Here is a 72089-nt window from a genome sequence, read left to right as displayed (position 1 = left end):
CTGGAGAAGGGATAAGCTACCCACTCCAAGATTCTTGGGCTTTCATTATGGCTCAGCTGGTAAAGAATCCACCTATAATGCAGGAGACCTGGGTTCAATTCCTGGGTTTAGAAGATCCACTGGAGGGGGCATGGCAACCCACTCCAGTATTCTTGCCTGGATAATTCCATGGACAGAGGAGCCTGGCAGGCTATAGTCCATGGGGTTGCAAAGAGTCGGACATGACTGAGTGACTAACTCTTTCTTTCTTTCAAGCCCTCCTGGATGGATGAGTGAAGGTTGTTGAAAGAATTTGTTTACATTCTCATTTTAGATAGTGACAAAATGTTCCCTTCTCCCTACTTTCCCAGGGCAAGTTAAGCATGCCTTTTGTTGATAAACCCACCCCCTCCTCTCAGGATTTTTTTAAGCAGAGGAGAAGAGTGTTCTTCAAGTGAGTGACAAGCCTAAGTGTGACTCTGTTCCTCAGCTGGTAAATGTGAACACCAAGTAGAAAACAAGTTGCAAAGCAGGGGGGTTATCTGTATCTTCCTCTGACCTGCCTCAACCTAACCCAGTGTTTGTTCCCATTTCTCCTTAAAAATAAAAGAAGAACGAAAAGGAACAGAGTAGGGGAGGGAAGGAAATCCTGACTCAGATACATGGGCTCTGAAACACACCTGGTGATCCTGGACCACTGATCTCTGCTTTTTTTTTATTTGTTTATATGTGTTCTCTAATTTGGTACAAAACAGGGTGGGGGGAAACCTTCGGGGTTTTATTATTTATGTGTGTGTGTCTGTGTGTGTGTGTGGCAGAAGCCAAACAAGGAAGGGGAATAGCAAGGAAGACTCAAGGGAAATTTAACAAAATACCGACACTGGAATTCCTTCAGGGAGCCCAAAGGCAATCGCTCTTCTCTTGCTTTTTCTCATTTACATTTTCTTCTCTTTCTGCAATGATCATTCTTTGCTTTTGTAATAACAACAAAAAAAATCCCTACACATAAAACAAAAAACAATAAGGATTCTGTCTTGTTTTTAAAAAGTGAAAAAGACAAAACAACAAGGATTTACAGTATAGCATCTGGAACTCTATTCAGTATCTTGAAATAACCTATAATGGAAAAGAATCTGAAGCTGAGCACCTGAAACCAACACAATCTTGTAAAGCAACTATATAGATGAATACATTTTTAAAAAAGTAGCTGAGAGGGAAAAAAATGAAACAGAATAAACTACACGAAAACAGAAACAGTGGTGGGACTTCCCTGGCAGGCCAGCAGCTAAGACTCCATGCTACCAATGCAGGGGACCTGGGTTCAATCCCTGATCAGGGGACTAGATCCCATATGCTGCAACTATAGATACCGCATACCACACAGCTAGTAAATGTGAACCCATTTACATGTGAACATGGATGAGATGGTTGGATCGCATCACCGTTTGAGGAAGCTCCAGGAGTTGGTGATGGACAGGGAAGCCTGGTATGCTGCAGTCCGTGGCTTGCAAAGAGTTGGACACGACTGAGCAACTGAAGTGCAGGACTAAACTAAAACCTGGCTGCAACTAAAACCTGGCTCAGCCACATAAATAAATAAAAACAAATATTTTTTTAAAAAAGAGAAAATAGAAACAGTGGTTATTTCTGAATGATAAGATTTTTTTTCTTTTCACTCATCTCTGATGTCAGCCATGAAAAACTATTCCTTATATAAGAAAGAGAAAAAAGATAGTTCTGTCTCATGGTCTCCCTTCACCCACTTCATCACATGTGGAATATCCCATCGCTGCCTCCAAACCTGAGCAGAAACTAAGAAATTCTTTGATTTCTCTCTCTCTTCTCTCTTTCATTGTCTAGGGAAGGAAGAAACAATAAATTAACATCTAAAGAGGACTTCACCTTTGCTTGGTCTAATTCTGAATCACATTGTGAAAACTTTTTTCCATGGGCTTTTTAAAATACAAACCAACATATCCATTATGCCAATAGATCATAGTGTTTTTGAGGGAACTGACTATTTCCTGTCATTTTTAATATCCCTCAATGTATCTATTCAGTTCAGTTCAGTTCAGTTGCTCAGTCGTGTCCAACTCTTTGCGATCCCATGAATCGCAGCATGCCAGGCCTCCTTGTCCATCACAAACTCCTGGAGTTCACGCAGACTCAAGTCCATCAGGTCAGTGATGCCATCCAGCCATCTCATCCTCTGTCATCCCCTTCTCCTCCTGCCCCCAATCCCTCCCAGCATCAGAGTCTTTTCCAATGAGTCAGCTCTTCGCATGAGGTGGCCAAAGTACTGGAGTTTCAGCTTTAGCATCATTCCTTCCAAAGAAATCCCAGGGCTGATCTCCTTCAGAATGGACTGGTTGGATCTCCTTGCAGTCCAAGGGACTCTCAAGAGTCTTCTCCAACACCACAGTTCAAAAGCATCAATTCTTTGGTGCTCAGCCTTTTTCACAGTCCAACTCTCACATCCATACATGACCACAGGAAAAACCATAGCCTTGACTAGACAGACCTTTGTTGGCAAAGTAATGTCTCTGCTTTTCAATATGCTATCTAGGTTGGTCATAACTTTCCTTCCAAGGAGTAAGCGTCTTTTAATTTCATGGCTGCAATCACTATCTGCAGTGATTTTGGAGCCCCCAAAAATAAAATCTGACACTGTTTCCACTGTTTCCCCATCTATTTCCCATGAAGTGATGGGACCGGATGCCATGATCTTAGTTTTCTGAATGTTGAGCTTTAAGCCAACCTTTTCACTCTCCTCTTTAACTTTCATAAAGAGGCTTTTAGTTCCTCTTCACTTTCTGCCATAAGGGTGGTGCCATCTGCATATCTGAGGTTGTTGATATTTCTCCCAGCAATCTTGATTCCAGCTTGTGCTTCTTCCAGCCCAGCGTTTCTCATGATCTATTAAGTCACTGGTAATAGGCAACTGGTGCTCCATCATTCATTCAACTAACCTTTACTGGGGGATGCAGGAGCACTGTTACCTCAGTGAGGTCCCAGAAAGTAAAGATCAGGCATGGGCCCTGCCTTAAAGGATCCCCCACTCTCACTGCATGGAGAATAAATGCATCCACAATAATTATAACCCAGAGTGACAACTATTAACCTGCACAGACTCTGCAGGGTCACAGAGGAAGCCTGGAATTTGTTGGCTTGAATTTTTAAGGGTGCAGGGTGCTGGGTGTCTGGAATGCTAAATTCACTGTATACAGGCTCATGAGAATCTGTGGATTCATGGATATCTCCTTGTCCCACTGATTTGCAACTAAGCCCGTGGCTCAGCCCGACTCCACGCAGAACTCCCTGCATCCACACTCCGCTTGGCTCTTGGGCTGTCCATTGTTGAGGACTTTGATCAGATGGAGTCAGACAGCCTCCTCTCACTCTACAGGGGGCCAGACTCTGTCCCTCAATGAAGATTGATGGGAGAAGAGCAGAGAATTGGCAATCTAGTAGGAAAACAAGAAAGCTCCAATAGCATCCTCATTGATTTGGGGAGCCTGTTCAAAACTCTCAACTAAACTCCTCAGAATCAACATTACTCCTGCGTGGGCCACATGGAAACATTGAGAACAATGTCTCAGATACTAGGCTCCCGATTACTGAAGTGCCTCCATCATTTACCATTTAATCATCCATCCTTTCAACACATATGGATTTATTACCTACTTGGGCCAAGCCACAACTGGCTCTGGGGGCACAAAGATGAAAGGCTGTGGTCTAGAGGGAAAAAACAAATTCAGGTAAACACTTATGCAAAATGGAAGCCTCTAGAAAGCAGATGTGTGTGATCGCAGTGAGACCAGGGTCATCCTACGTCATTCAGCGACCTTTTCCCTCCTCAAACAGTGACTAAGAGTTCATCCCCCAATAAACCACAAAGCTCTGATGGCTTCCTCCCCAGGGAAGCCAACATTTGGTTCATCCACTTTCTGGAAGGCAGAAATGTATCTGCCAGTGATGTGATGTTGATCCCCCCTGCTACACACACACACACACACACACACACACACACACACAAACGGGGCACCAACACTCCCTGGAAAGAAACACATGCAGACACACAAACCCAGAGGACTGACCTCCCTCCCTCCCTCCCTGAGTGCAGGTGGGAAGTTTCCAGAAATGCACACATGTCAAGAAAACAGAGAGAAGAGAGCACAGAAAACACAATGAGGGCTATTTCCATCAGCCCATCAGGCATCGAGAAGGAATTTTCTTTTCCATCTATTGCTGCATTTTAAATGCCCAACCCCCACCTTTTGTGTCTGCTCTAGAGCCAGCGATTGTCAGGGTCCAAAGCTTATTTGCATCCACCACCTTTATTGAAACCACCAAGACCCCAGGGCCACTCACACCCTCCTGGCTCTGCTGTGAGTGCCAGGAGCATGGTACAGCCTTCTCTGGCAGAGGAGACACACACAGGCATCCCAAGAGAAACAGCAATTCCTCCCCAGGTTGCACTGCAGGGTAGCTACCTGAGGCCTGTTGTAGCTGCTAAACCCAGTGTCCTATTGCTGCCTGGCTCAATGATGGAAGCCAGGAAGAGTGTGAGCCTGGTTCACAACCTTTTGAGAGGCTTTGGAAAGAACTTCCAGGTGGTAGTCTGCATCCAAGACTTCAGTAAGGTTCCTCTGTTGCTGCCCTGGTCAGCAGGGTGAGGCCAATCAAGTGACATAAGCCAGTAGAGGGCTCAGAGGAGTCAAGAAGAGCAAGAACGGGGAGGTCCATTGTCCTCCATGCTGCAAGAACACCCAGGCTCTGGAACCATGGCCTTGAGTTCAGGTCCTGATTCTTCCACCTGTGTGATCTTAACACTGAGCAGTAGTTCCAGGGTGCCAAGGTGGGCAGGCTGGCCACACTCCTTTACCTGCCACTCAGGGCGGGTGTGCAGATTCTATGGCTAAGGCAAGCCAAGTTTCAGACCCCAAGGAGGGCTGCTCCAACAGGGCCAGTTTCCATCCCTTTCCCAGTGAGGTTTGTACTTATGACAACTTTTTATGCAGATGACACCACCCTTATGGCAGAAAGCGAAGAAGAACTAAAGAGCCTCTTGATGAAAGTAAAAGAGGAGAGTGAAAAAGTTGGCTTAAAACTCAACGTTCAGAAAACTAAGATCATGGCATCTGGTCCCATCACTTCATGGCAAGTAGATGGGGAAACAGTGACAGACTTTATTTTGGGGGGGCTCCAAAATCACTGCAGATGGTGACTGCAAGCCATGAAATTAAAAGACACTTACTTCTTGGAAGAAAAGCTATGACCAACCTAGACAGCATTTTAAAAAGCAGAGATATTACTTTGTCAACAAAGGTCCATCTAGTCAAGGCTATGGTTTTTCCAGTGGTCATGTATGCATGTGAGAATGGGGCTATAAAGAAAGCTGAGCGCCGAAGAATTGATGTTTTTGAACTGTGGTTCAAAATCTTGGCGAAGACTCTTGAGAGGCCCTTGGACTTCAAGGAGATCCAAACCAGTCCATCCTAAAGGAAATCAGTCCTGAATATTCAATGGAAGGACTGATGCTGAAGCTGAAACTCCAATTCTTTGGCCACCTGACACAAGGAGCTGACTCATTTGAAAAGACCCTGATGGTGGGAAAGATTGAAGGTGGGAGGAGAAGGGGACGACAGAGGACGAGATGGTTGGATGGCATCACCGACTCAATGGACATGAGTTTGAGTAAACTTTGGGAGTTGGTGATAGGCAGGGAGGCCTGGTGTGCTACAGTCCATGGGGTCGCAAAGAGTCAGACACAACTGAGCAATTGAACTGACACAGCTTGCAGGACCTTAGTTCACTAGGCTCCCAGGGAATTCCTTTTATGGTGATTCTAAACATCGCTGATGGAAATCCAGGCCCCACCAAGCTGGAATAGGTTTACTATAAGGTATCCCTTAGAACACAGGAAACAGGAAAGGAGACAAAAAGAGGAACAGCTCTCCAAACTTAAGCTTTCCAGACTTAACAGGGGCCCCCAGAAAGCTAAGATCTGCCTGGGCAGATCGTCTCAGCACTCAAACCTCTTCCTCCCTTCCACTCACTAACTCAGTTCTCCTAAATGTCAGCACTCTTTCAGGACTTGGGGACTCTGCACATGCTATTCCCACTACCTAGAAAGCCCTTCTTCCTCTTCTTAACCTGGACATTCCCAACCTATTCTTCATAACTAAGCTCAGGGAGTTGTTCCTCCTCCAGGAAGCCTTCCTGGCCTCCTCCCAGGCTGGGCTGGGAATTTCCTCTCTATCTACTGTGAACATCTACCTGTTTGCCCATCTTACCACCAGGCCAGGAGGTCTGGGGCTAGGGACCAGATTTCACTGATATATTAATGTTCCCAGTGCCTGGCACATGGAAGACAGCTAATACATGTCTGATTCGTTCATTCAACAAATATTTACTGAGTACATGCTATGTGCCTGGCACACCAACACCAGAGTAAACAAAAAGGCCAACTCCCTGTCATCATGAAGCCAGGAGACAGACAATTAAAACAAATTAACCATATAAGTATATTATAACTCAAGTCATGGCACATGCCAGGAAGATAAACTAAAGCAGAAAAACAAGGATGGGGCTGTGGGGCACTGGGGGACATTGAGCAGAGCCCTGAAGCAAGTGAGGATGGGCCATACGGATATTTACAGGAAGCAGGCTGACTGATTCAACTCCCAGATCTATCAGTTATTACCTGTGTAAGTTTAAGGAAGTCTCCTAACTTCTTTATGCCTCAGTTTCGTCACCTGTATAATGGGAATCTTGCCTACTTCATAGAATTAAGAGGTTTGTTTTTTTTAATTGTGACAAAATACACATCAATTGAATGCATCACCTTAGCTATTTGTAAGTGTACTTTTCAATGGCATTAAGTACATTCACATTGTTGTGCAACCGTCACCACCATCTATCTCTAGAACTCTTTCCATGATGTAAAATTGGAACTCTGTTCCCATTAAACGATAACTTCTCATTCCCTTTCCGAGCCCCAGGCAATTGCCATCTTACTTTCTGTCTCTAAGAATTTGACAACTCCAGGTACTTCATATAAATGGAATCTTCCATTATCTGTCCTTTCATGACTGGCTTATTTCACTTATTTAATTTCTCAGAGTTCATTCATGTTGTAGCATGTGTTGGGGTTTCCTTCCTTTATAAAGCTGAATCATATTTCATGGTCTGTGTATATATATACCACACTGTGTGTATGTAACACTCACCCATGGATGAACACTTGGATTTCTTCCATGTTTTAGCTATTGTGAATATGCTGCTATGAACATGAGTGTACAAATGTCTCTTCAGATTCCTGCTGTCAATTCTTTTCAGTTATATACCCAAAGTGGAATAGTTGGATCACACTGTAATTTTGTTTTTAATTTTTGGAGGAATTACCGAATTGTTTTCCATAGCAACTGCATCATCTGACATTTCCAGCAGCAATGCAGAAGTTTTCCAGTTTGTTCACATCCTTGCCACAAATATGTTCTGGTTTTTTGATAGTAGCCATCCCAATAGGTGTGAAGTGGTATCTCACTGTGGTTTTAGTTTGCATTTCCCTAATGATTAGTGATATTGAGCATCTTTTCACATGGTTATTAGCCATTTCTATATCTACTTTGGAGACTATCTATTTAAGTCTTTTGCCTACTTTTTAGTTTTTTTTAGCTGAGCTGCAAAGCATGTGGGATCTTAGTTCCTCAAACAGGGACTGAATCTGTGCCCTCTGCAGTTGAAGTGCAGATTCTTAACCACTGTACCATCAGAGACATGTCCTTTGCCTACTTTTTCTATCAGGCTGTTTGATTTTTTTTTTTTCTGCTGTTACTTTGTAGGAGTTCTTTGAGTATTCTGGATATTAACCCCATATCAGATATGTGATTTGCAAGTATTTTCTCCCATTCCATAGGTTGCCTATTCACTCTAATTGTGTCCTTTGACACATAGAAAGTTTTTATTTCAATGCAGTTCAATATTTCTATTTTCTCTTTTGCTGCCTGTGCCTTTGGTGTCATATTGAGAAACCATTGCCACATCCACTGTCATCAAGCTTTTCTCTGTTTCCCCCTAACAGTTTTATAGTTTCTGCTCTCAGGTGTATGTCTTTGATCTATATATGCCATTATTCTCGCACACAACTTTTTTCTCTTTGAGTACATAGATCAGGTCTGCATCCCCCACGATGTGTAGGACAGTGGAATGCATAGAAGGCGCTCAGTAAAGGAACCTTGCAGATGATAGCAGTGACGACTGGCCAGCAGCCTTCCTGTATGAAACGTGTCTGAGAGAGGATAGGACAGACTAACACAACCACCCAGTCTCAAACCAGCCCACCCCCAAAGGCTTTTAACCAGCCTTTCTTCTCTCTAATTGAAAATAGGAGCCAGGAATGAAGCCAAAGGCAGGGCTGGGGTGGGCAGGGCTGGCTTCTCAGGCATCTGTAGAACCACACTGGAGTTTAGCATGAAGGATGTGCTTTGGCATGAAAATGGACTCAAGAGTCCCCACGACACCATCTTCCTGCTGTTGCCACTGACCAGCAGCCAGCTGCCCATCAGCTCTCTCTACTCTGTCTCCAGCTCTGGGCAGAAATAACTGCCTGATCGCAGCAAGGAGGATAAGGCAGGAGGGTGGTGGGCATGAGGAAATAGACATAGTGCCATGACGGGAAAAACTCACAGTGGATCTTTTGGGACAAGGCAGGAAGCCTCAACTCCCAGAGAGATCAAAGAGGAAACAACAGTCTAAAAATAGGACCTGGGAGGAGGAAGGAAGGACCAGGAGAGATTAGACTAAAACATCAAAAGAGAAAGGTTACACCAGTGTAGACCAGCCAATTGCCAGGACCCACTTCTGTGCTTGTTACCAGGGGAACAACTTAAAGGCACACAGAATCCATTTGGTCAAACTACACATATGGCAAATCACACATTCACATAGCATCCACTCTGCTTCTACTGGGGTCTGCATCTACCAGGGTCAGGCATGTCCCAGGCCAAGGTGAACTCAGTGACAAGAGAAGCTGTCACACTCCCACAAAGGTTTTAAAGTTCCAGTATGACAATGTGTACTCAATCTCCTTCCCAACTCCCAATACCATGGCAACCAAATCATTTGACAAAAGGAGGCAGGAGGGGATGATTCCCTCCCGTCCAGTGGCCTTGTCCTTTGGTATAATAGTTCAAGGTTTTACCACCAACCATTGTGCTGCACTGTATTTGGAAGATCTCAAAGCACCTAGATGCTTATGTCAATGGAGCTAGTTTCACACCCATGGGGTTCCAGAAAGAGTATTCTAAAGCAATGTGTTGGGATAAGTATCTGCTTATTCCAAACCAATGACCCTGAGGAACACTGCATGCATGCGTGCTCAGTTGTCTCCAACTCTTTATGATCCCATGAACTGATGATCCCACCAGACTTCTCTGTCCATTTAGAATTTTCCAGGCAAGAATACTGGATCGGGTTGCCATTTCTTACTCCAGGGGATCTTCCTGACCCAGGGATCAAACCCACGTTTCTTGCATCTCCTGTATTGGCAGGCAGATTCCTTACCTGGGAAGCCCTGAGGAACCTGGCAAAGAACAAAGAGAGAGGTTGAAAGCAACCTGGATATACTCTTGTCCTTCCAATTTTATTTACCAATCAAGTTTTATGTTATCTCATCTTTTGATTAATAACTTATTGATGTTTCTCAACAATAATAAGCAGGAATTCAATAACTCCCGATTGCAAATGTTGGAACCACCAACTCTTGAGCTGGAAGCACCTTGGGCAAGTACAAAGAACTTGGAGCTGGGCTAGCCCTGCACATCCTCTCCTGCAAATTCTCCCATCGTCACTTCAACTAGTGAGAGCCAGCATGTGGCCGGCACCCAATAACTGGGTGAGGATGGGCGTGAGGGAGGTGTGCTGCGGTTTCCTCGCTGTAAAAGGGGAACACATATCATGGCCTTATAGAGTTTGTGGAGCAACAAGAGCCTCTGTGGATACAGCTGTCTCATGTTCGCTGCTGCCACTAGTGTGTTACTACATATTGACCCACCACCTACACATCCACGCAGCAAGATTTCCCAGAGAAAGAGCCACCCGCTCAGTGGAGTGCCTTAACATCATGATCGCGATGTCTCACGTTTCCTTCTGGAAGAAAGGAGGAACAGCAGGACGGAGAAGAGAGGAGGAAGGGGAATTCATTCATTCTGGATGCCCACCAAGTAACCTCCTGCCTCTCTGCATTATTTCCTTCACTCCTCATGGCAACTCTAATGGTAATGTGATTTTTCTCATACAATTTGTTCATTCCTATTTAATTTTTATTTTATATTGGAATCATTTAAATTATAATTAAATTATTTATAATAATATATAAATTATTTAAATTATTTATATTTTATATTACTATATATATAGTTGACTAACAATTCTGTGTCGGTTTCAGGTGTATGGCAAAGTGATTCAATTAGACATGTATCTATTCTTTTTCAGATTCTCTTCCCATTTAGGTTGTTAGAGAATAGTAAGCAGAGTTCCTTGTCTGTACAGAAAGTCCCTGTTGGTTATCCATTTTCAATATAACAGTGTGTACATGTCCATCCCAAACTCCCAAAATAACCCTCCCCCAGTAACCATAAGTTTGTTCTTTAAGTCTGGAGTCTGTTTCTGTTTCATAAGTAAGTCCCTTTGCATCACTTTTTTTAGCTTCCTCATAATAAATGATACCATACAATGTTTGTCTTTTTCTGCCTGACTTACTTCACTTAGTATGATAATCTCCAAGTCCACCCATATTGCTGCAAATGACATTATTTCATTCTTTTAATGACTGAGTAATATTCCATTGTATATATGTACCACATCTTCTTTATCCAGTCCTCCATTGATGGGCATTTAGGTTGCTTTCACGTGTTGGCTGTTGTAGGCAGCGCTGCAATGTCTAGTGATTATGTTTTATGTTTTATTTTTCCCACTAACGATGAGGAACCCAAGTGAACCTAAAGCCTAGAAAGTTTAAGTTGCCCAAGGTCACAAAGCTGTGTGATTTGGACAAAGCTGGGAATCCAACAGAGCTCTGAACCAGGACCTGTCTTTCCAGCAACCACCAGGGACTTGTGGGTTAGTGAGAATAAATGAGGGGGCTTGAATCACCTTCCAGGAACATTTTAAATCACTTTCTCCATGTCTTCTTCACCCTTTACCCTTCAGGTAACACTGATCCCACAGAGCTGACACCTGAAACTTCAGGACCTGCTCTTAGCCGTCAGTGGTGGGGAAGTACTTCATCAGCAGGTAAGCATTCTTTAACACCACACACAAAAATAAATTCAAAATGGATTAAAGACCTAGATAGAAGATCAGATACTAAGAAACTCTTAGAAGAAAACATAAGCAGAACACTCTTTGACCTAAATCACAGCAATATCTTTTTGGAACCACCTCCTTAGAGTGACGAAAATAATAACAAAAATAACCAATGAGATCTGATTAAACTTAAAAGCTTTTGCACAGCAAAGGAAACCATAAACAAAATAAAAAGACAACCGCCAAAATGAGAGAAAATATTTGCAAAGAAAGCAACTGACAAGAGATTAATCTCTGAGATATGCAAATAGCTCCGGAGAATGCAATGGCACCCCACTCCAGTACTCTTGCCTGGAAAATCCCATGGATGGAGGAGCCTGGTAGGCTGCAGTCCATGGGGTCGCTAAGAGTCAGACACGACTGAGCGACTTCACTTTCAATTTTTAGTTTCATGCATTGGAGAAGGAAATGGCAACCCACTCCAGTGTTCTTGCCTGGAGAATCCCAGGGACGGTGGGGCCTGGTGGGCTGCTGTCTATGGGGTCGCACAGAGTTGGACACGACTGAATCGACTTAGCAGCAGCTGCAACATGCAAATAGCTCATGCAGCTCAATGTCAATGAAACAAACAGCCCAATCAAAAGATAAGCAGAGGATATAAAAATACTTTTTTTCCAAAGGAGACATACTGATGGCCAATAAGGACATGAAAAGATGATAGTTCAGTTCAGTCACTCAGTCGTGTCCGACTCTTTGAGACCCCATGAACTGCAGCACGCCAGGCCTCCCTGTCTATCACCAGCTCTGGGAGTTCACCCAAACTCATGTCCATCGAGTCAGTGATGCCATCCAGCCATCTCATCCTCTGTCATTCCCTTCTCCTCCCGCCCCCAATCCCTCCCAGCATCAGAGTCTTTTCCAATGAGTCAACTCTTCGCATGAGGTGGCCAAAGTACTGGAGTCTCAGCTTTAGCATCAGTCCCTCCAAAGAACACCCAGGACTGATCTCCTTTAGAATGGACTGGTTGGATCTCCTTGCAGTCCAAAGGACTTTCAAGAGTCTTCTCCACAGTTCAAAACATCAATTCTTTGGCGCTCAGCTTTCTTTACAGTTCAACTTTCACATCCATACATGACCACTGGAAAAACCATAGCCTTGACTAGATGGAACTTTGTTGGCAAAGCAATGTCTCTGCTTTTGAATATGCTATCTAGGTTGGTCATAACTTTCTTCCAAGGAGTAAGCGTCTTTTAATTTCATGGCTGCAATCACTATCTGCAGTGATTTTGGAGCCCCAAAAAATAAAGTCTGACACTGTTTCCCCATCTATTTCCCATGAAGTGATGGGACCAGATGCCATGATCTTCGTTTTCTGAATGTTGAGCTTTAAGCCAACTTTTTCACTCTCCTCTTTCACTTTCATCAAGAGGCTTTTGAGTTCCTCTTCACTTTCTGCCATAAGGGTGGTGTCATCTGCATATCTGAGGTTATTGATATTTCTCCCAGCAATCGTGATTCCAGCTTGTGCTTCTTCCAGTCCAGCGTTTCTCATGATGTACTCTGCATAGAAGTTAAATAAGCAGGGTGACAATATACAGCCTTGACGTACTCCTTTTCCTATTTGGAACTAGTCTGTTGTTCTATGTCCAGTTCTAACTGTTGCTTCATGACCTGCATATAGGTTTCTCAAGAGGCAGGTCAGGTGGTCTGGTATTCCCACCTCTTTCAGAATTTTCCACAGTTTATTGTGATCCACACAGTCAAAGGCTTTGGCATAGTCAATAAAGCAGAAATAGATCCTTTTCTGGAACTCTCTTGCTTTTTCCATGATCCAGCAGATGTTGGCAATTTGATCTCTGGTTCCTCTGCCTTTTCTAAAACCAGCTTGAACATCTGGAAGTTCACGGTTCACATATTGCTAAAGCCTGGCTTGGAGAATTTTGAGCATTACTTTACTAGCGTGTGAGATGAGTGCAACTGTGTGGTAGTTTGAGCATTCTTTGGCATTGCCTTTCTTTGGGATTGGAATGAAAACTGACCTTTTCCAGTCCTGTGGCCACTGCTGAGTTTTCCAAATTTGCTGGCATATTGAGTGCAGCACTTTCACAGCATCATCTTTTAGGATTTGAAATAGCTCAACTGGAATTCCATCACCTCCACTAGCTTTATTCATAGTGATGCTTTCTAAGGCCCACTTGACTTCACATTCCAGGATGTCTGGCTCTAGGTGAGTGATCACACCATCATGATTATCGTGGTCATGAAGATCTTTTTTGTACAGTTTAACATTGCTAATTATTAGAGAAATGCAAATCAAAACTCCAATGAGGTATCACCTCATATTGCTCAGAATGGCCACCATCAAAAAATCTACAAACAATAAATGCTGGAGAGGGTATGGAGAAAAGGGAACCCTCCTACACAGTTGGTGGGAATGCAAATTGGTATAACCGCTATGGAGAACAGTATGGAGTTTTCTTAAAAAAAAATAAAAATAGAACTAACATATGGTCCAACAATCCCACTCCTGGACATAAAACTGGAGAAAACCATAATTCAGAAAGATACATGCATCCCAGTGTTCATACAATAGCTGAGAGATGGAAGCAACCTTAATATCCATTGACAGATGAATGGATAAAGAAGATGTATACATATACAGAATGGAATATTACTCAGCCATAAAAAAGAATTAAATGATGCCATATGTAGAAATATGAATGGATTAGGTGAAGTCAAAGATAAATATTATATTATTACTTATATGTGGAATCAAAAAAATGATACAAATGAACTTATTTACAAAACAGAAACAGACTCATAGACTTCAAAAACATGCACAAACACGGCTGCTTATCGTTAGCAAAGGGAAAAGATGTGGGGGATGGATAAATTGGAAATTTGGAGTTAACATATACACACTGCTACATATAAAATAGATGGTCAGCAAGAACCTACTGAGTAGCATAGGGAACTCTACTCAGTGTTCTGTTATAACCTACATGGGAAAAGAATCTGAAAAAAGAATGCATCTATGTATAACTGAATCACTTTGCTGTATACAAAACTACTGTACTCCAAAATAAAATAAAAATGAAAAGAAATAAAGTATCTTGTGGGGCAGAGGAGCCTATTTGCCAGGGAAGCCATTTTGGGTGGGGGTGGAGGTTGGCGTGGAGGTGGAGAGGGGATCCCAAGAGGAGATATAAGTCAACTTGCAGCTCCTTCCATACATTTCTGCATTTCTCAACCCACAGCTCACTAACTGCTCATGTTTACAGTGTTACCACAGCTGCCCACTAGAGGGAGTCACTTCCCCCCATCCCCCCAAACACACACACACACACACACACACACACACACACACACACAAACACATATGCACACACACGCACACATTCACACGCACAAGCACGGCTGCTTAGGGAAACAGTGATTTTTCTTCTAAGTAAAGCCACATGACTATGATCTTTCTAAAACAGTCTTCATCAAGAAACAGTCATCTACTGGATCATATAAATTTGAACCAATTACAAACTGTGGGGCCTCACCTTGCCAGATGCTACCTGGAGCCAAACCAGCTGCCCAGTCAAGGGGATGCTGACTGGCTAGTCTTCATGTGCTCCCAGAGTCCTGGTCCTTTCCACTGTCCTCTCTGGGAACCCTGACCTGACTTCTCTGGGAGGAGACAGTGTATTCTGGGTATTGAGATGTAGGGTGAGGCAGTGGACACACTCCTGACCCCCTCACCATCCCTTCCTGCTATGCCAAACTCTCTCTCCAGAGCAGAGGCTGGGCATGGGTCTGGGGAGGCCATAGGTTCCCTTTAGGGGCCGAGTGATTATTTCCTTCCAGAAGAGCAAACGTTACCGTGAGACCTGGGAGCCAGGGAAGGTGCTTCTCCCCTCAGACCCAGCACTGCATCTGTGCAGCTTGAAGGCTGCTCAGAAGAGAGAGGAGAGAGGGGAGGGGGAGAGAGAGAGGGAAGGACGGGAGAGGAAAGAGGGGAGAAGCGGGGAGAGAAGAGGGTTGGAGAACATTTTAGAGGAAGGAGCCAGACATCAAGAAGCAAAAGTGATGGTTTTGAGGCTGGTCTTCAGAGTGAAAAACTGTCTTTGGGGTAATTGCAGCAGGAGGATTTCAGAGAAGGAAAATTATCTCAGAGCACCAACTCCAAATGACAGCAGCACCCCTTCCCTAACATGAGCCCCTCCCAGTGAGAATTATAGATCCCACCTGCAGGGAAAGATGAGGACCACGCTAACTGCACATAAAGATAACAGCAGCTAAGTCAGAATAGTAGCATTCACTGAGCACCTTCTGTGTGCCCGACATTTCTATACATATTACAGTGTGCAGTCTGGGCTCAGTCGTTCAGTCATGTCTGACTCTTTACAATCCCATGAACTGTAGTTTGTTAGACTCCTCTGTCCATGGAATTTTCCAGGCAAGAATACGAGAGTGGGTTGCCATTTCCTTCTCCAGAGGATCTTCCCGACCCAGGGATCGAATCTGTGACTCTTGTGTCTCCTGCGTTGGAAGGTGGGTTCTTTACCAGTGAGCCACCTGGGAAGTCCATACATGTTACAGACATTTTCTTCATTCCATCTTCACTGCAGCTCTCCAAAGTAGAGCCTGTGTTTATATTCCTTCAACACAAGAAGAGTTCAGGTGATTCACTGGATGTGCCGCAGAACTTTCTGGAGTAGACTAGGACTGGAACAGGACTTGAGGCTAGATCTGAATCCAGAAGCCACTGTATCTTCACCACTATTGGCAAGGACAATGGGTGAGGACTTCAGCAGGGCCATTGCATGCTGTTGCATAGGCTGTGGATTGTACAAGGGCCTCTTCCTCCCCTGGCAGGAAGGGCTTTGCCTCCCCTGGCAGGAAGGCTTTGCCTCCCCTGCCTACTACCTGTAGGGCTGTGAGCACCCAAGGGAGGGGCACCTTTCCCTAGTTCGTCCAGGGGGGCTGGGTCAGCCACAGGTCTCTCTGCCATTGACCTAGACTATTTTCTCTTGTTTCTCAATAACCCTCTCAGGAAGGTATAGCAGCGCCCCCCCCCCCCCCACCTCCCGACTTGAGTTCACAGACTTAACACTGACAAGTTCAGCTATTTGCAAGACCCCCCAGAGTAGGTCTGTGATGTGACATCATTGGTCACTTTGCTGGGGCTTAAATCTAAATCCTTGTGGGAAGGTCATCTGGCTGGGGGGTGGCTCAGTTGCTCACAGGCTGGATTCAGCTCTCTGTGTCACTTGGTTATGTCTCATTGTTTCTCCTTTTATGGAGCACCTTGATGAAGGATGGTATTCAAATTATTTTAAAAAATCAAAAAGACTATCATTCAGAGAAAGATGGAGATGGCACACTTCCAAGGGTTTAGTTACTGTTCATAACAAGCAGGCTGATTAAGGGAGCCAGTGAAACCAGTAGCAGTGGGGAACAGGTAACACCCAAAGCCCAGAGGGGCGAGAGGAGAGAACAGCACCCCTGGAAGTAGGATGAGCTGGAGGTGGCTCAGAGGGACTGAGGCCAAAGAAGGGGGTGGCAGGAATAGACACCTTGACCTGTTTACTCTCATCTCCTGATCTCCTGTCCCAGCCTCTCACTCAGGTCAGACCCGAGGGGAGGGCAGAGGACAGGGAGCTGGGGTGATTCAATCCATAGAGATTAGCCAGCTCCACACAGAGTTCAAGATTGGAGTGAGTCATGGGGCTGGGGGAAGGCGGAGGGTGGCCTCTGTTCCCCTCTGAGAAGAGAAGGATGCTTTCCTCAGCTTCCAGGGGCCGGGGGTGTTGCTGGCAGGCTGCCCTCAGCTGTCCGCCCTCATGGCGGGCTTGAGGTCCAGAGCCCTCACCTTTCTGGGTGAAGCGCTTAGGCAACACTGAAGAGTTGCTGAGGGTGTGGAGCAACAGGAACACTTCTACTCAGCTAATGGGAGGCTAGATTGGTGTTGACCGACTGGAGACCAATCTGGCAAAAGTAAACGGGACTGGATATTTGCAGACCTCTTGAGTTAGCAATTCCGCTCATGGATAAATACTTTGAAGAAACTCAAGCAAGAGCACAAGAATGTGGCAAGAAAATATTCATTGAAGTATTGTTTGTAATGGCAGAAACAGCCTCAGAATGGCCATCCACAGAAAAATGGACAAATAACTTGTGATGTATTAACATGATGGAATGTTCTACAGAGTTGAAATGACTGAAGTACAGCTCTGTGGACCAACATGGGCAAATCTCAAAAGCATAATATTGAACAACATAAAAGGTAAGTTGCAGAAAGCTGTATGCACTGGCATAATAGTTTATAATGCATGTATGTACATAGTATATATTATTACATAATGAAAATTTTATATTATAAATAAATAGAATTTTAGTAACATATAATAATAGAATTGTTTAAGGAGACAGTATTTGTATCAATAATATAAAAACATGCCTATAAGTAGTAGCCAAATTTAGAGGGAGGGAGGAAATGCATGGGTACATAGGGGACTCCAATTGTGTCTGTAACACTGTTCTTTTATTGGAAATCTGGCAAAATGGTGAAATTTTATAAACCTGGATAGCAGGTGCATGGCTGCCAGGCTATTCTGCTTTTTGGCATTGTGCATACATTTTGAAGATCTCTAATATTTAACATATTTCATTCTGGGACCCTTGGGCTCAATATTTCAAATCACACCTCTAATTAACCAATTTCAGTCACATGTTTCCTAAACACTTTGACCCTCCTCTAAAATGCTGCCCTCCCGCTGTGTAAGAGCGCTCAGTTCTCACCCCACTGCCCTGAAATTTGGGCAAGTGCTCTCTTGTTAAGTCCAGCATTTGCTTCAGTTTGTTTTCAGAATCATCTGACATGCAGGCTGCCACCAAGCACATTTGACTTGCTTCTGCTTCATCACTGGAGAGGCTTCAAGTCCTGCAAAAGGACTCAGGAAACACAGTCTCCATCCCAGGGAATCCTGCCCAGTCCAGGTACCAGGAAACCTAAGGACATAGGTCCAGAGAGAATGGCTCTTCCAGCAACCGTGGCACCCAGAGGCTTGGCTTCCCCGCAGAGCCCTCGGCTTATCTATACCCTCAGGAGGCTTCTGGGGATTGCTTTGCCAAAAGCAGAGACCAACTCCAGGGTTTCAAGGATTTCACAGCATAGGCAGAGTGCAATGCCCCTCTGAGTTATTTCCTGAAATCCATACTAAAAAGGCCTTCAAGGAAATATCTAATCAGCTTCCACTTGAGTCCTGACAAAAACCCAAAATTGCCTTCCATTTTCCTGTCTCAGAACCCCCCACTCCCAAACACATGCAGCCTCTGCTGCCTCCTCCAATCCTTTCTAAATATAAAAGGAGAACTCAGCAACTCCGGGGATTAACCGGCAGCACCCCAGAGTGCAGGGGCATGGTAAGCCCCTCATGGTCTTGTACCCATCATCACACCGCTCCCTGAGGGCATGTATCCAAGGGAGCCACTCCCCTTCTCTCTGGGCACCTCTCTGCTCCTCACTGGGCATCAGCAGGGCTGCTGGACCTGCCGGGCAGGCGGTCATGGAACAGGCCAAGAAGTCATGCCTGAAGGAGCCTACCTCCCAGTGGGGGAGACAGGTGATTTACAAGTAAACTAATAGTCACACAATATCACTGCAGGTGGAGACACGTGCTAGGTGCAGAAGCAAAGTGGGAGAAAGAAGTAGTGTATGGAAGTAGGGAAAGACCATGCCTCATTTGCAGGGTCAGGAAGCCTTCGTCGGGGAGGCAACTTACAAGAACACAGTGTGAGAGCCAGGTGGAGACATCTGGGGGAGAATGAATCCAAGAAAAGGGACCAGCAAGGATGTGATGGGAGATGCAGGTGGTGAGGCAACCAGGGCAGACCTTGCCCCAGTGCCGTGAGAGCACTGTCATGGCTGCCATGTTACAGAGGAAGAGACAGAGGGTCCAGGAGGATACGAGGCTTGCCAAGACCCCACAGCCAGTGTGTGCTGGCTGAAGCCAGGCTGTCTGACTCTGAGAGGCATTGCTCCCCTTCTTCCTATCATAGGACACGCACAGATCCACGGCCCATATCCAAATCCTGGATCAGCTGTGGGTCGAAATCCAGGAAACTCTAATTTAAGAATGCTCATGCAGTTTGTTATGGCACGATCTGAGATACACCCAGGGGATCCAGGACAGCACACAATTAAACATATGAACATAGCATGACAAAATCAGACATAGTAATATTTCTGCACCAAAATATACAAATCTTCACACTCAGTGGAGCTATTAATAGCCTCCATTCAGGTGAGGTTTTGCCACCAAATTCAGGTCATATTTTGATGCCAAGCTAGTTACAAAAATAAATAGCAAACAATTTTTGGTTTTCACAGCCTTTAGGATTTCCACTAAAAGCATGAGGGTCACAGAGTTATAGCTTCTGAAAATGAAAGCTCTGTGAAGACAGTGGAGAAGCCAGTTGGAAACGAGGTCACCCATGTTCCCATCTTGGCATGGCTCAGCCTGAAGGACCTGTCACCAAGGGGGCCGAGCGCTTGGGGTGCGAACTTCCTCCTTAACAAAGGAGCCAACAGCCGTTCCAGAGCAGCTGGCAATGCACAGGAGAAAGGTGATGCAGAGTCCAGATCAGGGGAGAAAAGGCGACAGGAAAGCCCAGCTTTACCAGCAAAGCACCAAAATGGAAGCTTTCTTTATATTTATTATATAATAATATAGATTATATGGTCTTCCCTGGTGGTTCAGAGGTAAAGAATCCACCTGCAATGTAGGAGACATGGGTTAGATCCCTGGGTAGGGAAGATCCTCTAGAAAAGGGAAAGGCTACCCACTCTAGTATTCTTGCCTGGAGAATGGACAGGCAAGAATGAACAGAAGAACCTGGTGGGCTACAGTCCATGGGGACACAAAGAGTCGGACACGACTGAGTGACTAACACACACTTCACATATATTATATTATATATTTTTGCCCTTGTCATGTGGCATGTGAGATCTTAGTTCTCCAACCAGGGATTGAACCCATACCCCTTGCACTGGAAGTATGGAGTCTTAACCACTGGACCACCTACCTAGGAAGCCCCTAGAAATTTTCCTTTCAGCTCTTCTTATAGTGTCCTTGTTAGACTGGGTTGAGTTTGAAAATCTAGCCAGAGGCAGAGAAGTTTGCAGGGGTTAATAATCAGTCGCCTGTTGCTCTGGCTAAGCCGTGAGGAAATCACTATGGGAAAAGAACCAAAGAAAAATACAGCAATACAGTACAATCTGAACAAAAGTACATCAAGTTGATTAGTTGGGGTCGTCATGCCCTGCTAAGCTGAGGAAAAACATAGTGTGGACCCTGGAAAGCCGGGTCACTGCAAGCTCAGGACACTGCTTGTGCACACACTAAGATGTTTTCCCAAAGCATATGCGGGTCTATGACCTCCAGCTGGGTAATAGCCCTTCTACAAGAAACTAGCAAAGATAGTTCAAAGAAATCAATCAAATGGGAAACATGACCCGGGATACAGGAGGCTGATTTTATGATAGCACAACAGATACTTTCTGTTTGCCAAGATACTAAATAAAAGTGATGTGGCTCTGAGGAACAGGGTTCTTGATCCAAGAGGTCTTGAGTCCCCAGGTCCCATTTTTAAAATTTTAATTCTGTCTCTAGTTTCTATTTCGAAACTGTGGGTCAACCATTTTTGATCCCTACCTGCTGTGCTGGCTGCAGCAGAAGTTAAGATGGGAGAGACAGAAAAGCATCTTTCTTCAGATTGGAAAAAAAAAAAAAATCAATCTGATGCCTAAGTCTTGGTCCTCCTGCCCCTATTCCTACCAAGAAATGCAAACCAATTCTGAACCCCTCTCTGGGCTCCTCCTTCCCACCTGCCTTAGACGGGCCAGAAACCAGAGTAAGGCTGAAGGCACTGGGCAGAGGAACCAGGCTTAGAGGAGCCATTTCTTCCTTCTGCCCCTCAGCCTGGGGAAGAGGCCTTGACCATCATCCCCACCCAAGGTCAGGTGGAAACTCACAGTCCACATACGGCTTCCACTTCTGTCCTAATCAGCTTTAAGATTCACTGAGAATCAAATGGCAAAAGAAGTAAGAAGGAAATGACACAGGCTCAGGCTTTCCTAGGGAAATTGGGAAAATAGCCATTCATTTGTTCAATTATTCAATAACTGTATTTTTTTTTTCTTTTTTTTTTTTTTAATTTTATTTTATTTTTAAACTTTACATAACTGTATTAGATTTGCCAAATATCAAAATGAATCCGCCACAGGTATACATGTGTTCCCCATCCTGAACCCTCCTCCCTCCTCCCTCCCCTCAATAACTGTATTTTGAGCTCCTGCTATATGCCAGGAAGTTTACTGAACACCTACCACATGCATCAGAGAACAGAACAGCAGAAGCCATTGTTCTCAGTGGAGAAGGCAGTCAGGCAGGGATTCAATATATCATCATGGGCAAAGGTGATGGGTGCCTTAGAGGTGGCGAATAACAGCACAGAATAGGGAGATCAGGGTGCCCAGGCAATACACAGGGTGTGAAGTTGAGCAGTACCACGGCTCTCTGCTCTGTCCTTAGATGACATCATCACACCCAGGCCAAGGTCTGAATTTATGTTACAATTTAGTCCATTCTTCTGAACAGTCCCAGAGAGCTAACAATCACACTTGTATATATCAAGGGCATCTTGAATTCTATGTGTCCAAAGTCAAGCTAAAGACTGCATGGAAATAAAAACTAAACACACATACACAAATACCTGATGTTCACATGTATCTTCAGAGACATTAGGCAAGATATTGCAGCTCTATATGAAGGAGGAGGTGGAGGAAAAAAATAATAATAGCAATCAAGGAATAGGAAAGAGCTCTTGGAAATTAAAATATGCTAGAAAAAATTAAAAATAATTAGAAGATTGGAAGACAAAGTTGAGGAAAGAAATCTTTCAAAAAATAACACAAAAGTCAATAAGTTTTTAAAAAACAATGAGAGAAAGATTAAAAAAATAAGAGAATCAGTCCACAAGAACTCCAGAGAGAGAGAACTGAGAAACTGAAGAGCAGAAAAAAATTAAGAAACATTTTTTTTAAAGTCCCCAAACTGAAGGACATTCAGTTCTAGTTGTGAATTGTAACTGTCTCATTCTGACTTGAGAGAGCATTTTTAAAATTTTCAGGAATTTCTTAAGCTGTTTGCTAAGCAAAGCCACTATTCACAGTTATATAAACTTACAGTTAAGTAAATTGTGTTAAAAGCAAATGTAATGAATACTCAAGTCTATTATTTCCTAATTACTTTACCACATTTTATTACCTTTTACAACACGTCACTATTCTATATCTTTCAAGGTTATTAATGCCTACGTATCTGTATCTGTGAGGTCCAACAGCTTTGTGGCCTGACTGTCGTCTCACTCTCTAACACAGACGAAAATACCCACTAACATTGATATGGGATGTACACTTGCTCATCAGTGACATGAACACTTCTCCTGAACTGAATAGTAAACAGGTATTGCTTCATTTTTTCTAGTTTTGTCAGATCATGCCTGAATTGCCACTAAAGGTATAAACAGTTAAACAACAACAACAATGAAAGCATTCTGAGAGTCCATCAACCCTGTTGAATTAACAGCAGAGAGTACTGCATATTTTACTATCATTTGTAAATGATGGGCATAACTTTCCAGTTGAAAGTCCATTAATAGCTCAATAAATGAATAAAAATCATCCCACTTAAACACCTTATCATGAAACCTCAGCATACTGGGGGAAAAGGGAGGGTACAAAAGGCACCCAGAAGACAAAATAGAAACGAGACCAACAAGCAGGTCATCACCCATGACAGACGAGTCACTGGCAACAGGAGAGCTAAGGGATAAGGTAGCAACGCCTTCAAAACTGTGAGGGAACCATCTCTAACCTTGAAGTGTGCACCCAACCAACCTGTCAGTGGAAGTCAGAACAGAGCAAAGACTGTTTCAGAGATAAGACATTTTAGGAAGTTTATTCCTGTGTACCCACCCTCAGGAAGCTTCTAGAAAACATGATCCGGGGATTTGGCTGAGAAAGAGGAAGGTACAGACCAGGAATTAAGAGACGCTGGGGGTGGGGGAGGGAGTACGAGATGCAGGGCTGCTGGGGCCGGTCAAAAACCTCTTCTTGTTTTGTGTTTTCTACGGTCCCACCTCTCCCTCTTTAATTAGAAGAAGCCTGGTACTCGCATTTGAAAAAATCCTGGAACAAAGATCTTGAGTTTTTTTCAACAACAAAAAAAGTACATTTCAGTCTTGTTTTCTGATCCATAATTCAGGTGTTCCTCAGGCCTCCCAGAGACTTTCGTGAAGACTGCAAAGTATTGAAGGCCTGGTGGGTGAATGAAAGTCACCAAATAACCAGGACAGTGGGGCATGTGGCCAGGTAAATCATTTTAGTGACCACTTACTATGTGCCTCTAGCCACTGAGAACAAAGGTAAGCACCAAGTATTTGCAAACGATTGCATTGCCCCATGCAGGTACCATGCAGGTACCAGCCAAACACAGCAGTCTTCAAACACAAAGTGTCAGAAGGCAGAGCCAGGAGGAACCTGGGAGAGAGGGAGGCAGCGGTGCCCACGCCTCTGGTTATGAATCAATGCCATTCCCCATCCCTCTCCTTTAGATGCATGATTGCAGAGCAAAGAGACTCCTCCCAAAACAACCCTTCAAAACTGTGTGTGCAAACGAGTCTGTCCCCTTGCAAATGGCCACCTGAGAGGCCACTCTTGCGCTCCAGCCCATAGTACTGTCTTTCCAAAAGGTTAAACAGGCCTCCTTGGCAGCTGCCGCCAGCCCCCATGGCATCTTCTCTTGAGAACCCTCAGTGGAGAAAAGTCTTCGTACTTTGAGTTTGAGGGCATTGAAACCAGAGCTGATATCTGAGGTGACACATAAATAAGGAAATTTTCCTTCACCAGAAAGACAAATGTAACCAAAGCAATGAGGTAAATGGCATTACCATCTGGAATTAACCACCACAGGCTGAGTTTACTGAGTGTGGGCTGGGCCAGTGCTAGTTCATCCTTTTCCATGAACATTATCCCCTTGGCCCTCACCAGGACCCAGGGAGGCCAGGATCAGTGTCCCCATTTCACAGATAAAGAAGATGAGGCTTCAAGTAGTTAAGTAGCCTGGTTAAGTTCTCATCGTGACTAAGTGGCAGAGTGTGGCCTGGGAGCTGCTCTGTCTGCCTCCAGAGCTTTTTGGTGAGACTAGGTAGGGGAGGGGCAGAAGGAAGGGACCACTTGAGAAGGCAGTCTTTGTGCAGGAAGGAGAGACAATGGCAGAACGACTCAACGTGAGGAATGAAGGGAAGGACAAAGACTGCAGGGAAACCCATGTGGGGTTGGTGTCCCTGGGAAACTTGAAATGGGGAGCAGTTTGGGTAACAGAGGTACAGAAACGCCTCAGCACTTGGGTGCAGGGACCCGAAAAAGATGTGCTTTTTTTGCAGTAAGCCTAAATTAGCAAATCCCTGCAGAAGGATTTCACTGTCCTGCTTTTCAGTGTTTCAGAATGCCTTCGTGAGGCTAAATCCAGAGGTAGGAGGATTAAGAGCCATTTTCATGATAATAAGCTCAGGATCTTCCCCCAGGTGAAATCAGAAACTGTCCCTAATAGGTTAGAGGGGACAAGGAGAGACTAAGAAAGAGAAAGCTGCTCCAGATTGGTAGGTGGCAAGTTTAACAAGCAAAGGAAGCTAACAAATGAGGCTTGTCTGGGGTGGCCCCAGATTTCCACACTAGTCCATTGGTCTTAAAATTTATGTAGAGGCTTAAATGGATTCAAATGGTCTCAACAGCACATTATCTCAAGGTTGCATTCTTGAGACAGCTCCTAGTGTGGAAACAGTGGGAAGAATGTAGACTCCAAGGACAGGGGATGGGGTAGGAGCCTCTAATTGCCAGGGTCCCCTCACAGGTCAACTGGTGGTCACGACCTCTCAATGACATCCTCCAATATATGAACAGCAAAGAATGCATTGAAATTAGATTTTATGCTTATAAGGTAATTCATAGGTTTCGCATAACACAGTGCTGATTAGGTCCTTCAAAATTTTGCTCTAGACAGATTAAATATTGCCCTCCTCCCTGCAAACTTTTTGCACAGTGCATTTACTTAGCAAATCTTTTCATCAAATATTGATCAAAACTTTTCTATTTAAAATGCTAAGTCGCTTCAGTCGTGTCCGACTCTGTGTGACCCCATAGACGGCAGCCCACCAGGCTCTGCTGTCCCTGGGATTCTCCACGCAAGAATACTGGAGTGGGTTGCCATTTCCTTCTCCAATGCATGAAAGAGAAACATGAAAGTGAAGTTGCTCAGTCGTGTCCGACTCTTAGCGACCCCGTGGACTGCAGACTACCAGGCTCCTCTGTCCATGGATTTTCCAGGCAAGAGTACTGGAGTGGGGTGCCAAATGAACAGGATCTAAATTAGTGAGCTGTGACCCAAGTTAGATGTTTGTTTTAGGCCAGACTCACTGACTATTCTTACTGCCCAGAAGACCCCCACCATACCAAGACGGGAAAAAACACAGCAGAAGTTCTGCAGGCTTGAGAATGAAACAGACATGAAACAGACTCCTCAACAGGCAGACATTCTCCAGGGTGTTTGTACCTCAGCTTCACCAGGAGGCCCTCAGTCCTTGCAAACAGCACAAACTAGAATTCTGAGTAAAAGTTTGAAAACTGCAACTAGATCATGAAAGCTTCCTTGGTCACAAGTCCAAAGAACAAAGGAATGGGTACATCATTTACAGGAAGCAGTATGGAATGAAAATACAGGGCCTCTTGTCAAGAATTTCAATATGGTGACAGCAGAGTGAGAAACTGAATATACAGTCAATGGCCAGACCATGCATGAAATAGAACTCTGACCTGCAGCCTACAGCAGTCTGCCCAGAAAACCGACTCATCTATGATAACCAGCCCAGAAAACCATCTGCTTTATATAAGCCATTCATGCAGGAAGGGAGACGGCCATCTCAACAGTGGCAATCCAGGAAGCCAAAGAATCTTCTTGCAACAATCAGCTTCAATAGCCAATGATCAGTAACCATCACTTCATGGCAAATAGATGGGGAAACAGGGGAAACACTGGCAGACTTTATTTTTGGGGCTCCAAAATCACTGCAGATGATGACTGCAGCCATGAAATTAAAAGATGCTTGCTCCTTGGAAGAAAAACTATGACCAACCTAGACAACATATTAAAAAGCAGAGACATTACTTTGCCAACAAAGGTCCATCTAGTCAAGGCTATGGTTTTTCCAGTGGTCATGTATGGATGTGAGAATGGGACTATAAAGAAAGCTGAGCACCGAAGAACTGATGCTTTTGAACTGTGGTGTTGGAGAAGACTCTTGAGAGTCTCTTGGACTGCAAGGAGATCCAACAAGTCTATCCTAAAGGAGATCAGTCCTGAGTGTTCATTGGAAGGACTGATGCTGAAGCTGAAACTCATACTTTGGCCATCTGATGCAAAGAACTGACTCATTGGAATAGATTCTGATGCTGGGAAAGATTGAGGGCAGGAGGAAAAGGGGATGACAGAGGATGAGATGGTTGGATGGCATCACGGACTCAACGGGCATGAATTTGAGTAAATTCCGGGAGTTGGTGATGGACAGGGAGGCCTGGTGTGCTGCAGTCCATGGGGTCGCAAAGAATCAGACATGACTGAGCAACCGAACTGAACTGAAGTAATTGACAGCTTTTCTACTTTCTGTTCCTGCTTCCAACTCAGGACCAACCAGATAGGGCCAAATACACACTCCTAACAGCCACATAGGTTGTCCTGCTTCTATTAGGCCTCCTTCTGCCTCCCAGGGCCCACTGCCTCTAGTCAGCGTTAAGCTTGCAGCCTTCCCTCTTCTTCACTCTAAAGCATTCCCAGCCCTTCAGCCTGCTCTCTAGTCTCTACCCAAAGGCAAGACTGCCTCCCTTGCTCAGGAAAGCTCAGAATAAACAGCCTTTGCTTGTTCTCATGTGGTTAGTTCCACAGAGCATTAAACTGAGCCTGAGCCCTTCAGAGCATGAGGCCTGTGTTGTACCCATGTGTCAGGAAACCAGCCCAGCAGGAACAGCATAGACAAGCAAACTGCTGCCCTCTGCAGGGCCTTTCAGCCATCCTCCAACTTGCAGGCCTTGTCGACCTCTGGAACCCCATCTCCTGATGGGGACTCTCCCATACTTCTTCCTCTTTAGAATGTTCTTCCTAGGCCACTGGGCCTGGCAGAGTGCTGCCCGGCGACCCAGCATCAGTCAGAAAGGCCATGTGGTGCCCGAGTTTCTTGGACTGAGGCATTCCCACAGGTCAGGCTCAGCAATCTGCATGGGGCAGCCGTGGGGAGCAGCCCCTCCTACCTTGGGTGGCTCAGCTCTGCTGCCCTGGCCCAGAGCGGTGGGAACCTTCCGTGCTGGCCAGCTTGGCACTAAAGTTAAGACTTCTCAGGCACAAGGGGGCTCTGTGGCTTCCCATATAGGACTCAAAGTGCTGGAATCCATCAATTTCAAGGGCAGGGCCTCCAATAGGGTACAGATCTTTAGTGAGGATTTACCACCAGGCAACAGGGGTCCCTGCCCTGGAGGAGTTCGCCTGCCAGAAATGGAAGGTTTGTTGTTCACAAGAAAGGGAGGCAGTGGTTGATGTCAGAGATGTACTGTGTGTGACAGGAAACACGGCTGACCCCTCCCTCACCAGCTGTGTGACCTTAGGCAAATCATCTAACCTCTCTGGGCTTCTCCATCCTCCTTGGCACAAAGGGAATTAACAATGCTCCCTTTTTCTGGGGTGGGGGCAGCTGGACAAGTTCATACCCACAGTATGGGGTTGATTAGTGCAGGTCCTCTAGGCCACTGGGCCTGGCAGATTAGTCCAGGTCCTCTCCTGGGCTTAGTGCTCAGGAAACACAATGGGTATGGTAAGGATTCGAGGCAGAGATGACAGCTAGCCTGGGACTGGGATGGGGAGGGCTGGAGGAGTGAAAGGAGGCTTTGGAAAAGCATCTGAACTGGACTCTGGGACCAACAGAGGGGTGGCAAGTCTTTATTCTTCCAAACCAGGTGGGCACATTTTGCACCCTTCTCCCCTTAGAGCCACACCACTCTGTTCCGCTTCAACCCATAAAACATGTCTTCATTGCCTTTACCGGTGATTTTGTGAACTGTCATCTTCACCACATTCTGGCAGCAACCCATCATCCGTCCCTCCGGCTTCCAGAAATGTGGACCACGTGGCATGTGTCACACACCTAGCGTGCAGCCCAGAGCAAAACTAGCTGTAAATTAGTCTTGCATTTAAACATAAACACACCCTTATACTAATTTTGGAACTAAGGGCAGTGAAAAGTACTGGGTTAGACATTTCAGAGTTCTAAGGCTCACATTTTCACCGAGTTGCTGAGCCAATTTGCAAATCTTTTCCTCCAACTTCTGTTTCTATGGAATGGAAACTACATTATTACAGTTTCTGTTCCATCCCAAGACTGTCACCTCAGGTCCCTTTTACATGTTGGATGAGTATGGGATAATTGACATGTCATGCTCTGAGCTATTTTGTGGAAAAACATAAGCTGGAACTTATTTTCTCGACACTGCATTATCATCGATCCTAGCCCAAAACTAACGGGCCAAGTGTGTTTTCTCGTCTGTATTCCATAGAGTCACACAGACCCTCTCAGTGTTCACCACCAAGCATCTCGTGTTTTGAATGGTTTCTCTGCTGCAAACTGCAGATTCACCCCCTGCCTGGGCCATGTATTTATTCAGATCATCTCTGCTTCTTACCTGCTTCCCATCTTCCGTGGAAGCCTTTACCCAGTGGAGGTCTGTAGACCAACAAAATGCAAAATATCTTGGTGCACTGGGAATGAGACAGAGAATGTCCACAGCACAAATATAGCGGGTAGCTTCCCCACTGTCACCTTTCTGGGGAGAGCACGGCTCTGTCTCTGTGAGTCCTGAACACACACACACACACGAGCCTGCTGAGTAGGCAAAGTGAGGCTGTGGTCATAGGCGTGGACAGTGCTGTTTTGGAGGAAACTACACTGACTGGGGGGGGGGGCAGGATTTGGGGTTCCCCCACATACTCCCAAATCGGCAGGAAAAGCAGCACCGCTTCCCCTCACAGCCTGTTCCTCACAGAGCTGATGGTGATTATGAAGGACGGAGCTCTGAGAATGAAGCCCTGGCATCACTGCCATACAGACACCACGGCGGCTGCGCCACTGCAGGACGACTGTGGGCCAGAGCGTGGTTAGGGGCAAGGCAGCCGAGACACGGGAGGGAGAGTGGGGCTGTGGAACACAGACCCCAGAAAGGCAGCACGTGTCACGGTTAGCAGCAAGGGTGCCGCACCAGGCATCCCCACCCTGCCCCTGCAGCCTGTGTGATTCCTGTGAACAAGAAAACATTTCCCGTGCCTCAGTTGCTCCATCTGTGAAATGGAGACGATGCTAATAATAGCACTTACCTTGTAGGATTGGGCTGAGGCTTGAATGAGTTATTTGTGCAGTGTGCTTGGAATGGCACCTGGCTCTTACTAAGTTCTCCGCTGCAGCAATTATTGCTACCTGGGGTTTTGCATCCTGGCTGTTACATTGACTAGCTGTGTAACTGGGATACATGGAGCCTCTCTGAACATTTTTCTTTTCTGTGAACTAAAGAGAGCAATTCCTTTGTTGCAGAGGTGTTCAGAGAACCATATGAGATAATGTATACAAAGCCTCTCCCACACTATTTCTCTTCCATGACAGGCTTCTGCACAGGAGAACCTTGAAAAACCAAAGGCACGCAGACCAGGAGGAGGAGGGGGATGGGCGGCAGCAGGTGCAGGTAGAGACCCTCTGATTACAACCAGCCTCGGGTCTGGCCCAGCCTGGCCCCAGAACATCTGGCCCTGAGCATTTGGGATTTTTGTGTACACTTTGGTAGATGCAAAGGCCCATGGGCCAGCTGGGGCTAGGCCCTCCTGGGTCTGCTAAGCAGCCCAGTGCCATCTCCTGGGGGCCTGGGAACTGCCTGGTTTTTCAAACAGCCGGAGCCCTAAACAGGGTAGCTCCCCTCCCAGTCATGCTTCAGATGACCCAGGAGAGCACCCAGCACCAGAGAGGCCCTGAAATGCACCCTACACCAGGGGAAAGACAGGTGCTTCAGTGTCTGCCCATCCCTGGTCCCGCCCTGGGCCTCTGAGCAGGGCTCACTCCGGCCCACTCTCCCAGGCCATCAGATTGGGCCGCATCCTCACCCCACAGGATTCTCTCTGTGACCAGCGCTGTGCTGTTTGTTCCCCCCAGGGAAACAAACACCTATTTCCCAGAGCCAGAGAGGAGAGCTGCCAAGTCAGCTTTAAGGACCTCCCCCCACCCCCCGCTCCCCCTCATGGCCTTTAGTCAAATCTCCCAGATGGAGGCAGTGCCAACCTATAGCTGACACAGGACTGAAAGACACTGCTGTGCTCACAAGCTGGCTTCGTAATTTTATTCTGCACTGGGTCCTCTATAACTCTGGGCTCTGCTTCGATCTCTCCAGAGGTCAGTGTGGGGCTTGGGAGCCCGGCCTTGCCTCAGTCCACCTGGGTCCAATTCCCCACTTCCTCCCAACTTCCTAAGTGACCTAAGTCACAGATCCTCCCCTGGGCCTCTCGAAGCCCTGAGCACAGGCAGCTTTTCAAAGAGCTGTCAGCTCCTCCTCCTCCTGCAATAGTGATCCCAGCACCCTACTCGGGGTAACTTTCTCCATCCTGCTTGCTGTCATTTTTGTTACATGAACAGCCACATGGATAAGTCATCCAAAAGCACCAAGCATTCAATTCTTGATCTACTGAGCCCCAGTGATTTTCTCCTTCCCTAACAGCAGCCACCATGGCCCCAATTCCAGTCCTCTGTACCATTCACTGCAAACCACACCCGTCTCTCCATCCCTCTGAATCTAAAACCCCACAGTCCTCCACCTTCTAACCCACTGACCCTGTCATGGTGTTATTACTTTCTCCAAGCCACTCATCCCTTTCTTGTTGCAGTGGTTTGACAAAACCATAACCCAGATTAAAGCCAAAGCTCCACTTAATTCACCCAACATCTGAGCAGCAGGAGAAAATGATTCCATTAATTGGGTTCGTTATTAATTTATGCTACAAATCTCCAGCAGACCTTCAATGCTAACACTTCCTCAGTGAATTCACTTTCCCTCTGAGGTCAAGGATTTCCTCTCGTCATCTCTCTCTGCTGAGACAATATCTCTTGAGGAAAACTGTCATACCCACAGTTCCATCAGCCACAAGCATCAGTCCCCACACACTCCTGTGAGCGTGGAAGGAACACCATGCTCCAACCCGAGGCTGATCATTCTTCTGGCTGTTGGGTCTTGGCCCTTTGCCTTCTCGAAGGTTTCACTTAATGGTCAATGTCTCTCTTGAGGATCACTCCTCTAGTAATATAAATATGCCTTCAGAGCATCCATCTTTTTAAAAACAGCCTCCAAAGTCTTGTCTCCGGCCTCTTTTCTCTCCTCTCTTGCAGCAAAATTCTTCAAGACTTGCCTACCTCTGTGGTGTCCACTTCCTCACTTCACATCTATTTCATATCCACTCCAGTAGGGCCTCTGCTACCAACACCCCTCTGAAACACTGTGTCACCACTTTTATACTAAAAATCACCTTTCCAAATACACCACCTCTATCCAAAACCAAAACTGAAAAGACACATGTATCCCATTGTTCACGCAGCACTATTTACAATACCTAGAACACGGAAGCAACCTAGATGTCATCAACAGATGACTGGATAAAGAAGTTGTGGTATATTACAATGGAATATTACTCAGCCATAAAAAGGAACACATTTGAGTCAGTTCTAATGAGGTGGATTGCAGGGAGCCAGCGTGAGGAACTCCGCCCGTGGCAAAGGTCATGAGGAAGGAGGCTTGGCATACACAAAGGCGGGATCGAGCCTCAGGAGTCCCCCTGGAAATTCTCCAGCATCTACCCCCAAAACCAAAGTCTGCCTACTTTCTGCTTTGTGCTCTCACCTACACCTCTGACTTTACGGGGGGGGGGGGGGGGGCTGTCCCCCACCACCTCTCTCTGAAAAAAGAGTTAACTTACAGCTCCAGTTAACAAAGTTCCTGGGCGTGACAAGAGTGCTTCAACCTACAAATTCCTTTGGAAGTCCTCTAGCCTGCCTGAATAGGTTCTTCCGGCCACATGTTCACAGCCTCCCAACCGTGAGAGGCATGAGGGGTTCTAAACTGTCTAAATACAGATGCCTTTGAGCAGTTAAAAGATTGATTAGAAATTGTATTGGTGAAGGGTTTTTCACTTGTTGGGCCAATGTTCACTAAGTTTCCATGTCCCTTACCTACTGTGTCCCTGGGAGTGTATTGATTAATATAATTGGTGTATAGGAATGTAAATAGTAGCTTTAATGTTTGTAACCTTGGACCCTTGAGTTAATTCTTTTCTTGTTATAGCCCGCCACACCTTTGCCCTATAGGAATGCAACTTTATCTAATGCTTTCGGAGGGTGCGCCTGACTTTAGAATAATCACCTTTAGAGAAAAATAAGTTTTCTGAAGAAAGGATCTTAAAATGTTAACAGGCCTCCTGGCCAGAAGATGATGTAAATCACCTAAACTTTTGCATATGATAAGTTTGAAAGCCTGGCTTCGATTAGGATCAAAGACTGCTGTCCTTGCATGACTCTACCCCTTCCCCCATTGTCCTCTATGCACAACTTGAAGTACAAACACTACTTTGGAAAATAAAGTTCGGGTCTTGTTCACCGAAACTTGGTCTCCCCATGTCGTTCTTTCTCTCACCTTCTGGCTGAATTCCCATCTGGGACGGGGAGGCTCGTCAAGCCTACTAATTTTGTCTGGGCTTCTAAGATCTGACCGGGGAGGCCTTAGTGTCTCCTCTCCTTCGGGAGAACAGGAGGATGCCTGCAGCCTACGCAGGTGACGCAAATTCCTTATTTTGGAATTTTATTAGCTTTCCACGTAAACCAAGTTATTCAGCCTCTTTTCTCCACTGAATTTCCTCACTAAGCTATCCTTATTTAACCACTCTTTATATCCTTAATTAATGTTTAATTAAGCAGTTGTTTCCTGATCCTCACCGACGCCGTCCCCGCTTCGAATTCCCTGGATCCACCGGGGTTGGACCCCAGCAGTGGATGAATCTAGATCCTATCATACAGAGTGAAGTAAGTCAGAAAGAGAAAGATAAATATCATATTCTAACACATATATATATAGAACCTAGAAAAATGGTACTGCAGAATTTATTTACAGGGCAACAGTGGAGAAACAGACATAGAGAACAGACTTATTGACATGGGGAGAGGGTGAGATGTATGGAAAGAGTAACATGGAAACTTACATTACCATATGTAAAATAGATAGCCAAGGGGAATTTGCTGTACGGCTCAGGAAACTCAAACAGGGGCTCTTTATCAACCTAGAGGGGTGGGATGGGATGGGGAGGGAGATGGGAGGGAGGCTCAAAAGGGAGGGGATATGTGTATACCTATGGCTGATTCATGTTGAGATTTGACAGAAAACAGCAAAATTCTGTAAAGCAATTATCCTTCAATAAAAAATAAATAAATTAAAACAAATGTAATTTTGAAAGCATTGTGTAGCTCTAAAATGAACTAGAAAGGGAAGACAGAAAAATACAAATAAATGTTGCCTGCAGTTTAAAAGTACTAAATGCATCAAAACTTCCAGCGATGAATGACTAAAGGTAACTTCTTCCTGACATAGGGATGATTCCTGATACTACCTTTTGACAGAAAAGACTAAACTTCTTCACATTCAGTTTATATTTTCTTTAACACTAGTTGGCACCCCACTCCAGTACTCTTGCCTGGAAAATCCCATGGATGGAGAAGCCTGGTAGGCTGCAGTCCATGGGGTCGCTAAGAGTCGGATACGACTGAGCGACTTCACTTTCACTTTTCACTTTCATGCATTGGAGAAGGAAATGGCAACCCACTCCAGTGTTCTTGCCTGGAGAATCCCAGGGACTGGGGATCTGGTGGGCTGCCGTCTATGGGGTCGCACAGAGTCGGACACGACTGAAGCGACTTAGCAGCAGCTGCACCCAGTATTAAAAAGAAATCTCGGTAAAAGGAGAAAGCCTCTCACAGTGGTTATACCATTAAGAGAAGCAGCAGAATAAAAAACTCAAGGAAAATTTACTGTTTATTTTGTAAAGAAAATTAAGCGGTCCAACACATCTTCGATCATCATCTATGTCCTTCCTGACATGAGAACATATAAAATAAAGGCAAGCCAGATCATGAGTCTAGCTCGGGGTCTAGTTTTTCTACTTTAATAACCATCTCTGGAGCTGAAGCTTGCTGGGTCTCTGCTTCCGACTCAGACAACACCTCTTCCTTTATTTTTACAGGCTTGTTACCAGCCTCCTCCTCTTCATCCGAAGACTCATCAAGCTCCCATTCATCATCTATGTCCATTTCAAATACTCTCACATGACGGAGATTTGAGCTTAACTAAAGAAAAGGCCAAATAAAAAAAATTTAAATGGCTTAATATATTATATATTAAAAATCAGAAATCTGAAGAGTAGTTTCATAGGAAAATTATTTTCCCATCAACTTACAACAAAATCACTCAACTCAGGTTTCATTCTGTACTCCACATATACAGTGACAATTTCAAGATTAATAAAATCTAAAACAGTTAATAATTACTTAGTAAGCTTTCTTAGAACAAGAGACCTAAATAGCTAAGACCACTACATGTTCATAATCAATAAAAGCTTTACATCACAGAATGTTTGCACTGAGAGGCCCTTACAGATCCTGCCACTGCTTTTACTCTTAGTAACAGTTTGTAAACACTTACCACACAGGACACCTTTCGAAAACCATTCCCAGCAACATACTGTGCTTTCATACTTTCCAGTAGTCTCCAGTGCTTCTCAAAGTGCATGGTGCGGGTGGGAATGGCATGACGCTGCTCATCTAGCCTAGAGAGGGAAGAAAGCCGACCCAGGAGTGAAACGAGGCTCTTCTCCTCGTTTACTAGGGATGGCATCAGGGTTTGATTCCTACCAACATTCCCATTTCCAACATAATTCTCCCAGCTATTGTATAAAAAAGCTGTGATACTATATTCTATGAAAACACTGCACTTCCAAATGGACCAAATTATTTTATTAAAGCAGAAACCTTAGAAAATAAGGTTTTTGATTCACTTTTAAGGTAAGCAAATGAACTCATTTTATTAATAAATTAGAGATCTGCTTACTTAAATCTCAATCTAAAGGTAGCTCTTGGAAGTGACCTTGAACCCCTTCTGTGGCTATTAAGGTCCTAATTCTGAAAGGAAAATACTAAAGACAAATCTAAAATAATTCTACTACAAACTAGGGATAATGTCATCCTTGAAAACAGAAGTGCTATTCTCCACACAAAATAACTCCCCACCTTCTTCCAGCAAAAATTCTTGATTTACTAACAAAGCAAAAGGACAAGAGAGCTGTTGAAGCCAGTATTTTTTCAATTAAGAAAATAGAAGTACTTCTGCTCAGTTGATTTTATCATACCTAAAGAACTATAATGTACAATATATATTTTAAAAAAGAACATTTAACTGTTCTATCAGAAAGACAACCTTACTAATATGAGTTACCTTGTAGAGTAAGTCCCAGTGAATTGATATTCTGCCGAGTCTTCACTGTTGTACACTGAGGACAGTGGCAGCTGCACCAAGAGTCTATCTCTTCCTTCACGTCCTACAGTGTCTTTAAGGACTACTGTGACTGTTTCATCATCATAAAACTGGGCATCTAAACAACTGTAGGTGCTAGAATTAAGTGAGTTCCGTTATATCAAAGTTATCACGACTGAGAAAATACTATATATACAGCATTACACTGGTACCAAACCAAAAACTGACAATGAAAATGTCAAGTTGACATTCTATGCAGTAACATTTAAAATATATCATTAGTTTACGCTAAAGTCATAGTTACCTATGGTACTGATTATTCACAAATATAACTAGGCCCTGAAAACAGGTAATCATGGAAAAAGAAAAATCTGTGAGGTTGATTCATAGTGCCAGAAAATTCTTGACATCAATGGTCAGGACTTAAGCCTCTGGAAATTCTATGAATGACACCATATAAATATATTGAGTAATCAAAGTTAACGAGAATGAAAAGTAAAAATAAGATTTACATATGAAAAGATACAACCTCAAAGAACTTCCTTTACGTAAGGAAAACAGTAAGAAAAGGATAAGTTTAGGATTAGTGTCAGCTCCTTCTCTTGCAAAGCCTCCAGATGATATCGTATTGTTACACTTAACCTAAGAAAACCCCAGAGCAGTAAGAAGGACACCACCACCTCACATCTCTGTTGGTCATAAGAAGACCTTTAGCCATCTGCCCCCTGCAATCACATTACTTTCTTAGGGGACAGAGACTTCAGAAGTATTAACTGTAGGAAACCATACTACAGAAATTCCTGCAGGCCAGTAAGGTTCTTTTCAACTGTATGTCAAATCACCCTCTGAGTATAAAACACACAACCAACCCAGCCCCCCTATGTTGCAAGTGACGAAGGCCTAAGGATATCATCACTGTAACTGATTTGTATTTACTATATAAACAGCTCATCCAGACAAGGTTCAAGATTTACCTTCTTCTCACTTTTTCAGTTGTGGCATATGTGAAGCTCCCAAATTTAACAGCAATTAGTCCATTACTTACAGATCTTGAAGAAAGAAGAGGGGTGGGGAGAGACTTTGTAGAACAACTTGGATAGGCAATAATCTATATATGCTTGAAAAAAAATGACTGTCATTACATTTACATATCGCCAAACCCCAGACCAAAATACTGTAACACTCACTCTAGAATACTGATAACTAATGCAAATCCCTGACAGACAAACTTAACATCAAAATTACAACTTGGTTTAAAATCTCACAGTCACCAAAGCAGCAAGATACCTTACAAAATGAGGATGTTTGGACAACCAAATTATTTCTCCTATCCAAGTACTAAGCAGGCCCGACCCTGCTTAGCTTCTGAGATCACAGGAGATCGGGTGCGTTTAGGGTGGTATGGCCACAGACCCAAATTATTTCTCTTGGGCTACATCTTGGTTTCAGAAAGTTTCCTTTGGTTTAGATTTAAAACCTTTTAAGATCCTAGTGACATTCTGAATATGATTTATCTTTCAAAACTTTTATTTGCATTCTCAAAAGAAGTCTCTAAAGGCAAGGCCTCTTGTTTAATGAAAGGCAAGCTGGCGTGCTGCAGGCCATGGGGTCACAAAGTGTTGGACACGACTGACAGACTGAACTGAACACTAAACCTGAGGGAAAAATCCTTTCTACAAGGAAGCCCAAATACAATTCTGAAGTTCCACAAGTTCACAAGATATAATACCAACTGTTTTGCTGTTATACTTTCCCTAAGCCTAAAGAAATCCTATTTGTAATAGCTATATACCAGTACAAAATTAAATAATCTAAAATTAAAAGGGATTACACAGCTTCCTAATTTGGCATTACCACCTTAATAAAGACTTAGAAGAGTTAAGTTAGCAAGTCTAAAGTCAAAGTAGCTTAACTAAAAGCTGAAATGGAGGGGAGGGAAGCAGTATGTTTTATTATTAAAAATATTAGAATCTTATCTCCTTGATTCAAACTTCAGATTAATACTCACTGGGAAATATCAGTATGTCTTCTTAAGATGCACATTTTGTAAAGTGAATCTTCTAAAATAGTAAAAAGAAGATAATGTAGATTTGAGGTTTTATTATTCCACCTAAGGAAAAAAGTTAATGTCAAAACATGACATTTAGCTATCAATTTATACAACAAAACTGCATTGTTCACAGAAGACAGGGAAGAAACACACACTTACAGAAAAGGGAATTTGAATAGTCTACGTGTGGAGTCCTCACTAAAACAAAAGAAAAGAAAGGTAAGAAAAATTTTAATCGGCTGTTGAATTATACCACCCAAAAAGTAAACAGAATTACCTTCTGCTATCTTTATATAATGGAATACATACTGCTTGATTCATTGATTTTCCAATTACATCCTAAATAAGATTTAAAAATATAATTAAAGCATGTACATACACAGAAATAAATACTCCACAGAAAGTGATTGATCATCACTGTTTAAGTCTAGCGAAAATTCATCTATGCACCAAACCTTCATGCAAGAAATTTTAATGACAGTCACGACAGTAAAGAAGAGAAAAAACTCTGAGTGCCAAAGGACCTTGGAGATAAGTGATGGCAGGTGAAAAACCATCTCTTTTAAGTTTCACAGCATCAGTCATCCATCCTTCAGCAGTTAACAGACAGATCAGCTCTGTAACTAAGATCATTTATAATAAGTTTGTTCTGGGGATCAATAAAATACTAAAGATGCCAACATATTCAATAACCATGTATTTATTTTTTAATTTATGTAAGAAACCAACAGTAAGAGGAAATATTAGGGTGAATCATATGAAACTGACACTTCTGTTAGTCAAAAACAGTTGAGTATCAGCATTTTCATATGGTTCATCTTAATAATTATGATCATTTACATAAATGAGCCACATATTGTAGATATTCTTGCTCCTATACAAAAACATGCATTTCTTTCAAACTTACTGCTGGCTTTTGCAAGCACTGATCAATAACGTTCTCCATCCGCCTTTTCACAAAATGCAATGATTTTCGAGGATAATAAGGAAACAGCAAAGGACTTTCTGGTTTCAAACAAAAACAAAAACAAAAAAACAAAAAGCTATAACAAACCAGATAGCTAGGCAAAACTAACCTACTGTTAGAGCCAGCCCTCACGTGTATCTGATGGTGAATTCTCCCTGGCCACTCGCCTGTACCTTCACACAAACTCACTAAAGGCGACCAAGGCCTCCTGCTTTGCAACATCCTTGGCGGCCAGCCCACTGAAAACCACCACGCTTACTACAAGCTGAGTCCGGGCAGTTTACTATTCTTGTATTTTTCCCACCAAAATCCAACAGTATGCTTCCGCTGGCTATAAGAAGAAAAGGATGACTTGAGAACCAGAAGACATACAATGAAATAAGTTCACTCTTCCCTCTTCTTTGCCACAGTGGTGTAACAATAGCAACCCAGTATTATTTTGGAAGAGTATGATGGTGAAAACAAAAAGAGGAGATAAGAAATTGGTGCTATGAAAATAAGCTCTTCATTTCTGAAAAGGGTACTTTTATCAGTAGAAAGTAATATATAATTTGTCAACTACTGACACCAAGTATGCTAGATTCTTTTTATATCTGTTATTTCTATTGTTTACAACAGCTGTATAAAAGAAGTATCATACTGTTTATTTTACTAGTTTTCTTTAAAAAAATGAACCCTAGGAGGTTTAGGCAATCACCCAGTGTGAGAATGATCAAGAAGTGAGACCTCTGAATCAAGCCCGGGTCCCACTCCCAAGCCCACCCTCTTCCACTGTGCTCTACTGGCCTCCCTCATAGCACCTCCTGCCCCAGCTATGCTGGATAAGGGAGTTTTTAATCATGTTAACATTTTAAGCTCCCAACAGGTGACAGATGCTGTGGTATCACAGAAAGATACTTGGCCTCTGTTGCCAGTTCCTGGGACAGAACTCTTTAAAACCTTTGGAATTTCCTGAGTGATAACGATGATAGGAGCATCCTCTGTTTTAAAGAGCCCCTAGACAGCTTCAGGATGCAGGTTGGTCACCATAAAGACCAAGCCCTGATTAGAAGCTTGGAACTTTCAGCCCCATCCCGCAACCAGGTAGAAAAGAGAAGCTGGCATTGAGTCCCTCTAACAACGAGAAAACATCAACAAGCCAAACTGAAAGACATTCTACAAAGCAAATGACTGTGTGTGTTAGTTGCTTAGTTGCAACTGCATGGACTATAGCCCAAGAGGCTCCTCTGCCCATGAGATTCTCCAGGCGAGAATACTGGAGTGGGTTGCCATTCCCTTCTCCAGGGGATCTTCCTGACCCTGGGATCGAACCAAAGTCTCTTACATTGCAGGCAGATTCTTTACCATATAAGCTACCAGGGAAGCGCTGTGCACCGCCCCCCCCCAAAAAAAACCTGACTAGTACTCATCAAATCAGGTCATAAAAAGATAAGGAAAGACTTGAGGAGCTATCGTAGATTGGAGAAGACTAAGAAGACACAACTCAATACAGTGTGGGATCCTAAGGACAATGGAGGGAAAATATGAAGTGTCACCAATGGCCAGTAAGTTAACCACACCTACATAATGAAAACGCCACAAAACCCCTAGATGACAGAGCTAGGGGCTCTGGGTTGATGCCTGCATTAAGGGGCTGGGAGGGTTGTGCCTCTGGAGAGGGGATGTCCCCCACTCCATCCCTCACCCCATGTGCAACTCTACTTGGCTATTCCAGAATTGCATTCTTTATAATAAACTGGTAAATGTAAGTCAAGTGTTTCTTAGTTTTGTGAGCCATTTTAGCAAATTATTAAATTTGAATTATGGGAACCCTCAAATTTGTAGTGAAGTGGAATAGAAATGTGGGTAACCTGGGAACCCAGTACTGGTGACAGAACTCTGAAGTGGGGGCAGTCTTGTGGGACTAAGCCCTGAACCCTGGAGTCTGAGCTAACTCTGCAGAGTTAGTGTCATAACCAAAGTGTGGGATACCCAAGTGGTATCAGAGACGATCTCAGGAGGAAAAGAATCCTCTCACTTTGGAGTCAGAAGTGTTTTGAGTAAAAACACTTCAAATGCACACTGACTGCTTGTGTGCTATGTGGCAGGCACTATCCTAAGTGCTCCACTTAGATTAACTTATTGAACCTTCACAACCGCTTTTGAGGGAGGCACTGTGATCACCTCGCTTTACAGAAGAGAACACTGGGGCACAGAGAGGTCAGGCAATGTGCCCGCAGCCACACACCAGCAAGTGGCAGGGCAGGTCCCCAGCCCAGGCAGCCCTGCCTCCAGCACATCCACTCTCACCCACATGTGACACCAACTCTCACCTCCCCTGCGAAGGTATGTACATTGAGTATTCGGCACTTGATTTTTGCAAAGTTCTAGGAAGAAGTTTCATCAAGGGTTTCTTAAAAGATATGTAGTGACAATTTGTACTACTTGATACTCTACAAAGAAACTGGGAGATTAATGAGCTGGTCTGAAGTCACATTCTAACATCTTAAGAGATGGAATTAATTTGAAGTTAAATATGAGGCCTGTAACTAAGGTTAGGCCTTTCTATTCAGCTACAGAAGATGTGGGGAGAAAAAAGGGTAGGACCAGTTTTTTCCAAAGTCCTCAGGATGGATACGAGCCCAACAGTGACAGGGTCCTGGTGCCATAACTGCTCGCACACTGCTAGCAGCCTCCCCAGGCATCGTTCCTCACTCCGTGGGCATCCCGATTCAATGCAATAAATGAGCGGAGTCAGCTGTACTTTTATTATCCCTCCATTCAATACTAACTTATGTTAATACATCTCTCTGGTGATATTGAAGACTCTCAAGCAATATAAGACATGTTCTGCTCCGAAAAAGAATGTGGACTTCTAGGGTTAAATCAAGACAGCAACAAGCAAAGTTCTGCACCTGAGATTTCTCTACTTCTCCCACTCACTCCTCATTCAGATAAACAGCAAACAGAAAGAAGCAGAGATTATTACTGACTGCAGTTAAAAACACAGGCTCTCAAGTTAGCAGGGAGAAGGCAATGGCAACCCACTCCAGTACTCTTGCCTGGAAAATCCCATGGACGGAGAAGCCTGGTGGGCTGCAGTCCATGGGGTCGCGAAGAGTTGGACACGACTGAGCAACTTCACTTTGACTTTTCACTTTCATGCATTGGAGAAGGAAATGGCAACCCACTCCAGTGTTCCTGCCTGGAGAATCCCAGGGACAGGGGAGCCGTCTATGGGGTCGCACAGAGTCGGACACGACTGAAGCAGCAGGTGGCTATTACCCCAAGGATCTAAGAAACAGCTAAATCTTGGTTAAATTACTCTTTGAGAAAGCAAAGAAATAGATGCTTTAAACATCTTTTCATCTAAAATGGAGAAGTTTTGATACATAATGGTTGCTATTTTGTGTTGCATCCCCAATAATGTTGGCTTAATAAAATTTTACTGTATCAACAATCCAGAGAACAAAAGGCATAAGAAGTTAAAAAAAAAAAAAAAAAAAAGCCACCTCAGGAGAATATAGTGACGCATTATTATAGGAGTTAAAAGCATCATACATTTTTAAAAGCTAATAAATTGGAACTGACTTAGACTTCTCTGATAGGCTGTATAGTTTTCTTCCCAATATCCTATTTTTTATAACAGACGATACTTAAAATAAGCAATCTTACTACATCACAGTTAACATACTGTGTTTTTGAACATGGTAATATCATACACTGTTATTATTTTCCTGTTTCTCTAATCAAATAAAATGGACACAAAAAGACAAATCAAAGAACTTAAATAAGTATTCAGCAAGTACACTTGCTGAGGTAGTGGTCTCAAATAAATATGAACATGGCCCAAATCTGCTTGGTTCATGAAATACCTTTAAGGTGGCTGCTGTTCTGAAGAAAGTCATACCACTGGTTTCCCTCTGTGTTAGGGGGTGACACAAGATCATCATCTTCATCTTTCAAGTACTGGAAATAGAGAATTAGACATTTCAGCTTTGTAAACCAAAGAATTAGGCTCTAAAATTGCTTATATTTAACACTATTCTACTCAAGTTATTTTTACTGTCAAGTCCTCTGAAACCACATTATTCTGTGAGATGACCAAAATTTACTAAATGCCAAGCTACTGAACAAAGTGCAGACTGCTAAAAGATTAGAATGCAACAGACATAGAAACCATAAATTGAGTTTAAGTATCATGTTCTATTTTCATAGAAAATAGAACTTTTAACATTACATACGTTAAACTTAGATATTCAAGTTTATAAATTAATTTTCAACTGTTTATCAACTGTCAATCTAGTCCATGGCAGTAATTCTCAAAGTGTGGTCCACACCACTCGGAGAGTCTTCAAGATGCTTTCCAAGATCCATGAGGTCATTACTATTTCTATAATGGTATAAAGCTATTATTTGCTTTTCCACTGTAATGACATCTGCCCTGGTGGTCAAAAGCACAGGTGGGGACAACTGCTGGCACTGCCACCAAGAATCAAACCATGCTAGTAGTCACCAGATTTCTTTTTGCCACATACAGTTTCACTGATCTCTGATAAGGCTATTAAAATTATTAATCTTATTAAATCTCAACAAAATCTTTTTAATATTCTGAGAGACAGAACTGGAAGTATGAATAAAGCACTTCCGCTGCATACCAAAGCATGACAGTTACCATGAGGAAAAGCATTTATGCAAACGCACTTGAGTCAAGCTAGGCACGTCTTTGTTGCTCCTGGCAAACTCTGATTATTTGTTCTTGGGTATGTGGCAGATATTTTCTTGAAACTAAAGAAAGGGATCCTGTCACTTTAAGCAAAATGACTGACAGTATTTGTTGTCAGTGATAAAATTTAAATGTTCAAGCAAAAATTAAAATTTTGGAAAACCCATATCTGCTACTATGTGCTTGACAGCCTCATAGTAGTTAAAGATTGTCTGATGAGATTGGTAATGATATTAACAAAATCTGACTTTTGGATACTGTATGAAGAAAGGTATCAGCCTACGGAAGATCTCTGTAATTCAGTCAATCAGTATTTTCCCAAAGATCAATATATGATATTACAAAATCAAGCACAGGGTAACAAGATCCTTCCAAAGTGAAAAGCAGATGAATAAATTTTAATGAATCATAATATGGGAAGTCTACTGTTGCAATGTAGATTCCACACTAGAACTAATCTAAGATACTACTGTTTGTCAGAATTTGGTGTAGTATCAAAGAATATTCACAATTTTCTAAAAAGCTATTAAAATATTTCTGCCTTTCCAACTATACACCTGTGTAAAACCAGGCTTTCTGATCAAACAACACATCACAACAGAACAAATGCAGCTGCCTTCTCTTAAGCCATACATCAAGGAGATTTGCAAACATATAAAACAATGTCACTCTTCACATAATTTTGTTTTGTTAAATAGTTATTTTCCATTTTAACATGTAATGAAAAGAGGGTTTGTTCTTTTTAAGTGAATTAAGAAATAATTTTTTTCTGTTTAATTTCTAATATCTAATAATATATGCTATTCATAGACATAACCCACATAAAAGCTCTCTGGGAGTTTTCAATAACTTTAATATAAAGGGTTCAAAGACCCCCCAAAAGTTTAAAGCTACTCTTTGGTGATTTTAGTAAAAGGAGAGGGCTACTATATAATTTGGCATTATGCTACTTTCAGAAAGTTTTGTATAATAAAGACTAACACTGCTAATATTTTAAAATTAATTTTTAAAAAATTAGTAACTAGATTCAATCCAGAGCCCATACCTGACCAACTTTTTCAACGTTAAAATATTTTCCTTTTCGATTATAAAGATCTGGAGCCTAGAAAGAATAAATAAAGTTTAATTCTTAAGTCAACTCATTAAAGAAAAAAATAATCTTACATTTTAACCAAAAACTCTACTTCTTAAGAAAGCTGTTAGTAGCAGTTACTCTTTTCTTCTGTGGATGGTAAGACACAAACACAAAGTTCAATTTATATGCTTTACATTTAATAAATAAGTACTGCCATTAATTAGTTCAGTAGTTGAAAAAGCATACATAATTGCTAGAAGGTCGCTTAAACTGGATTAAATTTGATTACTTCTTACCATTATCCAGATTTACTGTAATTATTGTTGAAAAAACACTATAGAAATGCCAATTTCCTACCTCATTGAAATGTTCAGTAAGAAATTCCGCAACAAATGTGATATCTTTCTGAGTCATCTATCAAATCCAAAAGGAGCATAAAGAAAACAAATCAAGATAAAGAAAAGCTTCTTAATAAAAAATTATATAACAATAAATGTGACAACCATGTATTAAATATTTTAAACCCACTTTTCCAATCAGCAACTCCAACAGCTAGAGATCTCTTCATGGTCTAAGGCTATTTATTATGTTATGCTTAATGCATAAACCTATATGCAGGTCAGGAAGCAACAGTTAGAACTGGACATGGAACAACAGACTGGTTCCAAATAGGAAAAGGAGTATGTCAAGGCTGTCTATTGTCACCCTGCTTATTTAACTTATATGCAGAGTACATCATAAGAAATGCTGGGCTGGAAGAAGCACAAGCTGGAATTAAGATTGCCGGGAGAAATACCAATAACCTCAGATATGCAGATGACACCACCCTTATGGCACAAAGTGAAGAGGAACTAAAGAGCCTCTTGATGAAAGTGAAAGAGGAGAGTGAAAAAGTTGGCTTAAAACTCAACATTCAGAAAACTAAGATCATGGCATCTGGTCCCATCACTTCATGGCAAATAGATGGGCAAACAATGGAAACAGTGGCTGACTTTATTTTTGGGGGCTCCAAAATCACTGCAGATGGTAATTGCAGCCATGAAATTAAAAGACGCTTACTCCTTGGAAGGAAAGTTATGACCAACCTAGACAGCATATTAAAAAGCAGAGACATTACTTTGCTGACAAAGGTCCATCTAGTCAAGGCTATGGTTTTTCCAGTGGTCCTGTATGGATGTGAGAGTTGGACTATAAAGAAAGCTGAGTGCCAAAGAATTGATGCTTTTGAACTGTGGTGTTGGAGAAGACTCTTGAGAGTCCCTTGAGATTCCTGAGATTCAACCAGTCCATCCTAAAGGAGATCAGTCCTGGGTGTTCATTGGAAGGACTAATGTTGAAGCTGAAACTCCAATACTTTGGCCACCTCATGAAAAGAGCTGACTCACTGGAAAGGACCCTGATGCTGGGAAAGACTGAAGGCAGGAGGAGAAGGGGACGACAGAGGATGAGATGGTTGGATGGCATCACCGACTCAATGGACATGGGTTTGGGTAGACTCCAGCAGGTGGTGATGGACAGGGAGGCCTGGCGTGCTGCAGTTCATGGGGTCACAAAGAGTCTGACATGACTGAGCAACTGAACTGAAGAATGAGTGTGGAGTCCCTCCTTTGGGAGTGGAAGACGTCTGTTCAGATAAATAACCTCAATCTGGGTTAAGGGCGGCAACCTGAGAACACTGCTTGCTTCAGTGTTGGCCTCTGCTTCTTTTAATGACCCCAATTTCTCCCTATCCCAGTTTTTCAGCCCTCCAAAAATTACACATTGAGGTCTCTGCCAAAAACTAACATATTGAATCTCCCAAAGTGAAGGTAAGAGTGATGGCAGAGAAACAGCTAATGTGAACATCCCTGGTTTGCAAGGCCAGTCATCCCACAGCACAAAAGACCTACTTCAATAAAAGCTGTGATCCCTTACTTATCTCGTTCACTAAGACTAATTTAAATACTCCCCATTTTTTCAGACTGTGTGGATCACAATAAACTGTGGAAAATTCTTCAAGAGATGGAATACCAGACCACCTGACCTGCCTCTTGAGAAAGCTACATGCAGGTCAGGAAGCAACAGTTAGAACTGGGCATGGAACAACAGACTGGTTCCAAATAGGAAAAGGAGTACGTCAAGGCTGTATACTGTCACCCTGCTTATTTAACTTATATGCAGAGTACATCACGAGAAATGCTGGGCTGGAAGAAGCACAAGCTGGAATCAAGATTGCGGGGAGAAATATCAATAACCTCAGATATGCAGATGACACCACCCTTATGGCACAAAGTGAAGAGGAACTAAAGAGCCTTTTGATGAAAACGAAAGAGGAGAGTGAAAAAGTTGGTTTAAAGCTCAACATTCAGAAAACGAAGATGATGGCATCTGGTCCCATCACTTCATGGGAAATAGATGGGGAAACAGTGCAAACAGTGGCAGACTTTATTTTTGGGGGCTCCAAAATCACTGCAGATGGGGACTGCAGCCATGAAATTAAAAGACGCTTACTCCTTGGAAGGAAAGTTATGACCAACCTAGACAGCATATTGAAAAGCAGAGACATTACTTTGCCAACAAAGGTCCATCTAGTCAAGGCTATGGTTTTTCCAGTGGTCCTGTATGGATGTGAGAGTTGGACTGTGAAGAAAGCTGAGCGCCCAAGGATTGATGCTTTTGAACTGTGGTGTTGGAGAAGACTCTTGAGAGTCCCTTGGATTGCAAGGAGATCCAACCAGTCCATTCTAAAGGAGATCAGCCCTGGGTGTACTTTGGAAGGAATGATGCTAAAGCTGAAACTCCAATACTTTGGCCACATCATGCGAAGAGTTGACTCATTGGAAAAGACTCTGATGCTGGGAGGGATTGGGGGCAGGAGGAAAAGGGGACGACAGAGGATGAGATGGCTGGATGGCATCACCGACTCAATGGATGTGAGTTTGAGTGAACTCTGGGAGTTGGTGATGGACAGGGAGGCCTGGTGTGCTGCGATTCATGGGGTCGCAAAGAGTCGGACACGACTGAGCGACTGAACTCAACTGAACTGAACTGAAAACCACCTAATCTACGTGAATCACACTTTAGGGAGGGGTGAGGATGAGTGAGCTGCAGGAACCAAAAGGGAATTCTGCCCTATTCTGTAAGATATTCCGAGAAGGAGATTCCATTGCTACTTGTCACAGTAGCAATCCTTATTACAGTCAGAAAGAAACTGGTACTCACCAGACATGAACATAGGTACTAATATCTAAATACTAGACTTTCAAGGAAAATAAAAATGCATTTAAGATTTTAGGAAGTTAAAATAAGGAATCCAAATACCTTATGTTATACAGACTATAAAATCTTATACAAACATGAAAATGGTAAGCTTAGCCATAATAAAAGTATACTGTGAGATAAAAAATATCAAACATGCAAATTTAAAAAAAGGGCTTACTAGGACTCTCTCTTGTGCCTACAGCCTAACATCTCTTAACAATAACTGCATAAGACTACTAAGATGACCAGCACAGCTGAGCTCAACCAGGGCAATATTAACACATATAGGAAAAATACTATTATATACTACCTTGTTCAGTTCGGGAAGTACATGGTCTTCTGTCATTCTCAACATTGCTGAAAATATAAAGTTTAAAACTATCTTTAAAGGGAAACTCCAAACATAATTTTAATTATAGATGCATTTCAAGTCTAAATGTATTTCACTGGACTACATTTTCTATTTTCAACAGCTTCTTGTCACCAAGGAAAACTTATTTTTCTTCTAAGAACTACAGAGTGAAGAACTTGATTTATATTCTTAGGCTCAAAATGGTTGATATAGCCATCTTAAACCATTTTTCCTTTTCTCCTTCAATACAACCCATTACCACTCCAGACAAACAAACCAAACTGCTGCCTTTAGCAAAGACTGCATGTGCAGGAATCCCTCCTGACTTAGTCATGTTTTTTCTCTTCAAATGTGCAGGCAATTCTTTCTTTCCTCCAAAAGCCTTAGAATGCCAAACAGATGTGTTTCTTCCCCTTGGGCTTTTCTGCCACATGAAGATGCTTGCAGTAAGATTTATGTGTGTATACACACACTTATATATGTGTATATATGTATTTATATACCTTCTTTAATATTTGTGGTTGACCCTTTGTGTCCTTTCATGGGGTGTCTTCATCAATACTGTATTTTCTATACATATTACATCCACCTAAGTGAAGAAATATATTGCATGTGTTTTGCATAGTGTTTGAATATGCTTCTAATGTTTGGTCAGGGAAAAAAAAGCATGTTAGACATGATTCTGCAAATAGGGATTATTTTAAGAAACTGTTCTTAATTAATTCAGACTTCTAATTCATCTGAAAAAAAAAAAAAACCAGCCATAATCTAGTTCCATTCATTCATTTATCCATTCAAAAATTACTTACTGAGCGCAATACAGGTACTGGGAACAAAGCAGTATAAATAAATCCCTGCCTTCATGGAGACTGCATTTTACAAAAGAGCAAACCAGGGTTAGAGCGCTAACTAGTGGCAGCATCCAGTTACAGCTAGGTCTCCAGTTCTCCAATCCAGTGTTTGTTTTGTTATTGTTAGTACTAAGTCCTGTCCAACTCTTTTGCAACCCCATGGACTGTAGACTGCCAGGCTCCTCTGTCCAGGAGATTTCCCAGGCAAGAAAACCAGAATGGGTTTTCAGGTCCTTCTCCAGGGGCTCTTCCCGACCCAGGGATCAATTTAGTGTGCTTTGTTCTAATGATAAGGACTGAGTGGTAATTCATTTATCTTCTAATGCAGCTTCTTATTACAGTTAGGACATGCAATAAGAATATAAACTGCCTAATTACTCCAGTAATTATAAGTAAAACCAAGCTACTATTTCTCTAGTAGAAAGTCACTTCTAAGGTTTCATTTAATTTGAACATTGCAATTTATTCTAATTAACTCTGATATTAAACAGGCTGGCCTGATAAACACTCTGGCTCCCCATTCTGGCTAGTGTTGGTATGGTTTTGAGAAAAATCCAAGAATTTTAAATGTCAACATCCACTGACTGCATTCATTTTTTTATTAAAAGCAATTATATTAGGCTAACAAATATGAAAAGTCACGTTTTAAAAACATCAATTAAAAAAAGATTTGGGCATTTGTTTAAAAGGATATTAGCACAGTACAGGTAATTTACTTTCTATTTTATTCTTTAGAATTTTAAGAACTATGGAATAAATTCTATTTACAACTAAATTTTCCATGTGTTGGAAGGAAATGGATGCTAAATTATTTCAAAGACATTAAGAGAGGTCACAAAAATAGCAGTACAAATGGACTACATACATAAAATATGCACACTCTGTAGGATGAACATTAAAACATTTAATATCATGTCAGTAACTATTTGTTAATTACATACAAATGCAAAGAGATGCGGAGACACAAAGAAAGGACTGCTGCTGCTGCTGCTGCTGCTGCTAAGTCACTTCACTCGTGTCTGACTCTGTGCGAACCCATAGACGGCAGCCCACCAGGCTCCCCCGTCCCTGGGACTCTCCAGGCAAGAAGGCTGGAGTGGGCTGCCATTTCCTTCTCCAATGCATGAAAGTGAAAAGTCAAAGTGAAGTTGCTCAGTCATGTCCGACTCCGTGCACCTGCAATCTATTTAGCTGGGGCATCATTGTCCAGTAGAAGTGATAACGGCAATGTTCTAGTTCTGTGCTGGCCAACGTGGTAGCCACTAACTACAAGCAGCTCCTGAGCACTTCAAATGCGGCTAGCATGACTAAGGAACTGCATATGTAATTCTACATAATTTCAACTAATTTAAACAGCCATAACTGACTAGTGGCTACCATAATGAATGGCACAGATCTAGACACAGAAGATCAAAGTATAAAACAGGAGTTCAACTATTCAAGGCAGAGGCTTTGTCTTATTTTCTCTCCCCCTTTCCACTCCAAATCTAACACTTAACAGTGCCTAATACAAAGTAGAGATTAAAAAATGTTATTTGAACCTTAAGAGACATTACAGAGTAAAAAAAAGGTCAATTATCAGTAAGTGATAGAGACAATCAATGTTAGAAGTTGTATCTGTGGGGGCGGGGATGGGAGGGCATAAAGAAGAAATACAGTTGGCCATGTGTTGAAAACTGCTTAAACTGAGTGAAGTGTGTAAGTGGGGTCATTTAAACTATTCTCTCTATATTGACAGGTATTTAAAATTTTACTAGTGTAATTGAATATTCCAAATTGATATTCCCACTTTTTTTCTTCAAAAGTGTTAAAAATACAAGAATGCTTCATTCAATTAACTTACCCACATACAGCCACCGAAAAAATGCTTTGAAGTTTTTCATACTGCTATCTATAACTCTAAAAGACAAAAATAAATCAGAAATGAAATTATCACATGAGGTTCATATATCATTGTTCAATTACTGTGGAATATAATAATCCTTACTGTTCTAGTACAGCCTATCTGGATGACAATTTAAAGCTTTAGAACAGATTTAACAAATCAAACACATAGCTAAAAATAAAATCTCAAAAGAGCAAATCCTGATTCTTTTCAAAAATAAACCAAATAACTCAGATTCTAACTGGTCATAACATCCTTGCCACAAACTGTAATAGTCTCTCCAAGCATTCAGTAAAGTATGAAATCCTTTTCTAACTTTGGAACCAAAAGAAATAAAAAAAAAAAAAAAAAAACAGTTTTCAGCACTATTCTCAGTTTTCAAAAAAAAAATCACTGATCAGTAAGAAGAAAAAATATCAACCATAACAGAAAATCATTATTATAAATGTATACTATGTCACTACCATTACCTCTGATATCAATAAGACATTACTTATGGAAGTTGATATTTTTATCCTTACAGTAACAGATCTCAAAAATCAAATTTCCTTGGGCTTTACACAAATGTGCCCTGAAGATTAAGCGTTATAAGTGGAAGTCATCTACACTTTGATGAAACTGTTTCTGAATATAGAAATGGATATCATTTTTTTAAAAGCTCTTTAAGCTCACATCTGTAAGATAATTACTCTAAGCAAATAATATGTGCCCTTTTTACCCCTAAATCTCAAAGTCCCTTCTAAGCATTAAGTCTCATAATACTACTGGAGAAGTAGGTCAGTATCATTAACCTTTCTGTACACAGTACAACACCTGACGTAAAAAACTGTGACATCTCTTGCATTACCAAGCACCACGATCAAAATTCTCCTGCAGCAAAAATGGGGGAAAAAAAAGATTCCTGTCTTTCTCAGTTCACCCCAACCCCAGGCAATCACTGATCTGTTATAGGCTAATGTTAAAATTCTCACTGTCTCAGTTTCTCCATTATAATCTAAAATAATGCGATATTTCACTTATCTCCAAGGAGGAAGAAGTTAAATCAACAACCTTTCATTCATATTAAAACATGATCAGAGAAAACTTAGTATTTTAAGTTTACTCTCTGCAAATATGCAGAACCAAAAAATTATTCAACATTCAGGAAAAGGAATGTCATTTACTTCCTGCTCCGTTCTTTGAGCACACACATCTATATTCTAAACTCCATTAAAACAACAGTGGGGAGGGGTGTATGTGTTATAAACTCACATACAAAAAGATGATAGAAAAAAAAGCTTTTTTAAGTTTCAGAAATCTCAAAAGCAGACAGAAGACTGGTGACTGGTGAAGGTCAACAGCAGTGGCCACATGTGAGGCACTTCAGAGAGGGAGCAGCACGGAGTCATCCAGCCAGCAGAACCCCGGGGACACTCAGTCCTTAGAAACATCAAGTTCAACAGAAGACATTAGATGACGTCTGGGGCTGGGCAAAGGAGGACAAACCGAAACAGAGGGGCACAGCACAGGCCCGCATGCGCTGGCACTCGTGCTGGCTCTGGTCCACCCTGCACCCAGCAACTCCAAGCAACTTTAAACTGCCTCAGGAATAAATAAATATGAGTAAACAATCGGGCATCAGGTTTTTGAAGAAAGCTTGCAACAAGAGACCAAAACAAACAGCAAAGTGACATATAAACAGGAGATAATTCAGGAAGCAGCAAAGACTTTTAAAAAATCTAATTAATGTCCTCAGAGAGCCATGAAATGTCATATCTACAGAGCAAGAGTGCTGCTTTGAAAAATGAGTAAACAAATAAGAAAACACTTAGTAATTAAAAGACAGGACTGCCATAATAAAACATGCAGCAGCATGGCTCGGGCCAATGACCTCATTCTCCATTCTACCTGGGCTCTTATTCCAAAGTTCACACCCTAGACCCTCTTTACCAACCTGAGCCTTCTAAATCTCAGTTTCAAGCATCCTACTCAACCACAGCCACCAGCTTTCTTTCCAGTGACTTCTTGCCAGCATCCCAACAGTAGTACCACCAAGACTTACCCTACTAGTTCTCCTGTCTTTCACTGTCTCTTACCCACTTATTTCTACTTTCAAAATATATTCAAGTTCTGACCATTTCAGATTCTGACCACCATTTCTCTCTTGGCTTCTGTCCTTGCCCTCATATAATCTATTCTCAACACTAAGTAAATAAAAAGAGGGATCAAAAAGATCCTAGGTCATATCCTGTTCCCCGACTGCCTGTAAGAGCTTATTATGTTATTCTTTATTATGTCCAGCATAAAAGCCAAAGTCCTTACAGCAGCCTACAGGCTCTACACAACTTGACCCATCCTCCATGACCTCTTTCAACTCATCCTATCGCTCACACTGTTGTTAAGTTCACTAACTTAGTGGCTCCTGGAGCTTCCCTTCAAGTATGCCAGGCATGCTCCAAACTCAAGGCCTTTATACCTGCTGTCCCCTTTGCCCCAAATATCAGCAAGGCTCACTCCTTCCACCCTCAAGGCCTTCCCTGACCAAAACACTGGACCTCTAACCCCAGCACACCCTAGATCCTCCTTCCCTACAAGGGTTTTCCCCACTACTACAAACCACTATCTGACCTGCTATAGATTTTAATTATCCATTTCTTTATTATCTGTCTCATCACATTAGAATACAGTACCTATGAAGGTAAGATTTTTATCAGTTTTGTTCACTACTATACTCTCATCTAGAATAGTGTTTAAAACATAGTTTTTTTTTTTTATTTTTATTTTTTAAAATTTTATTTTACTTTTAAACTTTACATAATTGTATTAGTTTTGCCAAATATCAAAATGAATCCACCACAGGTATACATGTGTTCCCCACCCTGAACCCTCCTCCCTCCTCCCTCCCCATACCATCCCTCTGGGTCGTCCCAGTGCACTAGTCCCAAGCATCCAGTATCGTGCATCGAACCTGGACTGGCGACTCGTTTCATACATGATATTTTACATGTTTCAATGCCATTCTCCCAAATCTTCCCACCCTCTCCCTCTCCCACACAGTCCATAAGACTGTTCTATACATCAGTGTCTCTTTTGCTGTCTCGTACACAGGGTTATTGTTACCATCTTTCTAAATTCCATATATATGCATTAGTATATTGTATTGGTGTTTTTCTTTCTGGCTTACTTCACTCTGTATAATCGGCTCCAGTTTCATCCACCTTATTAGAACTGATTCAAATGTATTCTTTTTAATGGCTGAGTAATACTCCATTGTGTATATGTACCATAGCTTGCTTATCCATTCATCTGCTGATGGGCATCTAGGTTGCTTCCATGTCCTGGCTATTATAAACAGTGCTGCGCTGAACATTGGGGTACATGTGTCTCTTTCCCTTCTGGTTTCCTCAGTGTGTATGCCCAGCAGTGGGATTGCTGGATCATAAGGCGGTTCTATTTCCAGTTTTTTAAGGAATCTCCACACTGTTCTCCATAGTGGCTGTACTAGTTTGCATTCCCACCAACAGTGTAAGAGGGTTCCCTTTTCTCCACACCCTTTCCAGCATTTATTACTTGTAGACTTTTGGATCGCAGCCATTCTGACTGGTGTGAAATGGTACCTCATAGTGGTTTTGATTTGCATTTCTCTGATAATGAGTGATGTTGAGCATCTTTAGTTTAAAATGCACAATAACTGTATATGATGAATGATAGGGCTGGATAATCAAGTCAAGAAAACTTCATAAGAAACAGTAAAGACAAAGCTATTTAAAAAATTTGAGTAAAAATAAAAGACATAGAGGGTCAATCCACGAAGTCTAATATGACCAACTAGATTTCTAGAACAAAAATTTAGTTTTAAAAATTGGGGAGAAGAGGAAATTATCAAAAGAGTAATACAACAGAATTCAGCTTAAAAATAGCGTTTTTTAAATTATCAGTACAATATATAGAAAGGCCCACATTTAAAATACTACTGTGAAATTTCAATGTATCAAGGATGAAGAATAAAGTTTTCAAGATAAGAAAAAAAAAACAGCATACAAAGGAATGAGAATCAGAAGCACCAGACCTGCCATCAGCAACAAACAGGTAGAACACAACAGAGCAATGTTTTCAAAGCTCTCAGAGAAAATAAATCTCCCTTCATAATCCATACCCAGTCAAAACCGTCAATTAAGTGTAGAAGGAGGAGAAAAGACACAAAAGGACACAGAAAGTTTACCCTACACATCTGTTTTCTAAGTTATTGGAGGACATTTTCCACAAAGTGATTAAGTGAACCAAGAAACAGAGGAGATCCTGAAAGTAAGGATCTAACCCATGAAAGCAATGAAGAAAACGCCTTGGTGGTAGCTGGCACAAGAGCCGGAACCAGTGGACAGATGGGTACGGGGTGGTGGTGCTGGGGGTGTTGTGAGGTGGGAGGCTAACAGAGGAGGCACCAGGGACAGAGGGGATTCCAGGGATGTGATGCTACCCTTGAGACAGGGAGAAAACCTAAAAATGTGGTAAAGAGAGACAGTGCAAGGAAAAAAGAAAGCAAGGAGAGTCTAGGAAAAACAAACAGAAACAAAGGAACAATTTCAAAAAACTGATAAATAAAAGAAATGCAGTACAGTCATACAATTTAGAAATATGGAAGTAACCTAGAGAACCAAAACCAGAAACAGTTACAAGAGTTTAAAGGATTCCCTCTGAAGTGAGGACCTGAGGTGTGGATGGGTAAGATAGGCAAATACCATGGGAATTTTTAAAATCACTGTGCTATTGGTTTGTTTTAATCCTATAAACATGCAATTTTCATAAGAACTTAAAACCTCATTTTAAGAAAATCACAACAATTTGCTAGGTTCTCAATTACAAAAAGTGAAATATTCTCAAGTCAATGATTTCAATATTCAAGTATCCCCAATACTTACTGAAGAAGTTCATTTGCCTTGAGAATGAAAGAACCTACTGCAGTAATAGCATCTGAAAAGAAGTAAATAAATAATATCATTTGTCCAATAAGTAAAGTGAGCTTAAAGCATTCTATTGAGAAATAAAATTACCACCTTCAATTCCTGCAGCGTCTAGTCCAAGAGGTTCATATTTTTGCTTCCATGAAGCCATTCCTTTCAGTTCACTCAAGTGGTATAATAAAGACTCTGAGCCACTATCAAAAACAGAGCAGAAATAAATTAGCATCATCATCGTCATCACGGTGGCAGGCACCTACCATCTTGCTTGAATATTTCTAAGTTTTCAGAAATAAAAACTGAAAGTAACTTTAATTTTCTTTCTATGAGAGACTGCTGCTGCTGCTGCTAAGTCGCTTCAGTCGTGTCCAACTCTGCGCAACCCCGTAGACGGCAGCCCACCAGGCTCTCCAGTCCCTGGGATTCTCCAGGCAAAAATACTGGAGTGGGTTGCCATTTCCTTCTCCAATGCATGAAAGTGAAAAGTGAAAGTCAAGTCGCTCAGTCATGTCTGACTCTTAGCGACCCCATGGACTGCAGCCTACCAGGCTTCCCTGTCCATGGGATTTTCCAGGCAAGAGTACTGGAGTGGGGTGCCATTGCTATGAGAGACTATTAGCTCTCAAAATTATTTCAAAAAACTGTAGCAGAATCATTTGGTTGTCATGACTAGTGAGATCAATTGGCCACATGATTAAACTTTATAAGATCAAATTATGTTCCACAGTTGGTCCTGGCACAGTTAAGATTATATGGTCATCTTGTTCACCTAACAGCTATGTATTTAACACTGAGCAAATATTTATTAAGCCCCAACTTCAGGTCAGGCACTATGGGGACTTCATGGTAAACAAAACGAAAGGGTCCTTATAACACTGATAGTCTAATGGGGGAGAGAGTCATAACCACATAATCAGATAGTTTCATAATTTCATAATCAGACCATTTCAACTACATAAATGCCTTAGAGGAAAACACACCAGGTACAGGTGAAAGAGAAGAACCTGAACTAGTCTGGGAATTAGAGAAGGATTGCCTCAACATCTGAGCTGAGAGCTGGGAAATATAAGTGAAGAACAGAGTGGGAGTGTTCCAAAAAGCACAAGAGACGTACAAAAGCCCCAGGTAGAAGACAAAAATGTCAAGTTTGAGAAGGCCACCAAAGACATAGGTGCTAAGAAATGGGAAGGCACTGGAAGTTTCTAATAAGAGTAACATGATCAGATCCACTGTGGAGAACACATCTGAGGGACACAGTGTGGACTGGAGGAGACCAGGCCGACAGCCCTACAGAGAGCCCTACCCCTCAGCTCAAAGACAGAGGTAAGGGCCAGGGGTCTCAGCATAAACAAATCTATCGAAATCTGAGTCAAACACTGAACATCAACCTGCAAGCCGCCTCACTGAGGTGGCGGTGTTTAGAAATGGCTTGAGACTTGAGGATCTAGAACAGTCTTGGCTCTGACACGTAATAACTTTGGGGCAGCCATATGCCCTTTCTGAACTTCAGTTTCTTCTTATGAAAATAAGGATAATCACAACCAACACCTTGCCAAGGACTTAAATGCAAAAGTATGTAACATGCTTTTACATAACATATAAAATGATATGTTATGTAACTTACTTAATTTCACCACTCAAAAAAGGGTATAATGCCCTATTCAAGACATAACTCATGGCTGTCTGGGTGAGAAAAAAGCCCAGGTAGGGCCTAGGGTGGTGGAAAGATATTGGAAAGTTATTTCACAGAGCAGTCACTATTATTGATTCTTTAAATCTTGGGCACTCTAAGATTCCCCTCAAATGCTAAGGCAAAAATTTCATCTAGAAGACGCTCAAACAGAGAATGCCAGATGATGAAAAGAAGTCTGAAGAAAGAAACCAACGCTAAGTACGTGCGGATGCAACACCAAAAGATTCTACGTCATCTTCATACCTCTGTAAGTGACTTATAACCAGTTTTTGTATACTGGAATATGATGACTCTATAGACTGGCCAAGCTTCTTTAAGCCCTGATTAAGAGAAAAAAATATAACATTTAGCATACAAGATACTATATGCCATTCTAAAAAAATTAAGACTATGTTCATAGCCATTAAAGTACAAAGATAACCACACCTTTACTGTTAACTGGTTCATTAAGAGGGTCTGAAGTTCAGCACTAGAATGAAAAAAAAAGTATTTTTAGTCTTCTCTATTTAAAATCTGAATGCATCACTTAAAACATTTAATTTCAAAGTACAAATTTAAACAAAGATTTTAAACAAATAAAAAGAAGTAGCCCAACAAAAATTAAGACTTTGTTGTACTCAGAGAAACAGACAAAAACAGGAAACATTAAAGTCCACAAAAGACTGAAATAGACACGAGAAATGTGCTATACACTAAAATGGTATTTCACGTCAGTAAGGAGAAGATGTACTACTCATTAAGTTATACTGGGCAATTATCTAGACACTTAGAAAAAAATAAGTTGTTATGTCTTTCATAGCATACAACCAAATAAATCATATCTGGAACATGTAAATGGAATAAAATCATAAACCACCAAAAAAATCTCTGGATGAAAATAAAGATCTTTGACTGCTTAATATGGGAAAGATCTTTTTAAGAATAATGTTGAAGTAAATACAATAAAGGAAAAGAGTGATTTAGCTACATAAAAATTTTTAATTTTTTATACATTTAAAAAGTACAGGTATATGTACACATGGTACATACACATAAAATGATTACATTTACATAGAAAATAAATACGTGAATAAAAAAGCCTAGAAAGATACATACTATTCTTTGCTTTTTGTGCATCAGAATTTTCTTTTTTTTTTTTTTTACAATGAATATGAACTGCTTTTGAAATAAATTACTTTAAAAGAGAAGGTAAAGCAAGAGTATCTAATGTAAGTTTATTACCTTGCTTTCCCCCACAACAACAAGTCCATGAATTCATCTTGCACTGATGTGGTTGTGTTCTTTTCCTAGAGAAAGATGGATAAACTCATGATAAGTGTTTTAAATAAGCATTATTTATTCAAAATTACAGCAACATGACTCCCTTTCTTACCTTTAACCTTCTCTCAATTCCATATTTAAACTGATTATCTGAATAGCAGTTATGAGGAAACAGCCAGTCAGCTCTTCCAACAACTGTCCTTAATCGCCACATCCTATTAGCTCCACTTCACAATCCTGTCCCTACCTAAGTTTTTCCAGTGGGAAGGACTGGCATTATCTCTCTCTGAGACAAGAGTTTGAGGTTAGATCAAGCCATCTCAAAGAAATCATGATCTGAGCCTTGAACAAATCAGACCAATTTTTCTCATGTCCCTCATGAACTGAGTAAGGACATCATACACTCTAAACACCTTCCATGGGAAACTCCAGTTACATCACCTGCACAAACTTGGTAAGACGAGAATCCATCTGCATCAGTATTTCTTCCCAGGCTTCACACATACATGTCAGTGACAAATTTATATACTATTAGCAAAAAGAAAAAATATTAAAGTAGCAAAAAATATTTAAGTCAATATGCTAACTAAATAATACATGCTTCTTACTGCCAATTGTCTCAAAGAAATCCAGGATTTACTGTAAACCACTTTTAACTCCGTTAAGCCTCAGAAAGAAGAGACCATGGCTAACACTTGATAATCATTTAACTATCAAACATTCTCAGATTAAGTTTTTATTTAACTACCAAACATTCTCAAATTAAGTGTTTATCTGGTAAAACAGATATTTTTCAACTTTTTACATATACGATGTGTTTTATGTACATTAACTGTTAAAATGCTGATTGGTCAACTATTCAATCTTCAAACAGTATCCTTTTAAAAAGATACTGATCTCCAGAAATCTTTGACATGAAGTACACTAGTGACCGTGGCAGACTGAAGACAGAAGGTCACGGTGCTTTGTAGCTCCTCAATCCGGGTGTATAGTCAGTTTCTCTAGTCTGTCGATTTGGGCTGGCCTTGCGTCTCAGTGCGACAAAGTAGCACAAGCGTCACTGAGTCCAAGGCTCCAGAAGGCTTTGCAAGCTTCCACTTATACTCCTGACACTCCCGCTGTCGACACCACTTACCCAACAAGCCTGATCTAGCCTGTTGGGAAATGGGGAGTGTGGAACTCAGATAAAGCCATCACGGCTGAGAGATACTTGGACAAGCCAGCTGACCACTGCTGTACGACCAAGACCGGCCTGAATAGCTGAACCTAGCCCAGAACAACAGAACCTTCAGCTGGGCCTGGCCCAAACAGTCAACTAACTAAAACACCAATCACCTGCTAATTGGGGGTACATTTATTATATTCAAAAGCTGTTAGAATGACTATTTTCCATAATATTTGATTTGCAAAGAAACTTTTAAAATTGCAAAATATCTTATTTATGAGAATGTTTAAAAAGATTTAAACTACTTTTTTTCTTTTCTTTTGGAGATATAGAGATGGGTTGGAATAGATTTTCAATTAAATTTCTTTTTCTTGTTTCAGTGGACATTATAAGCTTATCTATCAGACTAGACACCTCTGCCATGTATAGTTGGCTTTAAAAAGTAAGATTTTCAAGTTTTTTATTTACACAACATTAGAAACTTATAGTAAACAGTCACATAAAACAAGCTATAAATAAATACCTGTAAAAGAGCTGAAATGTGAGTAAACTTTCTGGCCATTCGAGTTACTTCAGGTAAGAAAGAGTACAATAGATTGGTTTCAAGCTGTCAAATCAAAATATTAAAGTGAGTCACAAACAGATATATTTACTACTTTTAAGGAAGAGTCAAGGTGTAACTATGTATCAGAAAGACTACCTCAGAATTTTGCTCCTTTTCAGTATAACAAATTAAAAAATAACAGAATATAATTTTAGGATTCTCTCATCTGTAGTGTCTAACTATGTACAGATTACCTCCTCTAAGTTAGCAGTACTCTCTACTTAGAATAAATGTAATAATCTAATTTATACCACTATTATGAGAGACTTTTAAAATGATCACAAATATCTAAAAAATTTTTAAGGAATTATAGCTACTAATAAATACAAGTTAACTATCTATTACAGAGGTACATGATTTATCAAAATAAAGTTGTTATTAAAATCATCTCTTACAATTTCCACATAAAGAGTGAATTGTTTTACTATAGCACCAAACACAATTCAGGAAATCGTATTTTCACAGAACCTTAAGGTGAAGAGCAACCATGAACAACTGTTCCAGCAAATAGCAGGAAGTCAAGAGCTCTCTGCTGTTGTGAACACAATGAAATTCTAAGGCCTCATTTGCGTCACATGCTGCATCTTTTCATCCTACTTTTGTTTAAGAGTTCACACATACTTAGATTAAGTGGCTCAGTTATTTGAGATGAAATTTTCGGGAAGATTTTCTTGAAGGCAAAGCTACAATCTAAATACTCTGTAGGAGCCCAGTTTCCACAGTCTACGATACAAACAGCACACAATGAAAAGGTTTTCCCCAGTTTTAAGTAGGCATCTCACACAAGAGGCGATGTGTTAGTTAAATAAGAGCCCCGGCTCTGGAGCCAGACTGCCCAGCAGCACCTTCAAGTCCTTACCAAGCAAGCTACAGTTCCTCTGCGTGCCATTTACTCAACTACAAAATGGGGATAATAACAGCACCTATCTATTAGGTTACTGTGAGGATTCACATAAAATTATACTGAATTACTCAGTACTCGGCACACATTAAATAATTAATAAGTATTAGCTATTATTATTATCAGGGTCAAAATCCCAAGAAAACACTTGTCACAAACATGAACTGGTATAGCCACAAGTTAATACTGGTCATTAACAGACCACTGAAACACTGTTTTGATGAAAATTATGCTTAGCAATTGGAGTAATAAGGTATTCACCAGTAACACTCTAAGATTTAGAAGCTCCAAGTCAATTTTTTGCTTTGTTTTAATGACCATTAGAATCCAGTGATATGGATAATAAAAACCAAAGCTTTAAAAATATATATTTACTCTCTGCTGGTTCAAATACTCGCCTGAAAATATGAAACTTCTGAAGCACCACTGGCAGAAACTTCTGTGACCACTGACAATGATTTCAAATCACTTGACAGACATAACGCAAGACAAGTACCAACAATCTGTAAAACAGTCAAATCCCCGTTATATTTAGTGTCACTGCTACACTGTATCTGCTTACAATACAGGAAGCAAAAATTCAGAGCTCTAAAAAGCAGTTAACTCCTGCCACGTATGTGGCAGATAAAGGCATGTGTCCACTTAGTTGCAAGGACACAGACACAGACCCTAACAAGGCACCCAAGTGCTGGAGAACTAACATAGCCCACAGAGCCTGCAACATTTTCTATCCTTTTAGGGAACTGTAAGAATAAGAAAAAGGTATGGAAAAGACCAAGACTGAGCCTAAGATTGCTTCTAATGACTTTCATCACTTTCCAATCACAAATGGTAGCTCTTAAACGCAAGGCTAGAAAAACATTAAATCATAATCAAGTGTTCCATAGCAATCTTTTAGTTAAGAAAAATTTTTTTGACTAATTCTACTAAGAACCTCTGATCTTCAGAGACATCATATCACTATTTTATCTTAGTAAGAAAATTATCCTCTTAACATTTAAGGACAAGTAAATCCAAGAAATGAAACTGAGAAAAAAAGTAATGTTTTATTCTTTTCCATAAATCAGTCAGTTGTTACATTCTAAGGCAAAAATAAAGAATCTTAAAGAAAAACTTACCCCAGTGACTCGAGCAATTTTGAACATTCCATAAGCATAAAGCTCAATAAAACCAGAGCTTCCTCCAAGGACAAGAATATTAAGCCTGATTAAAAATAATGCAACAAGCTGAGGACAACAGAGAGGACCAAGTTCTTACACCAAGATACAAGTTGTTGCTGCCCTCATATAATCTGCACACTCAAGCTCCCTAGCAGGGAGACTGAACCTCTAAATAAATTCACCAAGTTTCAATTACATTGGGCTTGTTCTTTTTTTTTCCCCCTAAAGAACAACATAAATTTCATTCGGCCTAAAAAACCTAAGTTTACAGTAAAATAAGAATATATTATTTTAACAATTGTATTTATATACCCTCAATAATAAAATCATCTCTTTTCCAGTTAATATAAAGTGCCATCAGTTTTATCATGGCCCTGATGCTAAACATATTAAGTGGGCTTAAAGAACCTGAAGATTTGAATTTAAATTTCAGAAACTCAAGCACTTCTATCCTCCTTTACTTTTTAAAAATGAAAGTATACCATAATATTAAACTTGACACAAATATCATACAATAAAAATGAGTGAATAATAGATATTGTCTGTTTATTGTTCAGAGGTATTTGTCAGCAATGAAATAAAATGACAAAGAAAATATCTTTGGAACTCTGGTATAAAACTGCCTAAGGTATCAAATTTAAGAAAATAAAACTTGTTATTTAAGATGTCTGCAAGATTTACCTGACATCTCCCAAAAGTTTAATAATTTCATCAGAATTTTCTTCACTAAAATATAAAAATAAATTGGGTTATCTTTCAACTATATGCTTCAAATAATAAAAGATTTATCTTACTTGAAAACAAAAAAGGCATACTTTACCTAAATATTTTTGAGGTATTGCTATAACTAGAAAAAAACAAACAGATTAGGGTAAAAAACTCTCAATAGAAATGCATTTTTTTAAAACACACGAGAAAATTGTCAACATTAAAAGTAAAAGAAAGAAACCTGTAAGGTTAATTCTAATGAGATTAAACTCTGATACTTACTTTTTTGGCAATGTAGGAAGTTTAGGTAAGAGAAGATTTGATTCATCCTCAGAATTATAAAAGGATGTTAGAACACTACAAAGGGGAAAATAAGACAAAAATAAGTATTATAAAAACAAAGATTCTACTTCTCTTTCCATTAAAAAATATTAATTTTTAAAGGCCCAATTTTACATATGACACATTACCAAATAAAATACTGACTTTTACAATGGTAAAACTGTGTATGGCATTTAACAATCACACACAAGAAATAGAAAAGTTGGAAATTCTTCATTTATCTTGAACTTTATTTCTGAAAGAAAAAAAAATCAGCCTACCCACTTTACATTAAGAGGAACAAATATTTATAAACAATTTTCTCAGCATATGAAATGCATCCATATGTATTCAGTATCAGTACCAGATATGGACTGAGAATTTATGATTCCTTATCTTTCCTCTAAAACCAACACTAAACATAGGAGTACCAAGAGTAATTTTAAAGAACACTGCAGTTATTATATGATGTAATGATGGGTTCTATGACTTACACACATTTGGAGACGTAACAATCCAGTTGGTGCATATAAGATGACACCAAGTATTTTGAAACAGTTTTATTTATCCTCCCATTTTTTTCAATCCTACCTCCAAATACAGACGGAAATGAATAAGGTGAAAAGTGGTGTCCTGAAAGACCCTGGAATCTCCATATAACATTTCTGAACTCTTAACAGAAAGTGTGTTAGGAATACACTTAGCAGGTAACTGGACTGGGACAGAAATTACATGGTATACTCTGTTCCTCTATAAATTCACATGACCACTTGCAACCTTTATTATTTGATGATGGATTGATCCTTGTTTTATCTACAGTGAATTTTAAACCCCAGGCTAGACCTTATTATCTAATATTTTTACAAGCCCCTCCTGAGGAAATTTGTGAATTAATAATCAGGATTTACAAATTCATTTGATATTAACTTAAAACTTAATTAGAACAGAAAAGCTAACAAGAAGAAAATGATCTTATTTCCTCAAAAAAAAACCAAAACAACTTTTATGTTCAGTACTCACTAAGCCTACTGACCCTTTAGGCTATCTTTACTGCAAATGTGGCAGAGTACTTGATTTCACAGACTAAGGCAAAACTATTTTCACAAAATAAGGAACCTATAGGGACCACAAAAACGAACTCATTCAGTATCAAAACAAAATGCTCAATTCAGCACTTTTCATAGTCGAAAAATATTTACTCAGACACAGAAACACAAAGTTCCAGAATGAAATATATGGTGAACAGAAAAACAGAACCTTAATTTGCTAATCAGCAATCTTAACTAATATTACTTGAAACTATAAGTCATTGATATAAACTTTTAAAAATAACCAAGAAGAAAAATCTTGGCCATTCAGGCATTGCTGCTCCAATAATAAAACAGATTTTTTTCCAGAAGAGAAAGAAATCTAGCAAACATTAAAAAAATTTCATCTTGATAAGCTTAAGACAAAAGGTTAAAAGCAAATACACATACTCAATACTCAGATATGCCTAAGTTTCCACTTTTTCATTTAAAAAATGAAAATTTCATGAACATCCTACTGGGACCACTGGGGTTTTTCTTTATTACTCTACCTGCTCTCAACAGTCACTTCCATCCAATGCATACAAGAAACTGGGGCCTCCACAGAAAAAGAGTGCAAGCTTTCAGGTTTTTCTACATCACACAACACAATTTTCTTGGTATCAGCAAGAGCAAAAGCCAAAACTAAAACAAGAAGAAATAATCAGAATAAGTCAGTGTAATATTAAGAGAAAGATGGGTATTTCATTTCTTGCCCAATTTTACTATTTTAAATATATCATAATCATAGAACTGATTTAACCCTTAAATCCTTCCTTTAAATAAGTAAAAAACTGAAAGGTATCTTTGCATACAGTTAAGCTGTTATCGACACTTACTTTCAAATGCTCGAACTTTTGTGAGCAACCTACTCCTGTCCTGTGTACTGTTCTGAACATCTTACATTTCAGAGCCTCTAGACTGGAACCTCGATGCCAAGCAGGAAACACAGACAGACATCAACATATAAACAATCATATCGTATCACCAAGACATACCGGTCCCCACCTGAAAGTTACAAAGTGATTCCATCTGCTTGGTTCCTGGGAAGGTTTTTTATTCCTCTTTTTAATTTCTAACCCTTATTGAACAGGGATATCAAATACTGATGGGTCTTCTTCCTTTCACTGTGGCTGAATCATCTAGTATCGTTTCTCTACAGAAGTCTTTAATGTCTTCCTAACATATAAAATTGAAGAACGTCTAGACAGAAGGCTGTGTGTTTCACTGTATACCAATACACACAACTCTGTGAGATGAGAGGCAATCCAAGTCTCCTCTTCTTTAAAACAATTTAAAGCAATCTTGAAATAATCATTACCAAGCTAAGCCCTATTTTACTGTCCAAAAACAGGAGACATTTTTTAATGATAAAAATATCACTTACTTAAATACATTTTCACACACAATGACTTTCATGATTTTTGAGATCCGGATGTTTTTGGATGAAGAGAGCAAGATCTCAAAATACTACTTACACAAGTTCTCTAATTTTGCACATACTTTTTTATTTTTTTTCCAGTAGAAGAAACAAGAACTGAGCAAAATGAATATAGACCAAAATAGCTGTTATCTGTAGAGTGACAGGCTTTCAGGGCATTTTTCATACTTATATTTATCTAGGGAAAAAAGGAGGCAACAAGGAGGAATACATATCATTTTACAAAAACAATTTGTTTTTTTTAGGCACCAATGATACAGATGACTTGCAGCATTTCCTGTGCTGACCGGACATGTACAGCAGCTCAAATGGCTGTCAGTGTAATAACACATGGAAGAGGAGAGTTCAGGCCTCAGAGCAGCAGCAGGGTAAGCTACAACACGCAGGGTACCAACAGGAGTAAGATCACATGGAAATTGAAGGAAGGGGGTCAAAACTGACAGTCCTTCAGGTGAGGTAAACAATTGTGCAGAGAGAATATTTGCGAAACACCCATTTAATGCTAAAACACATTTTGGGGCGAAAAGGCCACGGTGGCCCTGAACTGACTGCTGCTGCTGCTAAGTCGCTTCAGTCGTGTCCAACTCTGTGTGACCCCATAGACGGCAGCCCACCAGGCTCCCCTGTTCCAGGGATTATCCAGGCAAGAACACAGGAGTGGGTTGCCATTTCCTTCTCCAATGTATGAAAGTGAAAGTCAAGTTGCTCAGTCCTGTCCGACTCCTTGCGACCCCATGGACTGCAGCCTACCAGGCTCCTCCGCCCATGGGATTTTCCAGGCAAGAGTACTGGAGTGGGTTGCCATTGCCTTCTCCCTGAACTGACTAGAAAGTGGCAAATGAAGCTCTGGGCAAACAGTACAGAACAAGAGAGCAAAAGAACAAAACCAAAGTACCCTGTATATTCTCATAAAACTTCCTGTTAGACTTATCTTTGCCAAGAAGTCAGATTTCATTTTAGAGATATCTCTGCCATGAAACAAGATGGCAGAATTAATCTGAGTTCCATGAAAATACTATAAAGCATCTGAAAAAACAAAATTCCCAAATCAGTATTTAGAATTCTAGTACACTGTAAGAAAAATAAATTCTTTCTATAAGTTCTTTTTACAGAATACTCTTTCTGAAAAACAAAAACGTATTTTTTACAATACTGTCATTACGTTTGCCATCTGGTCTCCAAGCGAGACAGGTCACTTCCTTTCCTGTATTTTCATTTGGTGGAAAACTCCAAACTCGATGAAAACTTGCAAGTCGATGAAGTAAAACCTAAGACAAAACAGATAAAATGGCAGATAATAAAAACATCCATTTCCAAAAATAAAATAAATCTAAACCCCACTATAATTTTTTTTTAAATTGTACTAAGTGTAATATTTAGCCATCAGAAAAAATTCAAAGTCAAGAGTGTCTGAATGAACTTAAGGTATTTTCAAAGAAATGGGTGAAACAAGGTCTAATTTAACCCTGTACTCTACACATTTTCCTAACTTTTATGTCAACAAGAGACTTATGTTTTAGAAAGGAATACAGCTTCCCAGACAGCTCAGCGGTAAAGAATCTACCTGCCAAGCAGAAGACTCATGTATGATCCCTGGGTGGGGAAGATTCCCTAGAGAAGGAAATGGCAACCCATTCCAGTATTTTTGCCTGGAAAATCCCATAAAGAGAGGAGCCTGGCAGGCTACAGTCCATATGGTCGCAAAGAGTCTGACACAACTGAAGCGACTTAGCACACATGCATGCACTGGCTCATTCATGCCTTCCAACACTACTCATCATCATTTTTGGTGATTTCAAGAGCAACAATGTCCTGGCTTTTGGTTCTCAACTACCTCTTCTTCAATGATCACAGCTTCTGCCTCACCTCAGTCATTCCCAGGGTCATTGTTTGTTACACCGTCATTACCGACAACTACAAATGCTGCCATAAACTTCAGCTGCAAACTTCCCACTTTCCATCACTGTCTGTATCTTTCCTGCTCATCCCGACTAATACCCAACTTCAATTCTTCAACCTCACCAAGACACACAATCCAATGAGTCTACCACCGATTCTCCCTCACCCCACACGTGACCTCACTTCCCTACGAAATCAGGTTAGAATCCAGATCATCACTACAATCACTTCTCTTGTACCTAACTTCGACTCCCTTGCATCTCCTGCTTTTTGTCACCCTTTGTCACAACAACTCTGGTTAAACCCAACCACACCTGCACCCACGCAGCTGAACAGACGAGACACACAACCGTGCTCACTAGTTTCACTACAGAACCACGAACCTCATGTGCCTTCTAACACTGAAGAACAACCTATTAGATTCACTAGTCCACTCGCCTTGTCGGCTTCTTCAAACTTCTCTTCCGTCCTCAAAAGTCCAATATTTTCTTCTCCATCCTCACTCCTAAACGGTGCCCTTTCTTCTTCACTAAGAAAATGGAAGCAACAAGTGCCCACAATTACACCTACTTACCTGGTCACACTGATGCTCCTATTTTTTCCCTTCCCTCCTACAATTGTGGCTGAAGGAACTGCACTCCTCTCAGAGCCATGACAGAATTCCAGAACACTCTGGATGCGGAAGGAGACTAGATTTCATAGAGGGCTTTGAGAAAGCAGACATCAATACCCTGGCGACAAAGCCATGACAATCAACACAACTTTCCAGGCTGCTACGTTTCCCTGACTGCTAAGTTCCCTTTTCCAACTAGTTTCCAAGCCTGGCTGAAGACAACTCCCACCTGGCCAAGTAACTATCAGGACACCTGCCAAAGGGACAAAGGAGTAAAGACACAAAGGTGAAGGTTTCCTTACAAAATGTCTGCCAAGTAATTAGAAACTTTCAGCAGAAAGTTACAACTGGGTTACACTTGATTAAGTGTAATATAATGTGAACCAGAAATGGCAACCCACTCCAGTACTCTTGCCTGGAGAATCCCAGGGATGGGGAAGCCTGGTTGGCTTCCATCTATGGGATCGCACAGAGTCAGACACGACTGAAGCGACTTAGCAGCAGCAGCAGCAGAAATACTGACAACACTCAGGCACATTCCATCAGGAATCAGTGAATCAGGAACATTCCATCAGGTGAAGCATCACTCTTTGTTTCAATTTAAAGGTATTTTTAATGGGACGTGGCTAACCAACCAACACTGTGAATGTTGGACAACAGAATAAAGATTCTTAAACATCCTCTTTGGCAGCTACAGACATGCATATTCACAGGTCGAGTCTGACAACTCACCTTTGTTCTGCCTGAACTGTAAGTAAACGAAGGGCGGAATCTGTGGACCCACTACTATGTCAACTCATAAGTGATACATGAGCCTTTAAAAGCCCCATTTAACAAATAACTATGAGAGTCTCCGGGATTCAGGACCGTGTGATTTTATCAAGCTGTGTGAAAACTTGGCCACAGAATGCGCGAAATGGGTGTACGAAAGACCTTTCCTGTGTATGGTCCTTTATATTCACTTAGACTATGCAGCAAGACTGCAGAGAGGGGCAGGGTAGACAGGTGGCCCGGGCTCGGTGTCCTCGTGGCTGCGCGCCGGCTCACTCACCTCGCCCGCGGTGTTGGCCAAAGCAATGAGATCCCGCTTGGGTGACCAGACCAGGAAGATGATCTCCTGCGGCAACTGCTTCTCTCCCACCACCCGGAAGGACGGGAAACAGGTCGGGAAACGCAACATGGGGACGGCCCTGCAATGACTTCCCTAGTCGGAGGCTGGCTGGGGGCCCCCGCGGCCGCTCCCGCCCCGGACCCTTCCGGCAGAGCCCCAACGGCGGCGGTACCAGCGAGGTGCCCCACCGCAGCCAACGCGGCCCGGGCAGTCTCCGCCTCCCGCTCTCCCTGCCCGCGCCAGCCGCGCTGCCGCCGCCGCCGCGCGCTTTCCAGGCACTTCCGGCGCGCGAACTTCCTCGCGAGAGCACGGAGGCGAGGTTTCGATCAGCCAGAGTCCCTTCGACAGTCTCCAAACCGGTGATCCTCAGTCTTGCTTGCTCAGTAGAGATTTTTTGTTTCTTTTGCTTTAAACACCGTGCCCAGGCAGCACGCCAGACTGATGAAAAGCGCTTCCCTGGTGGCTCAGACGGTAAAGAATCCGCCTTCAATGCGGGAGACCTGGCTTCGATCCCTTGGTTGGGAAGATCCCCTGGAAGAAGGCATAACAACCTACTCCAGTATTCTTGCTGGGAAACCCCATGGACAGAGGAGCCTGAGGGGCTACGCAAAGAGTCGGAAACGACTGAGCGACTAAGCACAGCACAGCGCAGTACGGAATGGGACCCAGGATTTATGGAACACTCAGAGTGCTGCCAATTTGCAGCCTACGTAGGAGAGTTCTGCTTTAAAACCTCCGACATAGGCAAATACCTTGATTCTTTGTCCCATTTAAGCTTCATAACTACTGATATTAGCCGCATTGTAATACATGAGGACCGTGGGCTCAGTCAGGATTTGTCTCATAGCTATTGGAGCGTCTACTATACGAAGGAATCGGGACTCCACAAATGCAGGGGACATGGGCTCAGCCTGGCCGGATGTGTGAATCAGTGTCCATCTGATGCCTCTTGTTACACATCTAAATGTGTTAACTTGTTCAAAAGTTCCCATAAGTTATGGACCTGGTTAAAAGAATGTGACTATCATCCTGTGATTCTCCATCTTAAAATCTATGGTAGAAAGCCATCTACCTTTCACTTCCTTTGACTTGCTCAAACAAGAAATGTGGGAAGATCTTCAGCTCTAAATAAGCCCTATCTTCCTGCCATCTATCTGGATCTAGCCCCTGGGAAAAGGTGACAGAAGTAGACTAATTCATTCAGCAACAAATATTTCAGGCACTATTTTGTGCCAGGCAGTTTGTAACTCATGATGTTTACCCTGCTCCCTTTCAGAGATGGATCTTTTACCTTGCTTTTTCTGCAAACTATTAAGCATGGTCCCCAAATTTGTCCAGAGGCAGTATCCCAAGGTGAGAATGGACTTGCTTTTGTTATTAATGAGATGCATTTTCGGGTATTATTTAATGTTCTGGAGTGTTGTATAGTTGTTAGCACAACCAGTGCCACCTTGAGCCATGTACAGTTCCACCTGTCCTTCCATTGCCCTACCCAGGACTGTACTGTGTGGTAAATCACTTCTCTGTCATCAGGAGCTTTGCAGTTAATACTGTTTAATAATTATTAGGACCAGGTGGCCTTTATGCTCTGTTAGTCCCCAAACAATGATGAAGACCTTCCCTGACGTATTCCTGGCACCCACAAGACTACTGCTAAAGTCGCTTCAGTCACGTCTGACTCGGCAACCTATGGACTGTGGCCTGCCAGGCTCCTCTGTCCATGGGATTCTCCAGGCAAGAATACTGTGAGTGGATTTTCATGTCCACCTCCAGGGGATCTTCCCAACCCAGGGATCAAATCCCACATTGCAGGCGGATTCTTTATAGTCTGAGCCACTAGGGAAGCCCAAGACTAATTACCCATTCATAAATCTTGACTTCAGAATGCACTTCCTGTTTCTCTAGGTGAACTAATATAAAACTGTTGTTTTTATATGCTCCTTTGGTGGTGCTGAGTGCAGTTGCAAATGCTTCCAGATCATTGTCTGCCTGACCCCAACTTGTAAGTTACCTGGTAATAAACTGATCCATTGATAATATGGA

The 72089-nt window shown here is 41.6% G+C and overlaps 1 protein-coding gene across 1 annotated transcript; it reads right to left on the bottom strand.

Annotated features, from left to right (window-relative positions):
- Positions 1–34529: 34529 nt before the first annotated feature.
- ANAPC4 (anaphase promoting complex subunit 4) lies at positions 34530–70260 on the bottom strand. The gene is made up of 28 exons (XM_055588180.1): positions 69987–70260; positions 67586–67691; positions 65495–65627; positions 63877–63951; positions 63707–63733; positions 63568–63612; positions 62845–62929; positions 62125–62229; positions 60745–60828; positions 59498–59584; positions 59018–59082; positions 58223–58265; positions 58040–58116; positions 56200–56300; positions 56065–56116; positions 51125–51180; positions 48389–48435; positions 45196–45252; positions 44809–44865; positions 42913–43006; positions 38999–39096; positions 38369–38430; positions 38251–38289; positions 38050–38151; positions 37016–37090; positions 36003–36176; positions 35214–35337; positions 34530–34858 (listed from the first exon to the last, which is right to left on the bottom strand). Exons 1-28 carry the CDS (start codon positions 70113–70115, stop codon positions 34643–34645), a joined length of 2415 nt encoding a protein of 804 aa, XP_055444155.1. The 5' UTR covers positions 70116–70260; the 3' UTR covers positions 34530–34642.
- Positions 70261–72089: the final 1829 nt, after the last annotated feature.

Source organism: Bubalus kerabau, chromosome 7 (assembly GCF_029407905.1).
Source record: "Bubalus kerabau isolate K-KA32 ecotype Philippines breed swamp buffalo chromosome 7, PCC_UOA_SB_1v2, whole genome shotgun sequence".
Lineage (NCBI taxonomy): Eukaryota > Metazoa > Chordata > Mammalia > Artiodactyla > Bovidae > Bubalus > Bubalus kerabau.
Note: the sequence above shows the minus strand (reverse complement) of the source record. Positions and strands in the feature narration are given on the sequence as shown.

Excerpts from the sequence above, each read along its gene's own strand:
- ANAPC4 (XM_055588180.1), bottom strand. The coding sequence starts at position 70,115 with ATGTTGCGTTTCCCGACCTGTTTCCCGTCCTTCCGGGTGGTGGGAGAG. Across the intron at positions 58,117-58,222 it reads TGAACCAGTTAACAGTAAAG|GGCTTAAAGAAGCTTGGCCA; the intron begins GTGTGGTTATCT and ends TCTCTTAATCAG. Across the intron at positions 34,859-35,213 it reads TTCGAAAGGTGTCCTGTGTG|TTAAGCTCAAATCTCCGTCA; the intron begins GTAAGTGTTTAC and ends CCTTTTCTTTAG.